The sequence below is a fragment of the Ovis canadensis genome, chromosome 7 (assembly GCF_042477335.2).
Source record: "Ovis canadensis isolate MfBH-ARS-UI-01 breed Bighorn chromosome 7, ARS-UI_OviCan_v2, whole genome shotgun sequence".
Lineage (NCBI taxonomy): Eukaryota > Metazoa > Chordata > Mammalia > Artiodactyla > Bovidae > Ovis > Ovis canadensis.
Genome location: NC_091251.1, coordinates 67,356,770 through 67,428,858, shown reverse-complemented (window position 1 = coordinate 67,428,858; position 72,089 = coordinate 67,356,770). Strand labels below are relative to the sequence as shown.

The window sequence follows — 72,089 nt, the reverse complement described above, 5'->3', positions numbered from 1 at the left end:
TTCTGGTTTTCAGTTTTATTTTCACAGTAGCCTCTAGACTTCTCCATCTATACAGCACCGATGATAAAACATCTAGGTTAAAGATGAAAAGTTTCTCCACCTTGAGGGACACTCAGAGAGGTTCACTGAGTTACAAGGAGAAGAGAAGATGGAGGGGGTAGTTAGAGGTAACTGGAATGAGATGCGGTGAGATCAAGAGAGGAGAGAGCAGGCTAGCCAGTAGTCACTTCCTTATGTGCGCTCTATAGTCTGGACCGCTCAGAGGTATTTACAGAGTTATACGGGGAAGAGGAGAGGGAGGAAGTAGACAGAGGTGACCAGGAGGATAAGAGAGAGGAATGAGTAGGAGAGAGACAAATCCTGCCAGTAACCAGTTCCTTAGGTGTTCTCTACCGTCTGGAACACACAGAGATTCACAGAGTTGGATAGAGAAGAGATGGGGGAGAAAAGAGACAGAGGCCACCTGGTGGAGAAAGAGGAGAGGCCAGAGGAGGAGAGAGTGGACAAGTCAGTAATCTCGCTCTCAGGTAAACTTGGGTAGTGAAGTTTGGGTTTTTAAATGTACAAAATTGACAACAAAGATTAAAAATCTGGAGTAGAGGTTGGATTTTCAAAGATACAATATTAAGGAAAAGCAGAAGGAAAAAGGAAGAAAGAAAAAAAAAGAATTATTAAAAAACAAACAAACAAAAAAAAAACAAAACAAAACACCAACAACCATCCAAAGAGTATATATGGTGTTTGCCTTAAAAAAAAAAAAAGTCTTTTTTTTAAAAAAATAGTAATACTAGGTTATAGAAATAAAAATTAGAGGAGAAATAGAAGACTTAACAATTAAAAAAAAGCTCGGAAAAAAAAGAAAAAAAAAAGCAAAAGGCAAAAAAAAAAAGAATGATTTTAAAAATATTAAAAAATTAAAAATATATCTGGCTCTTCTCTGATGTTATGGGCCATGTGGGCTCACTTCCAAGGTGGTTCCCTCTGTTTAACTTCTTCTGTTTGCTGGTTTTTAGGCTCACTAGTTCAGTCGCGCTGTGGGGAGGGGGGATGCTGCAAACAAATAGCACTGTCGTGTGTACACAGTATCTCTGCCCCGCTTGACCTGTCCTTTCTCGCGGCGTACAAACCGCTCCGGCTCTACGATGCTCAGCCGGGAACCGTCTGGGGCCGGCCCTAGGCTGCGTGCACTTCCCCGGTCCAAGCCGCTCAGGTTCGGCCCTCAGGCAGCCCTCAGAGGCACAAATGCGGCTGGGACTGCGCTTTGTGCCCTTCCCAGGTCCGAGTAGCTCAGGAGTTTGGCGAGCGCGATCGCCGGGGCTTGTCACCTTTTCCGCCGCTACCGCTCAGCTCTCTGGGTGGACCGCTGGCGCACCCCGTGAGGCAGACTGTGACTGTCCAGCACCCCCAGAAGTCTTAGCAAAGGAGCCTGCTTGCAGTTAGGTAAGTAAAGTCTCTCCGGGTCTGCAATTGCCCCTTTCCAGTCCTTACGGCTCTGGCTGCCTGTCCCCGGCGGGGAATGGTCTGCAGCTGGCTTTTTCCGCTCCGTCCTTTGTTCTGTGCTCGGTCCTGGCGGGGTCTTATGTTCGAGCTTTTCGCGTGGTAGCTATCCCACAGTCTGGTTTGCTAGCCCAAGTTAGATCGTTCTGGTTGCGCGTGGGGCGTTCCTGCCCGATTCTTACAAAGCTCTGCAGCCCGCGCCTCCCGCGCGTCCCTGCCCTGCCCCCACTTCCCAATGGCGGATGCAGGCGTCTGTGCTGCTTTTCCGCTGGGGGAGTTACTGGTGGGCTTGTAATCTCTTGGTTTTAATTATTTATCTATTTTTCCTTCCTGTTATGTTGCCCTCTGTGTTTCCAAGGCTCGCCACAGACTCGGCAGGGAGAGTGTTTCCTGGTGTTTGGAAACCTCTCTTCTTAAAATTCCCTTCCCGGGACGGGCTTCCCTTCCCGGGACGGAGCTCCCTCCCCACCTCCTTTGTCTCCTTTTTCGTCTTTTATATTTTTTCCTACCTGTTTTTGAAGACAATGGTCTGCTTTTCTGGTTGCCTGATGTCCTCTGCCAGCCTACAGAAGTTGTTTTGTGGAGTTTGCTCGGCGTTGAAATGTTCTTTTGAGGAATTTGTGAGGGAGAACGTGATCTTCCCGTCCTATTCCTCCGCCATCTTTTTCTGTCTCCTTGTACCACAGCTTTCTTATCCATTCATCTGCTAATGGAGAAGATTCTTCTTGTTTATAGTTTATTTCATTGTATGGTTAGTAACTTTTAAAAAATTGTGAGCTCATATTCCTTAGACTTTGTATTCCTTTGACTTTCCTATTGTTGCTGTAATGAATTACCACAAATTGGTGTGTTAAAACAACACAAATGTATTCTCTTATAATTTTTGAGTTCAGAAACCAAAAGGATTTCATCAGGCATAAACGAAGAAGTTGGCAAGGCTGTGTTCCTTCCAGAGGTTCTGGAAGATAATTTATTTCTTTGCTTTTTCCAGTTTCTAGAGCTACTTTACTTGCATTTCTTGATTCATAACCCCTTCCTCCATCTTCATCTTGAAGTGTAGCATCTTCAAATGTCTCTCTGCAATCTCTTAACATCATGTTCTCCTCCGTATCAGATCTCCCTTTCTCTTTCTCTTTTAAGGATGTTTTTGGTTGTATTTAGGGCCCCACTCAGCTAATTTAGGATAATTTCCCTATATCAAGACTCTTAATTATATCTGCAAGTCTCTTTTGCTATATTAGTTTGCATTCACATGTCCCAGGCATTAAAATATGGACGTTTTGAGGCCTAATTGTTCAGTTTACTACAGACTTTATCTGTGGAAATTGCTTGCAACATTGTCTTAAAGTGTGTTCCTCCATAAAAGACTTGGACTTTTCCCAGGTTTTACTGATACCACCAACCCAGAGTTAATTTAAAGTAAAATTTTATATTTTTGGTCCAAATGGTTAGTATACCTTTCAGTCTAGACCTGCAGCTTACAGGGGAAATTTCCTTTTTCCCCAGTTACCAAAAGTCAAGACTAAGACAATCATATATCCCAACCATATTGCTTTCTGGGGTGATTTTTTTCCTCACTGAGTATATTACTCCTTGAAGATCATGGCTTCAGTTGGGGCTTCAGTCCAACTTCTTTATTCAGCCCCCATGCTTTGTATCCTGTTCCCTGTAGCAGTCTGTTAAAACTCAGATTATAGAATGCCAGAATGAATATTTTTCTCTAGGGTAAATACTGGCTCCAACACTCACCCCAGTGGATTAGCACTTTTCATATTTTCCTTTCATATCTACAAGAAATTCTGTTACTTTTATACCAGCACAGCCATACTTTACTTTAAAATATTTTACTCAATATTTTTAAATGTGCTGTATTAGTTGGGAATGCTCTTAATTTAGGGTGCAGTATTGCCAGTAATAAAAGTTAGATATTGTCTTATTTATACTTCTCAACATTTAAAACAGTGACATCCAAACTGTAACTAATAAATGTTAAATTAAATAAAAACATAACAAACTGGAGCTGGGAGGGACATTAAAACTGAATAGTAACAGAGACCATATGGCCTGGGAAGTCTAAAGTATTTACTATCTGGCCTGTTATCAAACGAGTTTGCCTTGTCTAGAGAGTTTATTTTAACCCCTCCATGAGACCAGAGTGGGCATGGTGGCAAGTTCATCCTCAGAAGTCTTTGTTCTGGGGAGAGTGTCCTTTGTCTTGTGGATAGAGGACCATCTGACCTCAGAAGTACCTCTAAACTTAATGAACTGCAAGGCTTACCTATCATGTCGATTTTCTTTGCACTCTCTGAAGCTGAAAATACAATGAACCAGCATGTGGAGTTATCTTTTTACTGCAACTCTTCCCCCTTTGTGTGTGTCCACATGACTGATTAATTGCTGAGGTGATAACTTAAGTGTTAAATTTATTATGTTTGAAGGAGAATTAAAACAACTCTGGGTTGGCATCTTGGTTCTGCTGCCAATTAGCCAAATGGATATGGAGAAGCTGTGCCATATCTTTGAGTCCCATCATACTTACCTGTAGGAAGAAAGGTAAATTCAATGAACTGTGAGTTTCCCTCTACTCCAAATGTTCTCTGATTCTAAAGTCAGAATAAAAAGTTCTATCTCTTTTTCCCAAGGTATAGACCTTTCCTCCTTTATGAAGATTGGATTAGTAAATACATGTAAAGCCCTGTGGACATGGCTTGGCACAAAATAGATCCTCAATGAATGTTAGTTATTATATTGTTCTCACTAATATTACCAAAAGCTTCTTAGGGTAGAAGTTCACAATATTAATCTTTTATTATGAATAGTAGTCCCTCATGTTCCATTGTGAGAATTTTGGGAGCATAAGAAAGGACAGAAAAGCCTGACGTGCTGCAGTCCGTGGGGTCATGGAGAGCAGAAGCGCAGACACGACTTAGCAACTGAACAACAACAAAGCACAGGAAAGAAGTTCTAATCAGCATAAAATAGCATCGCAGTGGTCTCTGTGCCTTCTCAGGGATTGATTAACCTCCTTACTGCTGCTGACAGCGTCCCCAACAGGGGAACACAAAGCACTGACCAAAATCTACATCTGCAAAAAAAAAAAAAAAAAAGAGAGAGAGAGAGAGAAAGAGAGGGAATTAAAAAACAAAACAAAACAAAGACCTCTCAGCTTTGCAACCACAGGGCTGGGCTAGGTTTCCTGATGATGTCTACAGGATGAAGTAGTGGAATGGAAACCTTATGGTGAAAATTATACTTCTTCTGTGGGGAGTATACATGCTTCTGTGGGGACAGAAGCATGCTCATTGGAGAGGTGAGGATAACGCTCAGCCACATTTGCTGTAGCTAGAAATCTGATGACACACATGTACTCAGGATGGTTATTAGTTCTAAAAGGAAATAATTTACCTCAGATAGTTCAAGTGAAGAAACCTTAATGTATGGAGGAAGCAAGGTTAAAGTAAGGTTAAAAGAACCGCTGTTGGGGTGTCAGGGAATGTTTCAGACACTAGAAATGATGGAAACTCTTTATCACCACTAGGACTAAAGAGTCAAGGGGAGGAAAGAGTATGACTGGAGAGAGCTAAGGCCAAGGAGGAGGGCTGTCTGGCTATGGGCAGTTGTGGAGAGATACAGCTACTTCCAGGGAAAGAACAGGGAAGAGACTACCTCCTGACGTTCCTGCTCTCTGATTGCTTGTGGTGTTTCCCACTGGTTGAGTCCTACTGGAAATGAGCCAGTAAGGGAGCCCAAGATATACCTCCATAGAGGCAGAGCAGTGAGGTGCCAGAGAATAGATGAGAGGTTTCAGGGAGAATAGAGAAAAGTACCCTCTTCCTCTGGGGTTTTTGCTCTGATGCCTCTCTGACTGGGTGTTTTTTCTAGCACCTTTGACATATGAGCTTCTATTGTTTCGTGGGTGAGTATGTGAGTGAGGGCAAATATGTATTGTTTTTGCCTAGTCTGTGGGTTGTAATGAAAAAAGTCCCTGATTTGAACCAAGGTACCTGGATTCTGGACTGTTAAAGAAAAAATTATTCACAACATTTTATTAAAATGTTAAGGCAGATGTAATTCAGGACTACTGCAATAGGATTTTGCATTAGATGGGGGAGAGTGAACTCACTTTTGAATACAAGAAACAGTGGACATTAGTAGCCAAGGAGCAGGGTGAGAAGGTTGATGGACAGATGATTACTAAGAGGTGACCTCAGGTGTATGAGAGAATTCTGTCTAAACTGACCTAACAGGATTCTTGCTGAAGGCAGGTCAGGATGATAAGACATCACTCAGGGTCGTGGCGGAGAAGGCAATGGCACCCCACTCCAGTACTCTTGCCTGGAAAATCCCATGGACGGAGGAGCCTGGTGGGCTGCAGTCCATGGGGTCGCTAAGAGTCTGACACGAATGAGTGACTTCACTTTCACTTCTCACTTTCATGCATTGGAGAAGGAAATGGCAACCCACTCCAGTGTTCTTGCCTGGAGAATCCCAGGGACGGCAGAGCCTGGTGAGCCGCCATTATGGGGTCGCACAGAGTCGGACACAACTGAAGCAACTTAGCAGCAGCAGCAGCAGCAGCAGCAGCAGGGTCGTGGTGGAGGATGAGGAATTAGGTTGGATATGGAGGACAGGGGATTCTGGTTACACTGTTTGCTAAAACTGTACTCTTTAGGATATGCCCAAGAATGAAGTCTAGTCAGACTCATAGGAGCCCTATCTAAAGCTTAGTCAATGAAAGTGTCTTTGTCAGGTCTCAGCTCTGCCAAAAACTTGGGTAAACTTAGGCAAGTCTTTAATCTCTCAAAGTCTTGTATATTATCTGTAAAACTGAGTCAATTACATTTGTCCAATCTTTCTCATCAGGGTTTAAGAATCAAACAGAACAAGAGTTAAAAAGCAAGCTTCAAAATCAATGTGGGGTGATAAGCTCTAAGACTAGAGAGGAAGCTAAAGGGACTGCTTACTGGGGATTGTGATTCTTGGTACACAAGTGGTGTGGCTTGGGGATGTGGGTGACAACACATGGAAGACAACATAGGTGGCAGAGATTGCTGTTTACCCACCAATTCCATTTCTCCTTTCTTTCACAGCTTTTGAATTATAATTTGGCATACAACTACCCAGAGACACTCCATCTCCAACCTCTCTTCCTGGGCATGGACATTTGAGCAGAGTATATCCTCTCCAAAGGAAGTATCACTTCATGGCAAATAGATGGGGAAATAGTGGAAACAGAGTCAGACTTTATTTTTTGGGGCTCCAAAATCACTGCAGATGGTGATTGCTGCCATGAAATTAAAAGACGCTTGCTCCTTGGAAGGAAAGTTATGACCAACCTAGATAGCATATTCAAAAGCAGAGATATTACTTTGCCAACAGAGGTCCGTCTAGTCAAGGCTATGGTTTTTCCTGTGGTCATGTATGGATGTGAGAGTTGGACTGTGAAGAAAGCTGGGCACAGAAGTGGTGTGTACCACTTTCAAATTGTCCCATGAACACTATCTCATTCATTCTTCTGTGTTCTTCCCTTCTCCCTGAAAAGTAGATCAACAGAGTGGTCTAGAACTACTCACTGAAGATGGCAGAAAGATTGTGAAGAATTGAAGCTCCTACTCTCAAATCTTTCACACTGAACTAAACATTCATTCTGACTATTATGTATGAGAGAAATAAACTTCTTTATTCTTTTAAGTCTCTGAATGCTGGAGTCTCTTTGGTGCAGTGGCTTCAGTTCAGTTCAGTTCAGTCGCTCAGTCGTGTCCGACTCTTTGCGGCCCCATGAATTGCAGCACACCAGGCCTTCCTATCCATCACCAACTCCCAGAGTTCACACAAACCCATGTCCATCGAGTCAGTGATGCCATCCAGCCATCTCATCCTCTGTTGTCCTCTTCTCCTCCTGCCCCCAATCCCTCCCAGCATCAGGGTCTTTTCCAATGAGTCAACCCTTTGCATGAGGTGGCCAAAGTACTGGAGCTTCAGCTTTAGCATCATTCCTTCCAAAGAACACCCAGGGCTGATCTCCTTCAGAATGGACTGGTTGGATCTCCTTGCAGTCCAAGGGACTCTCAAGAGTCTTCTCCAACACCACAGTTCAAAGGCATCAATTCTTCTGTGTTCAGCTTTCTTCACAGTCCAACTCTCACATCCATACATGATCACAGGAAAAACCATAGCCTTGACTAGATGGACCTCTGTTGGCAAAGTAATATCTCTGCTTTTGAATATGCTATCTAGGTTGGTCATAACTTTCCTTCCAAGGAGCAAGCGTCTTTTAATTTCATGGCGGCAATCATCATCTGCAGTGATTTTGGAGCCCAAAATAATAAAGTCTGACACTGTTTCCACTGTTTCCCCATCTATTTGCCATGAAGTGATGGGACCAGATGCCATGATCTTAGTTTTCTGAATGTTGAGCTTTAACCCAACTTTTTCACTCTCCTTTTTCACTTTCATCAAGAGGCTTTTGAGTTCCTCTTCACTTTCTGCCATGAGGGTGGTGTCATCTGCATATCTGAGGTTATTGACATTTCCTCCAGCAATCTTGATTCCAGCCTGTGCTTCTTTCAGCCCAGCAGTTCTCATGATGGACTCTGCACATAAGTTAAATAAGTAGGGTGACAAAATACAGCCTTGAGGTACTCCTTTCCCAAGTTGGAACCAGTCTTTTGTTCCATGTCCAGTTCCAACTGTTGCGTCTTGACCTGCATACAGATTTCTCAGGAGGCAGGTCTGATGGTCTGGTATTCCCATCTCTTTCAGAATTTTCCACAGTTGGTTGTGATCTACAGTCAAAGGCTTTGGCATAGTCAATAAAGCAGAAGTAGATGTTTTTTTCTGGAAACAGTCAACTTGAATTAAATTTGCCTAAACAATGTGTGCATGTATTATTTTATGTAAGAAAATTCTAAAGTAGGATGGACCCCAGGTCATCTATGATCTGGGCTAGGTCTCTTCTCTGTGATTCTCTCAGTTCTGTCCTTCTCTATGTGTATGCTTTTTCTTAGTTTGGCTTTTCTTTTCTTTATTTTTTTTTAAATTTTTATTTTTACTTTATTTTACAATACTGTATTGGTTTTGCCATACATTGACATGAATCCACCACGGGTGTGCATGAGTTCCCAATCCTGAAACCACCCCCCCCCCCCCCATCTCCCACCCCATATCGTCTCTCTGGATCATCCCCGTGCACCAGCCGCAAGCATCCTGTATCCTGCATCGAACATAGACTGGCGATTTGTTTCTTATATGATAGTATACATGTTTCAATGCCATTCTCCCAAATCATCCCACCCTCTCCTTCTCCCTCAGAGTCCAAAAGTCCATTCTATACATCTGTGTCTCTTTTGCTGTCTCGCATACAGGGTCATCATTACCATCTTTCTAAATTCCATATATATGTGTTAGTATACTGTATTGGTATTTTTCTTTCTGGCTTACTTCACTCTGTATAATAGGCTCCAGTTTCATCCACCTCATTAGAACTGATTCAAATGTATTCTTTTCAATGGCTGAGTAATACTCCATTGTGTATATGTACCACAGCTTTCTTATCCATTCATCTGCTGATGGACATCTAGGTTGCTTCCATGTCCTGGCTATTATAAACAGTGCTGCGATGAACATTGGGGTACACGTGTCTCTTTCAATTCTGGTTTCCTTGGTGTGTATGCCCAGCGGTGGGATTGCTGGGTCATAAGGCAGTTCTTTTTCCAGTAGTCATGTATGGATGTGAGAGTTGGGCTGTAAAGAAGGCTGAGTGCCGAAGAATTGATGCTTTTGAACTGTGGTGTTGGAGAAGACTCTTGAGAGTCCCTTGGACTGCAAGGAGATCCAACCAGTCCATTCTGAAGGAGATCAACCCTGAGATTTCTTTGGAAGGAATGATGCTAAAGCTGAAACTCCAGTACTTTGGCCACCTCATGTGAAGAGTTGACTCATCAGGAAAGACTTTGATGCTGGGAGGGATTGGGGGCAGGAGAAGAAGGGGACGACAGAGGATGAGATGGCTGAATGGCATCACTGACTCAATGGACGCGAGTCTGAGTGAACTCCGGGAGTTGGTGATGGACAGGGAAGCCTGGCGTGCTGTGATTCATGGTGTTGCAAAGAGTCGGACACGACTGAGCGACTGAACTGAAATGAACTGAACTGAACTGAAAGGCAGTTCTATTTCCAATTTTTTAAGGAATCTCCACACTGTTCTCCATAGTGGCTGTACTAGTATGCATTCCCACCAACAGTGTAAGAGAGCTCCCTTTTCTCCACACCCTCTCCAGCATTTATTGCTTGTAGACTTTTGGATCGCAGCCATTCTGACTGGTGTGAAATGGTACCTCATTGTGGTCTTGATTTGCATTTCTCTGATAATGAGTGATGTTGAGCATCTTTTCATGTGTTTGTTAGCCATCTGTATGTCTTCTTTGGAGAAATGTCTATTTAGTTCTTTGGCCCATTTTTTGATTGGGTCATTTATTTTTCTGGAATTGAGCTGCATAAATTGCTTGTATATTTTTGAGATTAGTTGTTTGTCAGTTTCTTCATTTGCTATTATTTTCTTCCATTCCGAAGGCTGTTTTTTCACCTTGCTAATAGTTTCCTTTGTCGTGCAGAAGCTTTTAATTTTAATTAGATCCCATTTGTTTATTTTTGCTTTTATTTCAAAAAAAGAAAGGAAATAAAAGCAAAAATAAACAAATGGGATCTCTTTTCTTTTTTTTTAAAGATCACTTTATTTTTTGTAAAGTGATCCTGTAAAGCAACAATATTGCTTTATGACAAGTGGGAAGCCCTCCATCTTGGACCTCCCTTCCACCCCCAACTCCTATCCCATACATCTAGGTCACCACCGAGCACCAAGCTGAGCTCCCAGTGCTATTTCTAATCATCACAGATTGACTCTCAGCAACAAATGTTACAATATTCTTACTTGTTCATCTTCAGTAAGAGATAGGGAAGTAGAAGGAAAGGGAGAAAGAGAAAGAATGAGAAAAAGCAAAAGAGAGAAAGAGTTATTTTCCCAACTGTAGAATCAGGTTCTTCTCTTTGGTCTTCTTGGGTCAACTCAACTCAAGGGCCCATCTTCAGACTAATAACTGTTCTCAGGGAAATGCTGTGTTTTATGGGCTGAAGCCAAGACTTCTGACCAGTAAAGAGCATGTGATTGTCATGATGGTCTAAGCCATGATGGCCTAAAATCTGCAAACTTTGCTCCACTGGCCAGATCCAGCTAGCCATCTTCTATGTGGCCTAGGAGATAAGGATGACTTTTGCCTTTGTAAGTGGTTATATAAAAATTTCAGTAAAACCTTTGATTTTGTGTCTTGGTATACAAAGTCTAAAATATTTACTATCTAGTCCCATAAGAAAGTTTGCCAGCTCCTAGTCTAGACTAATCAGAATCTGTCTCTGCAGATGGAGATAATGGGCTACCTTTCCTTGGAGCACATGGAGAATTCCCCAAATGCTAAAGAAAGTTGCTTGGAGAAAGGATATGTGCTCAGTCATGTCCAACTCTTTGTGACACTTTGGATTGTAGCCCTCCAGGATCCTCTGACCATGGGACTTTTCTGGCAAGAATGCTAGAGTGGGTTGCCATTTCCCCCTGCAAGGGATGTTCCCAACCCAGGGAAGGAATCCATGTCTCCTGCATCTCCTGCATTGCAGGTAATTCTTTACCCAGTGAGCCATTGGGGAAGACCTTGGAGATAGGATAGAAACATCTAATGTGGCAATGTCAGATACTCATAAACTTTGGTTAACTGTGTCCCAATTCCCTCCATTAGTGTATATAAATATTACTAATCAGTACTTATTGTGCCTATTATTTTGTGCTGAACTCTGTTCTAGGCACCGTGATAATAATCAGAACTTGCCCATGAACAGTATCTCATCCTAATCTTGCCCAAACATAAAATTCCCCAGAAATTTTGTTTTGGTCTGGTATAGGAGATGAAGGAAGGCATGGCCTCAAGTAATACATATGTAAAGTGGACCATTCAGTTCCTGGGGCACCACATAAAATAATATAAAGCACTAAAAGTAATAAGACCTTTTCAGTGCAGATTGGGGTCACCCATAAATGCTGTTCACTTAAGCTCTCCAACAGGCTTAAATAATCATATAAAACTTGGTCCCGTGTTTTGAATGTAGTTAGAGGAACATGCAATTTAGATTTAAAAAATCAATGTATATTAGCGTTAATCTGAATTTACTTTAAAAGAAAGACAATAGTCCAGGAGATAATATAATGATTAGGAATCAATTTTTACAAGTTTTATTTTTTTTAATGTCTCATGTATTTAGTATCTAAGATCAGTTCTATAACAAAGTTTAAAGTAAGGTAAAATACCAGTGGATTATAGTTGGGTGATTAGCCACTGTCTGTTTACTTAAGAGGCTTTGAGTTTGTGGTTTAGTTTAGGATTTACTGGGAAAGACTGGTACATGGATGGAAGTCCAGTGGTACAAACTGTAATCCTTGCCCAATTATCTAGGGATACAATTAATCAAGGGACAAAGACAGAACATTTGTGAAATTGCTTATCTTCTACAGTGAGATTCTGGCTTGAAATACAGTCTTATCTGAGGGGTTGATTTAAATCACTGTTTAAAATGTGACTTGAGGCAATTTTGGTGAATTTTATGTTTTGTAAACTGTAGAGTGCAGTGTAATCATTAGGCATTATAGTTATTCTTCTGTTTTGCTCTTCTGTGTCATTTCCTTCATCTATCCTTTGTTGCTTTTAAAATAAATATCTGGACCAATTCCTGCCAAGAGAAGATCACACCCCAAACATGGCCATCCTAGGTCCAAGAGGGGAATGTGTAAGTGTGTGTGCGTGCATGTGAGCTTCTATGTCATGAATCACACGGATTAGCCATTGATCAGATGGAATAGTAAGAACTGAAATACTAGTTATAATTTATTGAGAGCCTACCATGAGCCAGGCACCATACAAGGCTTTTTGCATATATTATTTCTCATCTACTAAAATGTTTGGGTTTATATATTGTCCCTGGCCTATAGATGAGGAAATCAAGCTTGGAGAGGTTGAAAGCCTGCCAAGCTCACAAAGATGGTGAAGGGTAGAGCCTAGATTTAGAGCTTGGGCACAAAAGCCCAAGTTCTTCCTCTAGGTTGCTTCTCCTGTGGGACAGTTGTGTCCTGAAATGGTCTGTTTTCTACCATACAGGGAAAACAGATGGCAGTTAACTTCTTGTGGCTCTCTATGCTTTCTCTGGAAGTGGAACATCTTTCAGAAATTAGAATGATTTTATTTTGGGAACTTGGGGCTGAGATGCTGTCTGTGCAATAAAATAACAACAATAGCAGCAACAGCAATGAGAAGTAGTTAACATTTACTGATAGATTACTATGTATTACCTGGCATGTAAGTTCTATTATTATTATCCATATTTTGGTTCCCACCTTGAATTGAATCAGTGAAAAGATGAGAAATTTGCCAAGGTCTCATGAATGCTAGAGGCAGATCCAGGATCCACAACCATACCATCCAAATGGCATGCTTTCAGCAAGTCCCCTGAGCAAGGCTCTCAGGGTAGAAACCCAGCTCTGCAGACAATTGGCCAGTCAGTATGGGTCCCTGAAGCTCCTGAGCCTCATTTGGAGTCTCACCTGTACCCGCATGCATGCTAAGTTGCTTCAGTCATGTTCAACTCTGTGAGACCCTATGAACTGTATGTAGCCCCCTAGGCTCCTCTGTCCATGGGCTTCTCCAGGGAAAAATACTGGAGTGGGTTGCCATGCCCTTCTCTAGGGGATCTTCCCAACCCAGGGATCGAACCCATGGCTCATGTCTCCTTCTTTGGTAGGTGGGCTCTTTACCACTAGCACCTCCTGGAAAACCCCTCGCCTGTACAAGAGGAGTGAATTCTTTCTTGGTGGTCCTCTTCTATGACTTTTCTTGGGAAGTAGGGGAGCACAGAGATTGACAAACGTGAGAAGAGAGATTCTTCTACCCAAGCAATTTTTCTTTGGTTGATGTTTTTTCTTCTCCTGGCCCTCTTTGATCTGTGAATATCTTTGGATAAAGCCCCGAAGATAGAAAATGAGTTCTCCATTTAGGTCCTAGACAAGATTTGCAAAAGAAGAAAAGAGAAAAAATTTTCCTCTGTTTGCTTCTAGATCTCAGTGAGCCACATGTGACCTGGTGAACTTTGCAATCATTTCCTATACAGATTTTCAGATTAGAGATTTGGTTAGTCGATCTGGTAGGGTATTTTCTCAGAGCAACCACTATGCTTGTATTCTGGAATTAGTTGCGCCCTTCTATTCTAGAATCAGTCATTCCCAGAAGTCCTCTCACCTGGAGAGCCAAGTGAAAACAAGCCCAGACAAGACTTATTGGACTCGTGCTTTCAGGTACCAAGACCCTCCTCGTTAGACCCTAGCATGGAGAATCCACACCGTACCCAGGTAGTTGCTGTTCCAGAAGCCCATCAGCTTTAGCACTGCTTGAGGCTATGCAAGTTGTGTCAGATTTTCTCACTCTCCCCTCCCAAAAACGGTCCCTATGACCACAAAAGAGGGAAGGTCAAATGGCAGAGAATCTGACATTTTTCAGAGCTGTGCCACTGCAACCTGGCATGGGATCTGGTTAACAGTGAAAGCCAGGGCTTCCACGTGACTCCGTGGCAAAGAACCCGCCTGCCAGTGCAGGAGACACAAGAGATGTGGGTTCGATTCCTGGGTCAGAAGGATCCCTGGAGTAGGAAATGCAACCCACTCTGGTATTCTTGCCTGGAAAATTCCATGGCTAGAGGAGCCTGGTGGGTTACAGTCCATGGAATCATAAAGAGCTGGACTCAATGGAGCAGACACACACAACAGTAAAAACTCATGAAAGTTGTCAACTCACTCTGTCTCTATGGATCCTTCATCTCTGTCAGAGACATTTCCTATATGCAAAAGATAGCAATCACATTTCATGGGATCATTTCAAGTATAAAATGAGCAAATACTTATAAATAAGCTTGTTAAACTGCAAAGCATTTTATATAAATCTGAATGCTATAAGAAAGCTCCTTTTTTAATCACTGCATCTCAAAGATACCTAGATTGGTAAATTGTCTTGTTTCTATGGCAGTCAGGGTACAAGGCCATGAAGGAACAGGAGTTCTACCTCACAGGCCATTTTGGAGGAGTGAATAATAGGCTGAAAAATGTACAGTGATTGGTTAAGGAGGATTTTGTAATAGTATCCCCCAACTCACATACTCCTACTGTTTCTGCACTGATTTCTCAATAGTCCAAGAAACTTTCTCAGTCAGTGAACCCATGATGGTTGTCACTTCTGCTGTCTACCAAATATTTCCACCTCTACCCTTCAGGGCATACAAGGGAATTGCATTTCTTTGCTCCTCCTTGAAGATGCAGTGCCAGTGTGTGCTTGGAATTCTCTGTTTTCCCATTAGATATTTTCCCTACCTTTGTCTGCTCTGCTCCATGCTCCAGAGGATTGAGTCCCAAGAACTGCACTTTCCAGGTTCCTTAACAATTTTGTTACCATTTACCTTACAAACTAGAGTGAGTTGTCCCATCTTTTAAAATTTAATGATAAAATCAGCCTAATTCCCAGCTACATGGATTGTCTGTCTTGATGTTTTGAATGGTCCATCATTATTTCATATTTTTTTCTCCCAGGTGTGGAAATTATCCATTCCATTTATCTATGCCCAGTCCCAAAGCCACCATCATAAAGTCTTGGTGAATGTAACAGACTTTATTAAACATTAAAAGAAGAATGAAGAAGTTTATGTCACAATTTAGAATTAAATAGCAGATATTCTATTTTCTAAGTTTATTTATTTTTTATTTTTAGCCATGCTGGATCTTTTTTACTGTGTGGCCATTTTTTTTTTTTTTCTCTTTAGTGAGAGATCATTGTAGTGAGCAGAGGCTACTCTTTAGTTGTGATGTGCAGGCTTCTCATTGTGGTGACTTATCTTGTGGAGCATGGGTTTCAGTAGCTGAAGCTTCCAGGTTCTATAACACAAACTTAATAGTTGCGGAGCATGGGTTTAGTTGCGTTGTGGTATGTGGGATCTTCTCCGTTCAAGAATCAAACCCATGTCTCCTGTACTGGTAGGCAGATTCTTTACCACTGAGCCACCAGTGAAGCCCCAATAACAGATATTCTTATTCAAGTTATTGTTTTTTGTTCTTTCTACTGATTCAGGCTTTAGTCCTTCATAAACTGGCTCATTTTTTCTTTACTCTGCCCCTCCTTCCAACCCAGTTCTGGGCCTCCCTTTGTATAACCAAAGATTGTTAACAGCTCTGCTAGACAAATTCTCTGGACATCTACTTCTCCTCCACCTATCTTTGTATTGGAAAGAAAGCTGACATTCCATATAAACATGGCTTGTGTCATCTTACCCCCATACTCTCTTCTGGCTTCCCTAGTGTCTCAGACAGTATAGAATCCTCCTGCAATGCCAGAGACCTGTGTTCAATCCCTGGGTTGGGACAGCCCCATCCATAACTAGGCAGAATACAAAACAGAATACAAAAACAAGTATAGCTGATTTGAGTCAATACCTACCCTCCTGTGCACTTGCTTTGCATTTTTTTAATAGTTTTTCTTTGCTTCTTTTCACCATAGATATGGAAGCCTTGACGGTGCTGATCAAGAGAAAAAGGGGCCAAGGAGCCCGGCTCTAGTAAAGACCGTGGACCACCAGGGCTACTATATAGCTGCTGCACAAAGAGTTCCCATTGGAGTGGGGGGAACAGAGCCAGCTTGATACTAAACTTTGGTCAGTTTGGCTGGACTTATTCTCATTATTAGGGCTTCCCTGGAGGCTCAGATGGTAAAGAATCTGCTGCAGTACAGGATAGCTGAGTTTGATCCCTGGGTCGCAAAAATCCCTTGGAGAAGAGAACAGCTACCCATTCCAGTATTCTTTCCTGGAGAATTCCATGGTTAGATGAGCCTGGAGGGCTATAGTCCATGGGGTTGCAAGGAGTCAGACCTGACTGAGCAGCTAATACTTCATTCTCCTTATTATCTGGGCATAGAAACCATAGGGACTTAAACAGGGTGTTCATAGTTTGGGGAGTTCTGGATTCTGGCCATCTTTTCATTTCTTTCTACCACAAACATGAACTATCAAAACAAATCCCTCTTTATTACTAGGAAATTGACACAAAGTCTATGCCATAACCATGTCTACCTCAGAAATGTTCCTCTTTTTCCATTCTCCTCATTGATGTCTAGTTTTAGGTCCTCATATCCCTTTGCAGAACTGTGCCGTCTCCTAAGGTCCACATGCCTTCTGCTCTTCCTCTATTCTGCCTGTTTATGCATGTGTGCCCATCAGAAAAAGACACAGTTTTCACCCAGAGTCAGTCTCTCCCATCAGGAAGCTTCCATAAGTCTCTTATGCTTATCTGTCCCAGGGTAAACAGAATGAAAACCACAATCACAGAAACCTAATCAAACTGATCACATGGACCTCAGCCTTGTCTAACTCAATGAAACTATGAGCCATGCCATATGGGGCCATCCAAGATGGACGGGTCATGATGGAGAGTTCTTACAAAACATGGTCCACTGGAGAAGGGAATGGCAAACCCTTCAGTATTCTTGCCTTGAGAACCCCATGAACAGTATGAAAAGGCAAAAAGATATGACATTGAAAGATGAATTCCCCAGGTCGGTAGGTGCCAAATATACTACTGGAGAAAAGTAGAGAAATAGCTCCAGAAAGACAGAAGAGATAGAGCCAAAGCAAAAACAAACCCAGTTGTGGATGTGACTGGTGATAGAAGTAAAGTCCAATGCTGTAAAGAACAATATTGCATAGGAACCTGGAATGTTAGGTCCATGAATCAAGGCAAATTAGAAGTGGTCAAACAGGAGATGCCAAGAGTGAACATCGACATTTTAGGAATCAGTGAACTAAAATGGACTGGAATGGGTGAATTTAATTCAGATAACCATTATATCTACTACTATGGGCAAGAATCCCTTAGAAGAAATGGAGTAGCCCATAGGCAACAGAAGAGTCCAAATGCAGTACTTGGGTGCAATCTCAAAAATGACAGAATAGTCTCTGTTCGTTTCCAAGGTAAACCATTCAATATCACAGTAATTCAAGTCTATGTCCCAACAAGTAATGCTGAAGAAGCTGAAGTTGAACAGTTCTATGAAGACCTACAAGACCTTCTAGAACTAACACCCCCCAAAGATGTCCTTTTCATTATAGGCGATTGGAATGCAAAAGTAGTAAGTCAAGAAATACCTGGGGCAACAGGCAAATTTGGCCTTGGAGTATAGAATGAAGCAGGGCAAAGGCTAACAGAGTTTTGCCAAGAGAACACACTGGTCATAGCAAACACCCCCTTCCAACAGCACAAGAGAAGCCTTTACACATGGACATCACCAGATGGTCAACACCAAAATCAGATTGATTATATTCTTTGCAGCCAAAGATGCAGAAGCTCTACAGAGTCAGCAAAAACAAGACTGGGAGCAGACTGTGGCTCAGATCATGAACTCCTTACTGCCAAATTCAGACTTAAATTGAAGAAAGTAGGGAAAACCACTAGACCATTCAGGTATGACCTTAATCAATTCCCTTATGGTTATACAGTGGAAGTGACAAATAGATTCAAGGGATTAGATATGATAGACAGAGTGCCTGAAGAATTATAGGGGGAGGTTTGTGACATTGTGCAGGAGACAGGGATCAAGACCATTCCCAAGAAAAAGAAATGCACAAAGGCAAAATTGTCTGCGAGAGCCTTACAAATAGCTGAGAAAAGAAGAGAAGTGAAAGGCAAAGGAGAAAAGGAAAGATATAGCCCTTTGAATGCAGAATTCCACAGAATAGCAAGGAGAGATTTGAAAGCCTTCTTCAGTGATCAATGCAAAGAAATAGAGCAGGTGGCAGTCCTCTCCCAACTTGGAAGCTGCGGCTGCCTTCAGATGCTTTCAAGATGGTGACCTCTCTAGGTTCCAACATCTACAACAGGCAGAATTGGAAGGTTGAGGACTTCCCTATTCCGTGCCAGATGTGTTTTGGAGAAAACACATATATCCAAATGACCAAAGAAAAGTATGGGAAAGAATGCAAAATTTGTGCCAGTGGTGCCCCAGGGTCCTCATGCATTTCAAGAAGACTGAAGTGTGACAGACCTGCAGTAAATCAAAGAATGTCTATCAGACTTGCCTCTTAGACCTAGAGTATGGCCTACCCATCCAGGTTTGTGATGTAGGATTATATTTTAAGGATGACTTGCCAAAGTCCGACGTCAACATAGTACTACACGCAAAATATGGAGACAGAGATTTCCAACTCTGATGGAATGTGGCCAGTTGGCATGTTGGGGAAAGCCACATCCACTAGTGACATGCTGCTCAAACTGGCCGAGACCACCCCTACTACAAAAGGAATTGACTGCACCTTTGCTCCTTCTGGGTGAAAGGAGAATGTAAGAGAGGAGAGGAATGTCCATACAAACATGAAAAACCAACAGATCCAGATGACCCCCTTGCTGATCAGAACATTAAAGACCTTATGGAATCAATGACCCTATGACAGATAAATTCTTAAAGCAGGCTTCAAGAATGCCATGTCTGGACCCACCAGAAGACAAGACTATTACCACACTGTATTACCGCTGTATACACATACAGTGGTATCTGGGTGATACCATTACTGAGACTGATCTAAAGAATCACTTCCACCAGTTTGGAGAGATCCAGACCATCACTCTTGTGCAGAGACAGTAGTGTGCTTTCATCCAGTTTGCCACAAGGCAGGCTGCAGAAGTGGCTGCCAGGAAGTCCTTTAATAAGTTGGTTGTTAACGGCTGTAGTCTCAAAGTGAAATGGGGAAGGTCCTAGGCAGCCAGAGGAAAAGAAGAGGAGAAGGACAGAACTACAGATACTGGAATCAAGCTTGAGCCTGTTCCAGGGCTCCCAGGAGCTCTTCCTCCTCCTGCTGCTGCCGAAGAAGCCTCTGCCGACTACTTCAACCTCCCCCCTAGTGGTCCTCCAGCTGTGGTGAACCATTGCCCTGCCATCCCCACATGATATTGCCCCCTCCCACCCCCAGGTTTTGGGCCACACATGTTCCACTCCATGGGACCATCCCCTCCTTTCATGAGGGCTCCAGGACCAATCCACTATCCTTCTCAGGATCCTCAGAGGATGGGAGCACATGCCAGGAAACACAGCAGCCCCTAGCACTTATCACTGCTCTGGGGCTCTACGGAAGAGAGGGTGCTTAAATATCCTAGTGAATGAGTCCCAGAATAAATATGTTTTTCCTTCCTTTGTAGTTTCCATGGTAGTGGAATGTATTCAGATGTAGGCAGTTGGAGAATGACAGCCTTGATTTCCTCTATGTGTTCTCAAAGGATTGATAGACCTGAAATAAGCTGCTGTCTGGTTACTGCTATAACATCACTAATAAAACTTAATGCCTCTTCCTGTCACCTGTATGGGGAACAAGCAACTGGGTGAATTGGAATGTTCAACCAAGTTACTATCCCAATTATATGTTCATTTTTTATCTTCTTTAGGGGGGTGGGGGAGGGTGGGAACTGACCTGCAGTAAGAAAAACAAGCAAACAATTTTTGATCATTTTTATGTTCATTGAATGTTTTCCTTTTTATCATCTAAAAAAAGATTATTAGTACTAATCATTGTAGTGGCATGAGGGTGATTTAATGCTTCTAAAATCACATTCTTGAAAGACGAGTAGAAACAACACCCAGTACAAGTTAGATATCTCTCCTTTCCTCATTTGTTACTAAAGGAATCTGGCTTCCTTTAAGTTCTAACTTCTTTAAGTTCACTGGCTCAGTCGTGTCCGACTCTTTGCGACCCCATGAATCGCAGCACGCCAGGCCTCCCTGTCCATCACCAACTCCCGGCATTCACCCAAACTCGTTTCCATTGAGTTGGTGATGCCATCCAGCCATCTCATCCTGTGTCGTCCCCTTCTCCTCCTGCCCCCAATCCCTCCCAGTTACTTCTTTACACTACCAAAAACAAACAAACAAACAAATGAAAAATCAAACATAAAAATTACTTTTCATTCCTGTCAATCAGATGGAAAAACAGATGTCATGGAGCTGTGTATCACTGAAGAAACCTGGTGTTTGAGATGAAATTATCTTAAAGAACTTCCTACACACTTTAACAAACTGTGAAAGGAAAAGAATTAAAGTGTGTTTGAATGGAAGATTTGTGACCTACAGCTGTAATGTCGATCTTCAGCATTCACCCTTGTGTGACTTCAGCATCTCATTTTAATTCCTGCTCTGGGCAGGGGATTCTGTTTGGTCTTAGAATATTTGGAAATAATTGAATTGTAGATGGCAAAAAAAAAAAAAAAAGATGTGTTGTATTTTTTTCCTGAAAAATTAAAATGGGTCAATTTTCAAAAAAAAAAGGGGGGAAAGAAATAAAAAATAGAGGAAAACAATAGAATGGGGAACACTAAGTATCTCATCAAGAAAATCAGAGATACCAAGGGAACATTTCAGGCTAAGATGGGCACAATAAAGGACAGAAATGGTATGGACCTAACAGAAGCAGGAGCTATTAAGAAGAGGTTAATATGCACAAAGAATTCTGTGCAAGAATGCACAGAACTATACAAAAAAGATCTTAATGACCCAGGTAACCATGATGGTGTGATTACTCACCTACAGCCAGACATCCTGCAGTGCAAAGTCAAGTGGGCCTTAGGAAGCATCACTATGAACAAAGCTATTGGTAATGATGGAATTCTAGTTGAGCTATTTCAAATCCTCAAAGATGATGCTGTTAAAGTGTTGCACTCAATATGCTAGCAAATTTGGAAAACTCAGCAGTGGCCACAGGACCGGAAAAGGTCAGCTTTCATTCCAATCCCAAAGAAAGAAAAGGAAAGAAAGTGAAAATGAAGTCACTCAGTCATGTCCAACTCTTTGCGACCCCAGGGATGTAGCCTACCAGGCTTCTACGTCCATGGGATTTTCCAGGCAAGAATACTGGAGTGGGTTGCCATTTCAAAGAAGGGCAATGCCAAAGAATGTTCAAGCTACTGCACAATTGCACTCATCTAACACGCTAGCAAAATAATGCTCAAAATTCTCCAAGCCAGGTTTCAACAGTACGTGAACTGTGAATTTCCAGATGTTCAAGCTGGATTTAGAAAAGGGAGAGAAACCAGAGATTAAATTGCCAACATCCACTGGATCATAGATAAAGCAAGAGAGTTCCAGAAAAACATCTACTTCTGCATTATTGGGGCCTCCCTTGTGGCTCAGCTGGCAAAGAACCCGCCTGCAATGCGGGAGACCTGGGTTTGATCCCTGGGTTGGGAAGATCCACTATAGAAGGGAAAGGCTACCCACTCCAGTATTCTGACTTGGAGAATTCCATGGAGGAATAGTCCACGGGGGGCAAAGAGTCGGACACAATTGAGCGACTTGCACTTTCACTTTCTGCTTTATTGATTACGCCAAAGCCTTTGACTGTGTAGATCACAACAAACTGCGGAAAATTCTTCAAGAGATGGGAATACCAGACCTTACCTGCCTCCTGAGAAATCTTTATGCAGGTCAAGAAGCAACAGTTAGAACCGGACATGGAACAAAAGACTGGTTCGAAATTGGGAAAGGAGTACATCAAAGCTCTATATTGTCACCCTGCTTTTTTAACTTTTATGCAGAATACATCATGCAAAATGCCAGGCTAGATGAAGCACAAGCTGCAATCAAGATTGCTGAGAGAAATATCAATAACCTCTGATACACAGATGATACCACCCTTATGACAGAAAGTGAAGAGGAACTAAAGTGCCCCTTGATGAAAGTGAAACAGGAGAGTGAAAAAGCTGCCTTAAAACTCAACATTCAAAAAACTAAGAGCATGGCATCTGGTCCCATCACTTCATGGCAAATAGATGGGGAAACAATGGAAACAGTGACAGACTTTATTTTCTTGGGTTCCAAAATCACTGCAGATGGTGACTGCAGCCATGAAATTAAAAGACACTTGCTCCTTGGAAGAAAAGTCATAACCTACCTAGACAGCATATTAAAATGCAGAGACATTAACAACAGTCCATCTAGTCAAAGCTATGGCTTTTCCAGTAGTCATTTTTGGATGTGAGAGTTGGACTATAAAGAAAGCCTGAGTGCTAAAGAATTGATGCTTTTGAACTGTGGTGTTGGAGAAGACTCTTGAGAGTCCCTTGGACTGCAAGGAAATCAAATCAGTTCATTCTAAAGGAAATCAGTCGTGAATATTCATTGGACGGACTGATGCTGAAGCTGAAACTCCAATACTTTGGCCACCTGATCTGAAGAACTGACTTATTGGAAAAGACCCCGGATGCTGGAAAAGATTGAAGGCAGGAGGAGAAGGGGACGACAGAGGATGAGATGGTTGGATGGCATCATCGACTCAATGGACATGAGTTTGAGTTAGCTCCAGGAGTTGGTGATGGACATGGAAGCCTGGAGTACTGCAGTCCATGGGTGGCATAGAGTCGGACATGACAGAGTAGCTGAACAGAACTGAACTGCATTGAATGATGTGTGCTCAGTTGTTCAGTTGTATACCATGTGTGACTGTAGACTGTAGACTGCCAGGCTCCTCTGTCCTTGGAGTTTTCTAGGCAAGAATACTATAGTGGGTTGCCACTTCTATTTCAGGGGATCTTCCTGACCTAGGAATTGAACCCACATATCCTGCGTCTCCTGTATTGTTAGGTGGATTCTTTACCACAGAGCTATGTGGGAAGCTCCCTACCTGTTTATGAGCTTCCTAAAATCGATGCAGTAGGGTCAGCCCACTCTTTGTATTTTAGTTAAAAAATTTGTTGTCTATTTTATCTTTAATAATAGAGATTGTGCTTGCTCAGTGTGAAATACAGACACATATTTAGAGAAAGAGTGAAAGGCTTTATGACTTGATTCTCATCATTCCATAGAAGTAGCCACAGTTAATAGTTTATTTTGTTTCCTTCCATACATTTTCCTATATATGTACAAACACATGCACATACATGTGTATGTATACATGCTTTATACTATGTACTTTGGTATATAGTTAATTCAACTTGACCTTTTCACTTAAAAATATATGGAGAAATCTTTATACATCAATACACATGAACCTACTCTTTATTTTCAAAGGCTGTGATCGGCTCCCTTTATTTTACGGATTTACTGATATTTAGTTAACCAATCCTCTTTGATGAATATTTTTGTGCTTAACAGTTTTCATCAGTCTGTGCTTAACAGACTGTTATTTAATGAAGTCTTATATCTATCTACATATTTTTTAGATTTTTAAATACCTCCAACAGTTGCTTTCAGACTCACAGTATTTTCAAAAATGAAATATATTTTCTGTCATAAGTGTACAGTTTAAAATACCAAATAGCACTGTGATATTTATAACAAAAGAGCAGTCTCTTGCCCCTCTCCACTCTACATTCCCAATTTCAATTCCCAATATGCAACTTCTTTCAACCCCTTTACTTGTACTGTGATCTCATTTCTTTTCTCATACAATGTATTATTTTCTCTGTAATTAGTTATCTTGTTTTTGCATTTTCTCAATTTTCCATGTATATATCACTATTCCTCCCCAAATTTAAGAATAGAATTGAAAATCTTACTTCTGTACTTTCAAAGTTTTGGACATCTCAACAGTATACTATTTTTTAATAAAGTAATACTTTGTTATTCATCCATCAATGGACCATTAGTTTCTCAAACATTTAGTAGCTTATTTTGATTTTATTTTTCTTGCAGGTCTTTTTCTACAGATTTCTTTTTTTCCTAATTAGTGATCTTTTTTTTTTTTTTTCCTGGGACTACTGCATAACTGTCAGTTGTTATCTTGGCGCTTGCATTCACATCAGCCTGGTACCCACTCTGTTTCTCTCTGTGTTGAATTTCTGGTTTCTTCAATGATAGATGTTCCTTTCCCTTGTTGACCACTGCATCCAGGGCACCTAGCCCAAAACCTCCACGGAGGAAGCATCCAGATGTTTGTTGACTGACAGAATGAATAAAGGTGTGAAGGAATTAATGTCTTACTACTAGACTAGACCACAGTTTGAAACTTAAAAGAAAAAAAAAAATCATATCTCCAAATTTGCTAAGGATTCAGTGAAATCTCCAGAGAGCAAACTTGAGGTGACATGGGCGACAAGTAAACTCATGTGTGTGAACTGCATGGTCTAGCTTAGGGTGCAATCCACAGCAGTAGAAAAGTATAAAGCTAGCTGCTCTGTGCAGCAATCCTGCCCTTGGCCTCATTAATACCCTACTATATCCAATGGTAACAACCAGCCATAGGCAAGTAGCATGTGAAGCAGGCTGGTAAGCTGGCCTCCATATCATAGCCCCTGGCTTTTTGGCCCTAATGAGGATTGCTTTTGTCCTTGAATTTAGCCCAATTCCTCCCAGCAGACTGCCCTTTAAAGACATGTCTTATCAGCAGTCCCTGCCCCAAGATGAGGAAGGTTTCCTCTTCTCTTAATGACTCTCTATGTGTTTTGTCCAGACCAATTTACCACTGCAACCCACCTTTACTCAGTAGAGCTTTGCTCTAAGCTCCAGAGGTTAAGGTCAAGCTTTCTTCAAAAGTCTTTCTTCCAAAACCTTGAATCATTTATTTGTTTGCCTTCCACTGCACTTTTTCGAGCACAGTCAGCACTACCCTTTGCTTGCTCACAGTTCAGAATTGCAGGGACCTCTGTGAACACAGACTGTCAGTGCCTTGCAGGCCCTCTTTGACTCTCAGATTTTCACAAGAGCAGACAGCCCCTGAGTAAAAGCCATTTTCTTTTAGCTGCCACTGAGTATTTCAGAATTCTTGGTTGTCAAGTGTTGTTGCTTTCATCTTATTGCACAAACATGGAAACTATCCAGGAAGCAGGTAAAGGTGAGAGGGCATCTTTAAAAAGGGGATTAAGGGCCAGTGTGAGGAGGCAGGAGGCTAACCAGAGTAGGGGCTGCTTGAGGCAGTTTTCTCTTGAATTTACTAAGCTGGGAGGCTTTCCACCAAAGGTAATGTTGCCTCATCCCTACCAAGAACCTACTCTGTGCCAGTAAGACAAACATATCATCTTGTTGAATCTTTACAGAACTTCACAAGATAGGAAAGAGGTTTTAGAGGTTCACTTGCCCAAGGCCACATAACTGATGAGCAGTCATGGGCTCCCTGAACGTGGACTTTTATAACACTGAAAAACAGCAAAGTCTTGTGCAGGTCAGGACAAACTGATCACCCTGTGACAACACTGATGGGCCATTTCCACTCCACAGTTCCCTACTGGGTTGGCCAAGGCTTTGTCTGACCTCTAACCTATATCACAGTTCTGTTTTTCCATCTGTCCAATCTACTTCTTCCCCTACTTTCTATATCCATAGGTGTTGATTTCTGAAAAGCACCTTGCAAGTCAAATTCTTAGCCTTTGCACCTGGAGATCCACCAATTCCCACTCCCATGAAGCATCAGTGCCTTGGAGAAATGCAGAAGAACCCCAGCCAGTCAAAGTCCCAGTCACAAACTAGTCCACAACTAGTCCACAAACTAGTGTGGGAGGCATTGGGGTAGAGGATCTGGCATTTCCACTCTGAGACACAGATATTTTTCCAGTTGCAAAAGTCATAGTATACAGGACCAGGCTGATGATATTCTGACTTGCTTAGCTTTTATCGGTTAGGAGGGAGGAGGAGGTTAGCCTGTGAGTAACCAGAGACATCTGGAAAAGTGTAAGGGGTGATGGGCAACTTGCTCAAACATTTACGCAACTTTTCCTCCTTTCCTTTGAGGACATGTTCTTATTACTCCCTGAACAAATGCTTGTTCATTTATGGTTACATTTAGTGATGATGTTTTATAACTGACCAAAGGTTTCTTAATTTAAAAATGGATTTTGGTTTGGATGTACTTTTTCAGTTAAGAAAGTCCTACTCCTAGAAATGATCTTTGTCCTTTCCTAACTACAGGTAAGAGATAATACCTTTCCTCTAGGAAAAAACACCTCCAAGTCTCAGTGTAGTCACATATGACCCGCTTACTCAGGTGTGCCTTAAGATGGGACATGCCAGTTTATACATGTCCTAAGGTCCCTGAAGTTGCCCAGATGGGATGTTTTGGGACAGGTGTTTGGATAGGAAGATAGAGAGTAGTTGAGGAGTCATTTCCTCTAACAGTCAAAGTCCTCTCAGTGTGACAGTTCTGCCACCTCCACATCACATACTTCTTTACACTTCATCACACCTGTTCACACTTAGGGGCACTGACAAATCAATTAACAGCATCTTCTTGGTGCTCACACATGACTTTGCATCAAACTGGCCATTCTTTTGATATGGGCTGATGTTTCCCTTCCTTGTTGGAAACTTTCCAAGGTATGAGTCAAAATACAACCAAACTTGATTGCAAAATCATTGAGAGGATTAGTAAGAGCCACAGACATTTCATGTTGTAAGTGGGAGTGAAGTCTTTGTTTTTCTTTTAATGTGACAACCATTGCAATGTGTAGAGTGCCAACTGCCACTTGCTGTGCATTTGTCCTTAAAGACTGGTCTGAACAAGAGAGATTAAGTGACTTGTTTGAAGTTACACAATACCCAAACTGCCTCTGTGAGAGAGGAGGAAAGAAGGTGAAAGTAAGGTGAGTGATTGACAGGTTCTGAGTGGGACAAGGAGAAAAAATGTATTTTGTGCCGAACGTATGGTGATATGAAGCTCTGAACACTGGCAGGAAGCTGTGGAAGGGGAGACCAGGGCAGCTGCCAGTCCAATTTGGCAGGCAGCAGACTGAAGAAGTACAGCTTATTTTTAGCAAGAGCAGCTCAGAAGCAGCATAGACAGCCTGAGAAATGCTAAAGTTGATCCTCAGACATGAGATCTATGCACAGTCGGTACAGTGACAGGCTGACATCATGGGTGTCTGAAAGCAAGAGGACCTCTGGTCCAGTTTCAAGATGCAGCTTCATACACATAACAGCAATGACCACAGCAGTATCACTGAGTGGGAGACACCAGCAATCTTGCACTGACATTCCTGTATATAATCCCAAGGCATTCTAGAGAGATCAGAACAAGCCCCTTAGTCCTCACCAAGGCGAATATGTGCCCCAAAGTCCAGAGAGGATAAAAGCTACCAGTGTGCAAAATCCATGTCACCTCTTGCCAATAAAATACTTGCCTCAGATACCCACACACTGGGTGAAGCCTTCTCCTGTACTCAATGCCATGCTTTAACTGAATCTAATCCTTTACCTGGATTTGAGAGAAACATGTAAATGAATTCTTTATTCTGTTGCTGCTTTAGGATTTTCCTGCCAGTCTTTTCGCCCATCCTAGGGAATTGGCATAGGAGTTTAGACTAACTATCGTTCTATCCCAAGAACGAATTTCTGGGATAGGAAGGATTTTTCATCCCTTAATATAAGGCCTTACTCTTCTCCTGAATTAGGGATTCTGCTAGGTCCACTGGACAGACAATTGGTTAGCTTTCTAACATCCTGTGAAAACACCATGGAAGGATCCCTGTTCTTTCTTATGGGAAGTGTTAAATACTTCGATGAACTAGGGTGGTTCTTTTCTTTTGCCACCAGTCTTTTCATTCCTTAATCCCTGCACTTTGCCTTTATCCAGCCACAAAAAGAGATCTCCCAAGATCAGTCATGACCTCCAAATCCATCTCCCTTCCTAGTCCATTTGGCTTAGAAGACCTAGGCTGCATTCAACACAGTTCCCCACCAGCTCTTTCTTAAAACTATCTTCTTCCTTGGAGTCCATGATTCTACTTGGTCCAGGTTTTTCTCTTTCATCTTTAGCTGTGGGTGCTCTCTTTTCCCTTGCCTTTCTCCTTACTACTCAAGGCTTACCTCTCAGGTGAGCACTGGGCCCTGCTTTGAAAGCAAAACAGATTGCTAAAGGGAGGGATTTCTCAGTGTCTTAAAAATTGGAATAGGGGTCTCCTAACCAGAAATAGCGGAGAAGGCAATGGCACCCCACTCCAGTACTCTTGCCTAGAAAATCCCATGGACAGAGGAGCCTGGTAGGCCGCAGTCCATGGGGTCGCTAAGTCGGACATGACTGAGCAACTTCACTTTCACTTTTCACTTTCATGAAGTGAAATGGAAAAGGAAATGGCAACCCACTCCAGTGTTCTTACCTGGAGAATCCCAGGGATGGGGGAGCCTGGTGGGCTGCCATCTGTGGGGTCTCACAGAGTCGGACACAACTGAAGTGACTTAGCAGCAGCAGCAGCAGCAACCAGAAATAGAGGGGCATGCAGAATAATTTTGGCTTCTAGCAGGATTTTACCTTGAATTGGGGAATCAGGCTCACTGAAGAGCAATTTTATTTTTGCTTTTTTTTTTCCAAAAGAGAAACTGCTTGTTCTGACAGGTTGATATAGTGTATCAAAAATCACTGATTTATCTTATCTTGAAAACAGATCTGGCAGTGAATGGCCTATGCTGCTTAGTTTTATAAATATAAATATATCAGTCAAGTCACTTTAAAGCACTAGTATCAAGAGACAAAAAAAACCTCCATCCTTATTGGTTACTCCTTTATGTGAAGTTATATTTTAAGAGATGAGTATTACCTTATGATAAATCTGAATCAACATAATAAAGGGACATGCTATAACACTGTTCAGATGGATAATAAATATTGTATGTTTGGTTTAAGATACACTAGGGTGATTTTAAATATAATTTTCTTCATAAATACTATTAACGTTAACTATTACCATCCCTCTCCATCCTTCCGATGAGGTTTCACACAGTTGCACCAAGAATGAAAGCTAATGAAATTTGTGTTAAGACTCAGTAACCTTTCAATTCACTTGAATTAAGGTTTCTCAATTAGAGGCAAAAGGCAGATCTAGGAAAAGGAATGTGTATTTACTTTCTGTTTAAAGACTTTTTGGATTAAAAGATATAAATGGATAACACTACAAAATTAGTTTTTGCTGTGATGGCAAGGTTAAGACTTCTGCTGTTGCTAGGATATACCGCCCTATCACAGCTGATCTTGACGGTGAAAATTGGTGCCTTAATTTCCCAGTGGTCCGTGCTACTTCTGACTTAGGCCTCATTCTGGTTAATCACACTGTCATTCTCACTGGAGATTGCCTTTTGACATCTTCATCTGCACAAGGGTCCTGCAGCCAAGTCTTGGTGTGCAGAGTCAATTCCACAGTTTTCAGTGGTCAGGGCCTGGTCTCTGGGATCTGGTACTGATGGGGAGGAAAGGGACCTAGGAAGAACAAAGGTGTGTTATTGCTAGATACAAGGTTGGAAGGAAAACAGTATTTCTTTTTGTGTACTTGCAGCTATAATTGGGAGCCATATGCAAATGCAATTATGGAGCATATCTTAATATGCAGAGTTAAAGTTTGCAATAATTTGACCCGTGTAATTTCTAGTGAAATAATAGTAATAAAACAAAATCTATCATTTACATTTTAAAATCCAAGGAAGATGGGAAAGTCAGATTTATTGTATTTGAATATCTAGCTATTAGCAACCCCTTTTTATGTCTTTAACCTGTTAATACATAAATAAAAAACTTTGAGTTGGTACCTCATTTCCTGAGTCTGAAATGGATTATCCAAAGTATTTCCATATTGCCAGTTATTTTGGCAATCAAAAATATCAAGAATAGATATTTTTCATTAGAATTTTATCCCAATAGAAAGGCTTGAGTTAAATTATCACTGGCATTTATTTAACATCCAATTTAGATTTAGTGTGTAACAGATAAACCTCTAAAACTCACATAAGAATGTAAAGTAAGTATCAAGGAACTTAAACTTGGTGATGTTAAATCATTTGCCTGGGGACTCAGTTGGTCAGTGGCAGAAGCGGTTTGAATCCTTATCTCTTAGGTCCCCACGCCCATAGTGTTTTTTATTACAGTACATAATACTGCCTCCTTACCACATTGGAAGTTGTATCATATATTTCTGGAAAGATTTGTCTTACAAATGATGTTATAAATAGTAATTATGATAAAACAGATTCAAGGTGTATTTAGTTTGTGTTTCCATTGCAGTTTTTGTGTATAACATTATGTTATAGAGAGAACCCTGGGCTGAGACCTCCAAAAGAATCTACACCTTTTAGAGGTTGCAAGCAATGAAGGGGCAGCAGGAGGTAATTGTGCGATTTTGTCATTACCAAGAGTAGGTCTATAAATGACATCCCTCCTTCAGGTACACAGCTCCTATCTGGATATTGCTGGCTGAAGGTTTTTTTTTTTTTTTCCCAGAATAATCACTGTTGTGTGGATATTCTGCTGGGAAATGAAATCCAGTACTGAAAGTCTACCAAGGTTTCTATGGGTGACCTACAGGGCTCTTATACATAGGCAACCTGGGATATGTGGCAGAATGTGTCACTTTCATTAAAACCCAAAGCCATTTCATGGGATGTAAAGGCAATAGAGATCACTATGGAAAAAGCCAGGGAATTCTGAGGCTGCAGCCTGGCCAAAGGATAAAATGTAGAGACCTAAGTGTGGAATATAAGCTTGAGTGTTAGGGGAGAATTCTAGCAGGTTCTTGGCCATATCTCCCACAGACTATATACTGTACTTAAAAAAAAAAAAAAAAGATATTTAAATATTCCTGTAGTTGCTTGAAAGACCATTTAATTCCTTCTTAATATTTATATGCTCATTTATAAAGAGTTCTGGAAAATTATATAAATAGAGTGAAAGAGAAAAAGGACTCAGTCTACTAACTCAGCATGTCACTCTGGGAAAGTCACTTAACCTCTCTTAGTGCCGGTGCTTAGTCACTCAGTCATGTCCAACTCTCTATGACCCCATGGACTGTAACCCACCAGGCTCCTCTGTTCTTGGGATTCTCCATAAAATGCATTTAATGGAAATGCTAAGAAAGGTCTGGAGTTTCCCTGGTGGCTCAGATAGTAAAGAATCCGCCTGTAATGTAAGAGACTTGGATTCGATCCCTGGGTGGGAAAGATCCCCTGGAGAGAGGAATGGCAACCCACTCCAGTATTCTTTCCTGGAGAATCAAGAGGCCTTATCGGTTCTCCTAGAGTGGTCTGTTTCCTCTCTGCTAACTTCTAATGGATCACTTTCCATAAAATAACACTAACAAGAGCTCACATTTTTGAGCACTTGCTATTTGTGTCTGTGTTTTTAACATGAACAGTTCTTTGTCATTCTCTCAACATGCCCTGAGTCTGTTCTCATCCCAGTGTGCAGATGAGGAAACTGAAGGACAGAGAAGTCAAGTGACTGTACAGTTAGGCAGAGCTGAAGAGGCAAAGGCTGGATTGGAACTTCGATCTGCCTGACTCCTAGTCTGTGACTTCCCCCTCCACAGCCCTGCCTCGTAGGAGAGGGCTGCTGCATACCAGTTCTGATTTCAATAACTCCAGATGTTAAACGGATATGTTCATTTTAATCTACAGATGAAAGCCTGAAAATACTCACTGTTCTGTTTAATAGAGAGCTAATTAAAAAAAAAAAATTGCTGGGTTTCCTCCCCAGAGTGTTAATGAGTCACACCTCTGGGATATTGTATACACAGGACCAGGGCTGTAACTAGACCTTACCACGCAGTGGGGCCCTCCCAGCTACTTGTCCTCCTTCCTTACTGCCCTATTGATTGGCCTCTTTCATTTACAAAGAGGGCGGCACTTGAAGAACAAAATAAATGGCTGTTGAGTGTCTGCCCGGATCCCCTTCTTTCCTACTAATGAGGGAAGAAAACCTGAAATACTGGGTTTGGGGGTCAGTGAGTAGACACACCTCCTGATACACAAAAATGAGTCAAAATCAACAGAGGAGAGGCAAAAGCTAATCTGAAGCCGCTGCCTCCCCTCCCTTTGCCCGCAGTTATGGAAACACCTCCTTACAGTCTTATCATTTTTACAGGCTACATGGATTTCTCAGTTACAGAGAAACTGTAACTGGACAGCTGTTACACTTTGCTTGCCCAACTATTTTGTTAAAATTAGCAGATTGGCAAGTCAAAAGAGTACTATAGGACATATTCCTTGTTGAATAAAAGAAAATATTTTCCTAGAGCAGACAGACCATCTCCATCTCAATCTTCTTTATTAACCTTCTGTTTCTGAAAATGTCTGGTAGGACCTTAGAACATGCAAGGGGAATTGACCTCTTTCCTCTGCGGGGCCCTATGCAGCATTTAGCATGTGCAGCTCAGAGATAAAGGTTAACTCATCTGTAATAACCCCTAAAATAGCATGCACAGTGTGCTGATGAGGGCTTACATAGAGCAAAGAGATCCTTTTAAAGGATGATGGGAATCAGTCCCTTCACAAACAGCATGTGGGATGTAAACAGCTGAGATCATTAAAGAAATTTCAGAAGAGGATGCAAGCTGGCCCTCATCCCAGACAGTCCACTTTCCTTTGCGTATTGAGTTTGTCTTTGCTGGGGCACCTTGACAAAATATCCCACCAAAATAAATCTGTTTTGAACTGACACACGTTTTGTAAACTAGACCTAGTTCTTTTTGGATCTGGCAGATTCAGAGGCTGCTTCCAGCTAACCCCATGTTACCATGGTCAGTACCAGTAAGATGGACAGAACCTGTTTTTCTTCTACTTCCCACTCTTGTGCTCTCCAGGTTTTATCCATGGATCCCCACAGAAGAAGCTTCTTTAACTGTTTACAAACCACACACTCTGATAGTTGTAAAAATCATCATTGATTTTTATTTTCTGCTTAGAGAGGGTTCACTTGTTCTTTCTGAAGTGTATACTGCCAATAATTACACTTGTGACAGAACTATGCCAAGTATTCCAGGTCATCCAGGGCATCTACAATAGCAGGAATTATCTAGAATGAAAATTAACAGTTTATTTCTCCCTTACTATTTAGTACAGGTTTTAACATTTATATTTGCGTTTCTATACCTTTATACTAATATATATAGCATAGAGATTCCCTTCTGTACCTTTCTTTCCTTTAAAAAATATTTGACTATAGTACCAGTACTGCTGCTGCTGCTAAGTCACTTCAGTCCTGTCCGACTCTGTGCGACCCCGTAGACGGCAGCCCACCAGGCTCCCCATCCCTGGGATTCTCCAGGGAAGAACATTGGAGTTGGTTGCCATTTCCTTCTCCAATGCATGAAAGTGAAGTTGCTCAGTCGTGTCTGACCCTCAGCAACCCCATGGACTGCAGCCTTCCAGGCTCCTCTGTCCATGGGATTTTCCAGGCAAGAGTACTGGAGTGGGGTGCCACTGCCTTCTCCGTTAGTACCAGTACTAATGACCTCTTATTTAGGACTTTTCAGCACATAAATTATATAGGATTTTAAAAATAATCTTGAAGTAGAAATTTAGCTTTTTTTCCCTGCTTGCAGAAAGGAAAACTGAGGCCCAGAGAGGCTGAGTGATTTACCCAAGGCCCCACAGATAGAAAAGGGCAGACCCCTGAAACATGAAGTCAGGCTGCTTAATTTCAGAGTCAGGGCTTTTTCCATTATTTTATGCTGCCTCCTGTGAATGCCTTCCTGGGATAAATTTTTTGCCTCTAAAAACCTTTTCCAGCCTTTCTGAAGTCTGAGTCAGAGGATTTGGGGGCATATACCACCCAGGCCACGTCCGCAAAGAGCAGACAGTCACAGAGGGATGCAGAGCATACAAACGGCTGCTCTAAAGCCCGGCCATCAATATGGATTACTGCACAGCTGATGGCGTCCAAGGAGAGCCGCATCAATTTAGCAACAGGCAGTGATGAACAGTGTGAGCTCTGCTGTCGTCCATCTTGCACACGCCTAGAGATGGGCAAACCTGCTACTTGAAAAATAGTGGGGTACACAACCCAGGCAGCTCCCCAACAGCACACAGAATCCTCTGTCCTAGTCTGTTCTACTGTGGCTCTGTGAAAGGGTCTGGACAAGGCTCGGATCATTACTGCACCCCTTTGGAAAGGAATATGGCTGAGCAGACTGAGCTCAGCAAGGGCCAGCCTCTATTGACAAGTCCTGAACCTTATTGCACTCTGTCCTTCACCTTCCCATCCCCCACCGCTGCTGTGGTGCTGACAATAAAAAACGATGCCCTGGGCTGTCCTGTTTTTATTATTAGTTATATGGCATCATAAATGTACATAGAGATGTTCAGTAAATGAAACTGTGCCAAACACCAAACAGGGCCACTGCCCCAAAGATCTCTTGGCCTCAGGGCAATGGCAGAACAATCTAAGAGGAACAAAGGGAGCCGAGAGCCAGATGAGGTGGGGTTTTAGTACTGTTTGGCTTTTTCAGAGGGGGAGAAACTGGCGGTCCAGCAGACTGATGAAGAGGTACAGCATGCAAAATGCACTGCAGCCACAAAGGAACTTGGAGGCCAGCAGCTCATGCTCCCAGGAACGGGCTGGGGATGATTTCAGAAAATCAAGGGAATCATAAGGTAAATACAAGAGAGGGAGAAAAGGTGTGATTATTTGCTTTTGCTTATGAGCAATCTGACTTTGTTAGGAGAGGCATAAGCCATGGGCTCGCCCTCTTACTAAATACCTCTTCGGATTCCACACAGTATTAAATTGCACAGACTTCTCCGGCAGATGCGATGTGTAAATATAGGACAATAACTAAAATTTATGAGGTTAAATACTGAGGAATTGCTGAGTAGTAAAACGAAGAGACATAAATTACAGGAAATGCTGCCCTTCAATGAATACATTATGCATAATAATGAAACTTTTAAAAGGCAATGGTAACCAAATATCAGAAGAGGGTCTGAAAGGAGAAAAGCCAAGTAAAAAACTAGGACTAGGACAGACCAAAGTCAGAGCTGCTTTGTCACTGTTAAATGGTCATATCAGTTCCTTTAGATTTCTGTGGCTCTTTGTCCTCAGAAAGATGAAATGATTTGCTATAGTGAAAAGAGTACCAGGCATGAGTTGTGAAGACAAACTGTTTCTCACTGCCTACATGACCTTGGCCACATTAATTCATCTGTATGATCCTCAGTTTTACATCCGTAAAAACCCATTTTATAGAACTACTGTGAAAGTTTAAAAGGACAAACATATAAAGCACTTAGTTCAGCATATAAGAATATTAAAAAAAATAAGTTCCTTCTATGATCTATATCGAATAATAACCTGTGTTAGCAAAATACAGAAGGAAGGTGAGTTCTGGCCAGAAAGACTGGGAAAGACTTCTTAAGTGGGGAAGCCTTTGAAAGCTAGGTTACTCTTTGACAAAGAGGTGGGAAGGGAATGCAAGGGAGAGAGAAAAGACAAGGACGACTGTGGGACTGGAAGGCAAAGGCAATGAAGAGGAATAAGAAAGATGCGTGCTGGGCTCAAATGTTAGAGGGTCTTGACTGGCAGGCCAAGACATATGACCATTGTTCTGTAGGCACTGAGGAGATATCAGAGGTATCAGAAGAGGGAGTGACATGACCATAGAGGTATTTCAAGGAGATGAGTCTGGCACGGTGTGAAAACTATACTGGACTGGCCAACTGGGAGATATGATAATGGTCCAGGAAAGCACTAACAAGGACCTGAGCTAGGACCGTGGCAGTAGGGATAGAAACAAGGGGATGAATGTGGGACACTAAGGAGGCCAATGTGACAGGGTTTAGTGATTGATGGATTGTGTGGTAAAGGACAGCAAGGAACATAAGAAAGCTCTGAGTTCCAAGCATAGGGGAATAGGGATCTAATGATGTCATTAACAAAAATGAGGATGGAGGAGAGCAGTAAAAGCAAGTCAGTTTTATTTCAAGTTAGATTTCTTGAGCCTGGGATATCCACAGCAATTCCAAGAAGAATTGTTGATAAAGCTACTGGCAATGCTGGTCTAGACTGGCTTGGGTCTAGACTGACCCCCAGATTTGGGATCATTGACTCTGTAGTCTAAGATGAAGCCACAGCAGTGATTGGGTCCTCCAATGGGAGAGAGAAGAGGGAAGAGAGGACAGAACAAGTGCTAGAAAATGTGTCTGTTTGGGGGCGAGAAAAGGAGGCTACAGAGGAGGTGCAGACAGACAGAGAGGTGAGGGAGACAGGGCCAAGGATGATGTTTCTAGTTGACAGGACTAACAGCCTCAAAAATCAGAGAAGAACTGAGCCAAGAGCTAAGAAAAAGCCATAGGTCTTGGTGACCTTCGTACCTAGGATTTCTTCCTTGCTCTCTTTCAAAAGGCATTTTAAGAAACTTAAGATTAGAACACACTTCAAACAGCACAACTGAAATAGGTATTTTAAGAAGACAACTGAAAAGCTGACCAGAATGAGACACTAGGGTGAGGTTAATACTGAAGCTGAGCACTAAATTTAGCACCCACACCTCGGCAGGTGTAAAGATTTTGAGGTTGTGATGTGCCTTTAGGGCTATAAGTACCCCAACAGGGGTAAGAGACACACGTAGACTGCAGGAGATGTGGGGCAAGGTAGGGAGGCAGGAAGTAGAAAAGCAAGTCCGACACCCACCCCAAGTGGTTTTGTGGTGCAGAGAAGCAGAAAGGAGAACAGTATTGGAGTCTAGAGCAAAACAGTTACTGTTACTGCTTTCTTTCAGTTGGAACCCTGGTCACTTTTTTTTTTTTTTAAAGGAAAAGGGGTTATAGGAAACTGGAGGATAACAGGAATGACTATACTTAGAATATCTTCCATGTGTTGGATTCTTTGCCTCTATTAATATTTGTCAATCTACAAACAGCCCTTGAAGGTAGGGTTAATATGAGGCTCAGGAAAGTTAAGTGACTTGCTCCACATGCGGCAGTAGAGTCAGGAACAGAGTCCAGTAACATCTGACTTAAAAATCTATCTTCCTTCTGTAATATCACATTCACTCTCACAACAGAAGATATCTAGTCAGGAATGGAGACATGACTTGGGCTTCTTCATCCTTAAGTTCCCCAAATGGTTTCCTGCTGTGGTTCCAAGCGCCTATTGGCATTCCTATGCCCGAGACAAACTATATATGTGTATCTCCAATGGGAATTATTGTCACTGAATAACTGTTATGTAGAAGAGGGATTGAACTTGTTCTGAACTTTTCAACAGATAGATCTTGGAATAATGGATAACATTGAAAGTGGGCAGATTGTAGCGAAACATAAGATGAGCTTGTTGACAAGTAGTGCATTATATGTGAATGAAAGGTGTGAATGAAAATCACAAATAGGGACATAAAATATGTTTATAAATGTGGTAAACAATAATAGACAACATTATACTCCCATTATACAGATGAGGAAACTGATCTATGGTGCTGAAGTAACTTGCCAAAGATGGAGCAGGGATTTTCCCCAGTTTGTCTAAAGTTCCTTGCAGGTGGAGGACATTGGGTGAGTGACATGGGACAGAGGACCTGTTGCATATCAGTCAATTTTATCCCATCCTATACCTGAATGATAACATGCAAACAAAATGGTTAGCTGAGACAAGAGACAAATGGGCAAGAACTTTCTCTACTTTTTCACAGTAGTCTTCATCAAGAAATTCCGTGAAGTACCTTTGAACCATGACTTAGTTTATTTCACCTGGCCGTTTTTTCAGGACAATTTATTTACCTAATTATTCATCTGATAAACATTGAGTATTCCACATTCTAAAAATGATGCTAAATGCTGGAGATACAGTGACAATTATGACATGGTTCCTGCCCTCAAAGGGCTCTCTGTTCTCACAAGAGGAAGCTAGTCAGACCTGCACATAATTATCACAAATCAGACTGCAATTAAATACCCTGAAAGAAGCAAAAATAAGCAAAGTGTTATGGAATTTGAAAAAGGGAAGAAGAAATATTTTTAATGGAGGTGGGGGAATCTGAAAAGTCTTTATGTAAGTAAAACCACAAAAAAACGTTTTGAAAAATAGACCAGATTTCAACAGAGATAGGAAGGAAAGGTCAAGGTCTTGATAATTAAAAAGCAAAGGGTATGCCAGGAGGCTGAGATTAAAGATATTTGAATAGGGATGGAGAGCAGTGAGGATGAAAAGTCAGGATGGAACTAAAATCTTGCATATTGTGGGCTTTTAACTTGGCTTAGAAGATAGCAGGAGGTATTTACAAATGAGACCCCACAGCTAAGAGATTTATAGGTTGATAAACAGCATATAGATGAAAAGCACAGAAAGAGGGACAGTCAGGAGGCCATAGTACACACTCCACCTACAGTGGAGTGAGCATTTCAACAGGCATGGGGGGCAGCTAGACCCTGCTCTGAATCTTGACCTCTCCAGCTAGTTCTGTAGCTGCTATTTCCTCTCTCAGGCTTTCAGTTTTTACATCTGTAAAATGGGAAAAAAAATTACACTTACTTTGTAAGTTTGTTGGGATGATTGAATGAAATACCATGTATACATCTCTTGTAATAAAGTAAGCATAGATGGGCCTTCCCTGGTTCAGTGGAAAGGAGTGTCCTCTGCTAATTCACAGGACACGTGTTTGATCTGTGGTCCAGGAGGATTCCGCATGCTGCAGAGCAACTAAGCCCTTGTGCTGCAACTACGGAGCCTGTGCTCTAGAGCTCGTGGGCAAAAATCCTGAGCCTGTGCTGCAACAAGAGAAGCCACTTCAATGAGAAGCCCACACACCACAACTAGAGAGTAGCCTCCTCTCGCCACAACTAGATAGAGAAAGCCCATGCAAAACAGAAAAGATCTAGGGCAGCCAAAAATAAATAAATAGGCATTGATGAATGATACCAAAACCAAACTTAGAAACAGTCTGCCGAATTGATATGTCTGAGTACTCATCAGTTTCTCTGGAAAACCTGTTAACTGCTATGTGCCTGGGTTTTTACAATCTCCCCCCATGTTTGGCATACTCTGAAGAAAACCGCCATCACATCAGAAGATTATGCTTCTGTTTTTTCATGGTGAGCATCAGGGCACTGCATGTTCCCTGCAGTGGGCTTTCTCTGTGGGCTTTCTTTGAACTTCCACCCACCAACAACCATTCCACACAATGGGTGATTACACAGCACTGATCCCAAGGCTTCACCCAAGACCCAGAACAAACTCTGGGGAAGAGGAAAAGCAGTTAACTGCTCTGTGTCCATAGGGCAAAAATAATGTGAAGCAAGTCATCTCAAGTGACTCTCCATGAATTGGCCTGAGACTGTTGACCAAGGTGCCATGCCTTCGCCAGTGACACTTCTGTGAAGTTATGCCTTTTTCAGATTTCTTGTGGCTCATAAGTGCATAGCACAGCCTATTACCTGTGCTTTCCTTCATATGCTGTGATTGTGTGTTCAGTAAATAGCATGGAGACTATAAAGACTTTGTTGTGAAATCAAGCAACATTAACTCATTAAGTCAATAATTCATGGACTCTTTTATCTAAAGTGGCAACATCACACCATCAATTCACAAAACAGCCACTTCTCTGAAGTGTATGTGATGATAATAATGGATTTTCTAACAATACCCTCTCAAAGCAAGGTCACTGAGCCCAGATGCTGTGGACATGCTGATCTGACCTAGGTCAGCAAAACAAGCTTTATTATTGAACCTAATTATAAACTATCAAGATAATGGTCTAGACTAAACAGTTTCCTAGGAGATTATTTAGACACTAGTAAGCCATTTTAGTTTTAAATCTACTGTACTTGGCAGTACCTGTGATCATGTAAGAAATGTGTTTGCTTTGTAGAATACACTACAATCAGTGCAAATACTTTGGAATCTTAGGAATGTTAGTGGATTATACAGTGTTATATTGCACTTATATGTAATTTGCAGGTTATTGTCTATAATATTATATACCCATCTTACAAACGAATAGCTGTCCAAGTACAGCTCAGATAATCAAAGCTTATAGTGAAGTAGGCAATTCTGAGTATTTGTAGTCAGTTCTGTAATGTGACGTAGATATATGGTTTGTTGCAGTAGCTTTTATCTCTTAACGTGTAAACTGGTTATAAAGATTTTTTTTTATATTTTCTGAGAGGTTTTCTCCTGCCCTCAGATTGGTGGTTAATATGTTTATTTTATTCAGATTCACAGATTATATTTCATGACTATCTGACACTAGGTAATACATCTACACTGGCTAATTTTTGCTTGAGTTAATGTTAAAGATGACATTCTGAGAGCAAGAGCTAAAAACAATATTTCCTGGATTGCAAACTTGCCAGTAGGTTATTAACAGCTTTTGGAGAAAAACCTAAATTAATGCTAGGCATTGGTGAAGAATGTAAAGAACTAGTCGTAAAGAACGCACTAGTCGTAAAGAACACTAGTCGTAAAGAATGCACCTGCCAATGCAGAAGACATAAGAGATGCAGGTTCAATCCCTGGGTTGGAAAAATCGCCTGGAGGAGGGCATGGCAACCCACTCCGGTATTCTTGCCTGGAGAACCCCATGGACAGAGGAGCCTGGCAGCCTGCAGTCAGTGGGGTCATCAAAGAGTCTGACACAACTGAAGCGTCTAAGCACGGTAATTATAAAATAAACTGCCAAATCAGCAGTATTAAATTGAGAAAAAAATACATCTTGGAATTGAGGAAATAAGATATATCCTATTTGACTGGTAACATTCTGGTAAAATTATTCATCTCACATGATGAAGACTGTGTTTTCAAGTGTAACAATAATAACATGTCCAGTGAAACCAGTGTCTTATGATTTTAGCTCAACATCTTCATCTCCCCATCAACTGAATAAAACACTTCAAGGTCATTCTAAGTCATCTTTAATTAGTCACAAAGGATATATGTCTCTCTTTTTTAATATATATTTAAAATGCAAGCCTGAGAGTTTACTTGGAAAAAGTTTTCAAATATTACTGCAACTAAGAGCAGTATCAACCCATAGAGATAGATTCTGCTTCATAATTTTTGCATGGAATTTTGTATTAATTTTCAGTGATCTTTGAATCTCTAAAACTAGGAAAGAGGCAAGCAATGTGGTAGCTAATAATACAGTCTCTTTAATTAGAGTGATGGATTTGTATCTTGCTTTTCCCATTTTCTAGAAATGGTTGTGGACAAGTTGCTTTAACATCTGTAGACCTTAGTACTCTCAGCTCTAAAATGGTAAGAATAAAAGTTTCTATGTTATAGGCTGCTCAGGAAGATGAAATAAATATCCATAAAGTGCCTGGAACTTAGAAAACACAACTAAATATAAATTATCATTTTTTATTGTAAGTTGCCTGAAATGACCATTTTTAGGAATTTTCTGTCACATTGTTTCAAGATTTTTCTTTCCTGATCTAGATGAAAGAGCAGGGTTCCTGTTACACTTATCTTTTCCCTTCAGTTTTAGCAGCTTAAACCTTATGAAGCTGGACTTTGATCAGACTGCAGTGATGTGTTTTACCTTGCTTTTTCTGGGGGGTTCTTTGTATTTCTAATATTTTTTAAATATTGGATAATTACTGAATAGTGGATGATTAGGGCAGAGTTTAGAAAACAAAACTCTTCTCATGCATTAATGTACACACAGAGAAAGAGATGCACCCTAAATTTAGAGCATTCAATGACAATGATTCTGCTGAATTTGGTCAATAAACTTGCCCCAAATAAATAAATATATTAAAAACTGACCAGTGGACACATTTAAAATTAGATGATAGCTGTTGTAAAAATGTTTGCTTGCCAGGCATATTATTTTTTCTTATCTCATGCCACTTGTTTCTTCATTTCTTTTGATTTTTGAAATTTAAGAGTAGTAAATTTGGTATAGGAAAAAATGTTAATGGAACTTTCACAAGAATTGAAACAATGACCCCATCTAAAGTCTTGGCCTCTGTTCAGGTCATAATGAAGTGCTTCTATGTAATTAGTACCTTTACCATAGATGTTATCAGCCACAGAGGTAGTTAAATTATATGAAATGTGTTAAAATAGGAAAAAATCATATTTAAGTAAAACCATTTCATTTATATTCTAATTTTAAAAAGATAAAATTAATATCTGAAACTTTGTTAGTAGAAATATGCTTGTTTGTAATATAAAATTTTTTTGCTATATTCTTTTTATTCCTTGTATCTGAGTTTTCATCAGTAATGATAAAAATAACAATTGCTGTTGAAAAATGTCAATTTGCTTAACGGTTGGGGATTCTTTATTTAACTTCACGTAATCTTCTTATGACTCAATTAATATAAAAAGACCCAGGATCAAGAGAGAATTCTTAATAAATGGGCTTCCCCTCAATAAACAGATGTTTCTATGTTAAGAACTAATCAACCTGAGGGAGTTAATCACCAAATTCCAAAATAGTGCCAGACCATAATTAGCCACTTGCTTCTGTGAGAGACCCATTATGGTGAGGGTTCAGGGTTTGATTAGCACCACTTCACTCAGAAGGCAGCTTCCAGGCTGCACTTAAACAACTAATCTGCACCATCGCTCTTGGCTTTGGTGGCAGTTGGCCACATATAAGGGCTTCGGGACAGAGAAGATTAATTACTCTGACAAGTAATTCACGAGAGCCCAGGCCCCTGAAGCCTTGATAACAAGGCTGTGGGAGATTGATTAGTGGTAGCTCTGGCAGAGAGATTTGGGCTTCTGTAGTGCCATTGTCAAAATGGCATGAGGGGATGGAGCCCAGGAGAGTTTTGAAAACCAAACGGTGCAAAAGGACCACAGACCCATGGGAACAAATCCCTTCACCAAGAACTTCTTAGTTCTCACCTCCTCGGCTCTGGATTTTTTTTCTTTTATGACTTGTGGATCAGAGTTTACCTTTTTCACTAGCCAAAGTAGGTAGAGACCAGTAAGAATATTAATAATAATTAGACCTTCCCTATAACTGGTGTTTAAAAGCGTTAAAGGTGAATGAATGAATTAATAAGTGAACAAGTAAATGGATGAAGTATATAAAGTCTTTTAATTTATGGAATTTGCAAATATCTACTCACATTTTAGCCAATGAATTTGGTATCAGTATCTTCATTTTTCCAGGTAAATTCCTATTTATTCTACTCTCAACACTTCTGACACCAAATGTATAGGTAAGCAATTCTGACACTAGCTATATGAAGTTAGTGCAAATCCCACAGTTTTAAGATCTCAGTCCCAGAAGACTGCCCCATTCTACATGCCAGTTTCGTGTCCCAGGCTATCCTCTGTGCTTCTGATATACCAGCTTTAAATCAGGGGTTTCCATGACCCCTTCCTTAATAACTTGCTAAAACGATGCAACTTAAGAAAGCTCTTCAGTTATAATAACTGGTTTATGATAAAGGATACAACCTGGAAACAACCAGATGGAAGAAATGCATAGAGCAAGGTATGTGGGAAGGTTCTTAGAACTTCTAAGCCTTCTTCAAGCATGCTGTTTTCTACAGCATCCTGATACATTCACCAACCTGAAAACTCTTCAGATCCTATCATTTAAGGATTTTAATGGAGGCTTTATTACCCAGATGTGGTTGATGGCCATTGGTGAACAATGTCAATTTCAGCTTGTCTCTCCTCCCCAGAGGTCTGGTGGTAGGACTGAAAGTTTTAACTCTTTTCAGTGGTTGGTTTCTCTGGCAACCAGTCTCCACCCTCCAAGTGTCACTTAATTGACATAAACTCAGGTATAGTGAAAGGGACTCATGATGAATATCAAAAACGCTTTTCTCACTCTTAGCACTGAAGAAGTTGCAGAGGTTTAGAACTCGGTGCCAGGAACAGGCACAAAGATCAAATATCACAACTTAGAAGGTGAGAAAACTAAAATTCCAAGCAGTGCAATGACTTGTTCAGATACATGTTGGTTGGACATAGCAAAGCCAAGTCCAGAACCCAGAAATTCTACATACTAATCTGATGCTTTACAGGTCTATCAGACCAGGGTTACTGGGAGGAGGAGACATGGGTTAGGGACAGCAAAGGAAGTGAAGATGAGGAAAAAGGAGATTGGCAGAGGAAGATTAGATGAAGTGGGTAAGTTGTTTCTCTGCTTGACTCTGTGTATAATGTGTAATGAAAATATAATAAGAGATTTTTAAATCAAATGCTAGAAAGGCCACTTACAGATATGTTTGCTTCCCTCAGAATTTCACCCCTGGAGGGAAGGAAGATCATGGCTGAACCTGCATTTCAGATAAGGAGGGCAGTTTGTGGTCTCCAAGAGAGTTTGGCTGTGTCCTCTGCCACTCTGCTGTGGCTTCTGAAGGACTGCTGAGTTGCTGAGGGAGCCTTCTCAGAGTCATGACTACTGAGGCATTATGCCATTCTTATGACACAGCTGCGATAATTCTTTTTGAATTCATGGTATACATTTTGACAGTCTTCCTGACCAGATAGAACATTTCAACAGAATGATATTTCTTTTAATGATTGAATAGTCCTGTGAAGTATGTACATATTATTTTTGCTCCCATGTTATAGATCATAAATAAAATAAGATTCAAAGAAGTAAAATAACTTATCCAAGATCACACAGCTAATAATGTGTGCATGCTCAATCGCTTTAGTTGTGTCTGACTCTTTGTGGCTTTATGGACTATAGCCCACCAGGCTACTCTGTCCATTGTATTCTCCAGGCAAGAATATTGGAGTGGGTTGTCATGCCCCCCTCCAGGGGATCTTCTTGACCCAGGGACTGAACCTGCGTCTCCTGTGTCTCCTGCATTGCAAGTGGATTCTTTACTCCTGAGTCACCAGGGAAGCCTAAGGTTGATTACTACTGTCATCATAATTCTTCAGATAATTATGTTGAAGCGCAGAAAGGGTAGTAGTTTACTCACTAACTACAAAGAGTAAATTATCAAGCCAGGAGTCAAACTCAGAAATTCTAATGCCTAAATCCAGGTTTATAACCACTAAACTACAATTCAGACCTATGACAAATGTTACCTGAATCTGGTGTTTTAAAATGTGAGTTTAGAAGCAAAGATGTTATTTATAAAAACAACTCAGAATACCAAAGATAAATATTAAACTGATTTTCCTAGATTATTATAATAAGCATTTCAGCTAACTACAGGTATTTAATGGAAGTTTCATTTTGTAGTTCATGATTTTTGCAATTATATTCATTTTTTATCAACTTCTCATTTAGAAGTTATATTAATAGTTTTCTAGTCATATGTGTGGCTCTGTTTCAGTCCCTTTATATATAAGATTGCTGTTTACTTCTATTCTTTACTCTCACATTTATGTTCTGAGGAATTTACACATTCTGTCTGCATTTTCTTAACAGCCCATAATCATATTTAGGGTCTTTACTACCCTATCTATAAGTTCTCAGATAGAGTATTTACATCTGCTAACAGATATGTTAGCCTATTTTTTTTCTTCTTTTTTGTTCTTTGAATTTACCCTCTCTGTGCATGATATCAATCTGTATCAGGCAAATCTTCTTACATGATCCTTTCTCAGCTGAGTTGTCTGCTTATTTGCTTTCAGGATTTCCTTGGTTCTGGCCACTTATCCTCAGTATCATAATGTAATAAGCTACAAGAAACAGAAATTCTAACTAGCTAAAGCTTAAAAAGGGAGTGGGGACATTCTCTTACGTGCCACAAGTCCAAAGGTAGTTACTGTCAATATGGGTCTAGCAGGCCTTTAATGTCAGGGTATATTATTCCTGCCATTATTTTGTCCTTTCCTTCAAACATAATTTAATAGCAGCAGTTCCCACTATCATATCTTTATTCCAGGCAAGAATTAGGAAAGGCAGCACAAGCTGTGCCTACCCTCCTTTATCAATGAAGTAAAAGCTTTACTTAAAACTTTCAGATAACTTCTGTTTCTGTGCTCACTGACCAAAACTGTGCTATATGGCATCTCCTAACTGCAATGGAGGCTGCAAAGCAGGCATCAGCTAGTCACATTGCACCCTTAAACAATTTTGGGCTTCTGTTAACTACAAAGGGGGAAAGCAGAATGGGCAAACTGTTTTGCTATGTACAAAGCTGTTTCACAGTATCTGTTTTTGCTTTCTGCCATGGTAATACAATATTAATTGAGCATACGGCCACCCAGCTAGAGCCTACGTTTTCCAACTTCTCTTACAGCTAGATGTGGCCATTTGACTAAGTTCAGGCTGGTCACGTTTGCATAGAAATGATGTGTATGTCTTTCAAGACTTGCTCATAAAAACAAACAAACAAACAACTGTGATCCACACCAGATCTCATTCCACTGCATGCCCTAAGAAATTCTACCCTGGCCACTGGCTCAGGTCATGTCATGATCTCTTTGTTCATGCTCACCATGGCTTCTGTGACCATTGATTATGGTCACAGAATCTGGACCCAACAGATGACCGCCTCTCTAGTCTTACATATGGGTTTCCTTCAGTATGGCAAGTTTAAGGGAAAATGTAATTTCTTGGTTTAGGGAAGGAAAAAATATTGTCACTAAGAGCCATAAGTGCAGGATACAGAGAGATAAGCCTTCTAAGAGACATCATGTTTCCTACCTTCAAAACTATCCTTTATGAGAAGAAAGAGGAAGAGAACAAAAGATAGTGTTTCAACAGATACCCACTCAAGTCAAAGGGCTGTTATACTGATGAACAATCTTTTAGCACTTGTAACCTTCAAACTCCTTCCTGCTGATGATCTCAGTCACTTTTGTCTTTCTTACTCCTACATTTTATCTAGTTTTGTCTTTTGGCTTGATATTTGCCTTTTTTCCTTTTGAACCACACCAGGCAGTAGTTTAGGAGAAAATGATATAATTTGATATATTTGAATGATGTAAATTTTAAAACTGTGATATGCATTCTTTTCCATATGTATATTTGACAAAATTAATATATAGTCAAGGTTTATATTGTAAAACTGAACAGTCAATAAACTGTCTCCTCTTTATTTTCTTGCATTTTTCTGCCCTTTCAAACTTTTTTCAACTCCTTTCTCTCCAGAAGAGTTTTGGTTTCATTATACTTCCCTGTGCTCTTTTGCTATTAAAAAGCACCTTCCTCCAAACTATCAAGGTCATCAAAAAGAAGGAAAGTCTGAGAAATTGTCACAGACAGATGAAAGAGACATAAAGACTAAATGGCATCCTAGATCGGATGTAGAAAAAGGACATTAGAGAAAAACATTACTTTGCCAACAAAGGTCCATCTACTCAAGGCTATGATTTTTCCAGTAGTCATGTATGGATATGAGAGTTGGACTGTGAAGAAAGCTGAGTGCAGAAGAATTGATGCTTTTGAACTTTGGTGTTGGAGAAGACTCTTGTGAGTCCCTTGGACTGCAAGGAGATCCAGCCAGTCCATTCTGAAGGAGATCAGTCCTGGGTGTTCTTTGGAAGGACTGATGCTAAAGCTGAAACTCCAGTACTTTGGCCACCTCATGCGAAGAGTTGACTCATTGGAAAAGACTCTGATGCTGGGAGGGATTGGGGGCAGGAGGAGAAGGGGATGACAGAGGATGAGATGGCTGGATGACATCACCGACTCGATGGACATGAGTTTGAGTGAACTCCGGGAGTTGGTGATGGACAGGGAGGCCTGGCGTGCTGCGATTCATGGGGTTGCAAAGAGTCGGACATGACTGAGCAATTGAACTGAACTGAACTGAATGAAATTTAAAAAAAAAATCTGTGGAGTTAATAGTAGTAAAACCATGTGGTTTCTTTGTGGTGACAAATGTATCATAGTTCATGTATGATGTTGCCAATAGGAGACACTGGTTGTAGGCTCTAGGAGATTTCTATAATTCCCTTGCAATTTATTCAAAATCTAAAACCATTCTAAAACTAAAAGTTCATTTAAGAAAACTGAAAGTTGAAAAATAGAGGCGTCAAAACACCTTGCAAACTCCTTCCCTGTAAGAATTTGGGGACACAATGTGAAACTGTCCCTGGAGTGTCCCCAAGACAGCATTTTCCAAAGGAGGTTCTCAGAATATAATCCATTAGTAGCTTTATGTCCAAAGGTCATTGGTGAAATGTTTATTTACCATTCCTCCCTTGGAAATTCTTAGTATATATATTACATATTATTATATATAATTGTTTTTCACTTGCTAAGTTGTATCCAACTTACGACCCCATGAACTACAGCACTTATATTAATATGTAACATAACACATTAATATATATATTAGGTACCATGAATTTTGTGCATATATATATTACACACACACACACACACAAAATTAATAGTACATGATACACATTAGGTCTCTCCAAGTGGTGCTAGTGGTAAAGAACCTCCATGCCAATGCAGGAGCTATAAGAGATGCTGGTTCGATCCCTGGGTCGGCAAAATCCCCTGGAGGAGGGCATGGAAACCCATTCCATTATTCTTCCCTGGAGAATCCCATGGACAGAGGAGCCTGTCAGGCTACAGTCTATAGGGTCTCACACAGTCAGACACGACCAAAGTGAATTGGCATGAATGTACGCAATACATATTGACTTGGAAAAGTTCTGAAGACAAGAGACTTCCTTATCTAGTAGAGGGTTTCTCACATTTATTTGGCCATGTGAACTTTTTGTGCTCAAATAATATATCTGCTTCCTGTAGAAATAGTATGTCTGTAATATTCAAAAGCAGAGACATTACTTTGCCGACTAAGGTCCGTCTAGTCAAGGCTATGGTTTTTCCTGTGGTCATGTATGGATGTGAGAGTTGGACTGTGAAGAAGGCTGAGTGCCAAAGAATTGATGCTTTTGAACTGTGGTGTTGGAGAAGACTCTTGAGAGTCCCTTGGACTGCAAGGAGATCCAACCAGTCCATTCTGAATGAGATCAGCCCTGGGATTTCTTTGGAAGGAATGATGCTGAAGCTGAAGCTCCAGTACTTTGCCACCTCATGTGAAGAGTTGACTCATTGGAAAAGACTCTGATGCTGGGAGGGATTGGGGGCAGGAGGAGAAGGGGACGACAGAGGATGAGATGGCTGGATGGCATCACCGACTCGATGGACGTGAGTCTGAGTCAACTCTGGGAGTTGGTTATGGACAGGGAGGCCTGGCATGCTGCGATTCATGGGGTCGCAAAAAGTCGGACACGATTGAGTGACTGAACTGAACTGAACTGAATACACCCTGGGAAAGCTGGCTCAGAAAAAGCAGTTCTTAGCTTGGAAGCTTGAATGGTAAAAGTTTAGGGATGGCATTAAACCTATAGGGGCAGTAACTTCATGGTATTGCTCATGTCACCCCACACTATTCCACCAAACCGCAAATGTGACTCCTCAGGGAATGATCAAGCTACAGGAAAATCACTAAGGTTTTATTATAGATACAAAGGATGCAAATTATACTTAGAAACACACATTGTCAGTCTCCTGACTCTGCTAATTGACTCCAACTTTAATGGTGCTAGGCTCATTATTCCCCTTTTAGCAGTGTCCAACATCAGCATTTGGGAGCCTTTGAAACCATATGCATCTTGAATAGGTTGCAGTTTGATCATTTAAAGCAGCAAAGATCAATTGTCCAGGCTCTAGCTATATGGGGTTGGCAAACCAGACTGCAGCATGGCTGATCCTCTTACTTCAGCTACCTTCCAGTTGATACTGATTGCTGCATCCACATCAATTGGTCAGTGATCCACATCAATTAAAGCTGCTCAAAGGCACAGAGAGAAGTTGCTTTATCCAACTTCACATCAGAAATACAGAAGCAGCTAAAGGAGGAAAAGGCTTTCGTGTGACTTTCAATGGAATTTGAAGTATGCTGATCCATCATCTGTCGATTCACTATGAAGAGGATTCTAATGAGCCGCTTTCTGACTTACTAGGAAAAGGAGTGGATTTTTGCTACTTGGTCCCCATTTCCTCACTCTTTCTTTCTTGGGCTGCATTATGGTTAAGGGACATTTGTCGGGGTAAGCCAGTGTCTGTAGCTAATCAAACCCCATTTGACATAAATGAATTTATTAAACAATGTGTGTGTATGTGTTAGTCACTCAATCATGTCTAACTCTTTATGACCCCATGGACTGTAGCTTGCCAGGCTCCTCTGTCCATGTAATTCTCCAGGCAAGAATCCTGGAGTGGGTTGCTATTCTCTTCTCCAGGGGATCTTCCTGACCCAGGGATTGAACCCAGGTCTTCCTCATTGTGGGCAAATTCTTTACTGTCTGAGCAACCAGGAAAGCCCTTGTTAGGCAATATTTGTTTTAAACAACATTGATTGAATGCATTTACTCTTTGTCAGCACTATGCTCTGATATATCAGTAAAGAAGATGTGCTCTCTTCCCTCGGGGGATTCTGTGACTGGCAGCAAAGACAGACAAGAAAATAGACTACGTTGCGAACTGTGGGAACTCTGATAAGAGGAGATCCTGGGTACTTCAATAATATGAGGAGAAACTGACCTGACATGAAACAGGGTAAGGGTTGAGAGGTGCTCAAGGAAGACCTCCTGAAAGTGGTGGCATCTGATCTAACAAAACAGTATGTGTCCTGTTGCATGATCATCAAAATATATAGAGAGGTTATATACAATTAGAATACCAACTGAGCCATGGACTTCCTACATGAAACAAAAGTTAAGTACCAAGTGGTCTTTAGCCTATTTGGCAAACATTTGTATGTCGTCTCAAGTGAAAGTCTCACATATGTGTGTGACAAGTATGTTGAACAAACATAACTTCTGATATAGTCAAAAGATAACTTTACTGCTTTCTTTTCCCACTGCATTACTTAGTCTTTCCTCAATGTGAGTAGTCAGTCCCTGCCCCCAGAAGAAACTCAGGCAAGTTCTAGATTTTGAAGTTCAGTCTAAGGTAATGCGGGAGACCCCAGTTCAGTTCCTGGGTCAGGAAGATCCCCTGGAGAAGGGATCCCCTGGAGAACTCCAATGTTCTTGGGCCTCCCTTGTGGCTCAGCTAGTAAAGAATCTGCCTGCAATGTGGGAGATTTGGATTTGATCCCTGGGTTTGGAAGATCCCCTGGAGAAGGGAAAGGCTACCCACTCCAGTATTCTGGACTGGAGAATTCCATGGACAGTCCATGGGTTCGCAAAGAGTTGGACACAACTGAGTGATTGTCACCTTTCACTAAGGTAACAGAGAAACCTGGAATACCTTCAAGTCACAAATGCTACCTCAGTTCAGAAAATTTGTCCAGAATCATGTAGTAATATCTCCAAATGCAAGTAATGGTCCCTGCCCTGGGGCCAGCTGCTGCCTGAATACATGAAGTGGGTGAGGGGAGGGTGGGCTTCCCACTCTACTCACTTTGTTCCCAGCTCTAGTGCTTGTGTTAGTCTCTCAGTGGTGTCTCTTTGCATCCCCTGGTGGAGCCTAGCCTGCCAGGCTCCTATGTCCATGGAATTCTCCAGACAAGAATGCTGGAATGGGTTGCCATTCCCTTCTCCAGGGGATCTTTCTGACCCAGGGATCAAACCTGGATATCCTGCACTGCAGGTGGATTCTTTACCATCTCTGAAAGTGAAAGTCACTCAGTCGTGTCCGACTCTTTGCAACCCCATATACTATATAGTCCGTGGAATTCTCTAGGCCAGAATACTGGAGTGGGTAGCCTTTCCCTTCTTCAGGGGATCTTCCCAACCCAGGGATTGAACCAGGGTCTCCTGCATTGCAGGCAGATTCTTTACCAACTGAGTTTACCATCTCTTCAGTTCAGTTCAGTCACTCAGTTGTGTCTGACTCTTTGCGACCCATGGATCGCAGCATGCCAGGCCTCCCTGTCCATCACCAACTCCCAGAGTTCACTCAGACTCACATCCGTAAAGTCAATGATGCCATCCAGCCATCTCATCCTCGGTCATCCCCTTCTCCTCCTGCCCACAATCCCTCCCAGCATCAGAGTCTTTTCCAATGAGTCAACTCTTCGCATGAGGTGGCCAAAGTACTGGAGTTTCAGCTTTAGCATCATTCCTTCCAAAGAAATCCCAGGGCTGATCTCCTTCAGAATGGATTTGTTGGATCTCCGTGCAGTCCAAGGGACTCTCAAGAGTCTTCTCCAACACCACATTTCTAGTTGGTGGTAATTTGCATACCATCTGTGTGGATGGAGAGGGTGGGCGAGGAAAAGAACTGGGTGGGAGAGTTTGTACAAGGCTAGGTAAGTGATTTATCACTTTCTGGGCTAGGGAGGTGACTGAAGCTGATTCTCTTCGGAAAGAGTGATGATTGACTATTGGGGGTGCCCTGTTTACTCTCTCCCACAGTGTCTGACCCTAGTAGTTGCAGCTCTGTTCCAGGATGGTGACTCCTTCCTCAGCCTCTGGGAATCTGGTGCTATTTTCTGCCCTCTTCCTGTTGAAGTCAATCTACCCCATGTAGGTGACTTTCTTGAGTGAGAATTAGTTCACCCCACATCTGCACATCAGGAAGCACTCTCATACCCTGTGTCCTAGTGAATTCTGGGAAAGCAGTTCCAAGTATTCCCATTAAACCTCCTTCACTGGCAAGAGGTAAAAGGGCAGCTCCCTCCTTACCTTCTATGCACTGTCACACACATTCCTGAGATGGGGGCAGGGGAGATGGGACTTATTTCCATAAAGGGCCAGATAGTAAATATTTTAGTTTCATGGGCCGTATGGTTCTGCTGCAACCATTCAACTCTCCCACTGTAGTACAAAAACAGCCATAGACACTAAATATACAAATGAGTGTAGCTGTGTTACAATAAAATTTTGTTTAAAAAACATGAAGCAGATAACCCAATTAAAAAGTAGGCAAAGGATTTAGATAGACATTTCTCCAAAGAAGACATACAAATGGCAAATAACACATGAACTGATGCTCCACATCATTAGTCATTAGGGAAATAAAAACCAAAACCACAATGAGATGTCACTTTACACTCACTAGAATGGCTGTAATTAAAAAGACAGACAATAACAAGTGCTGACAAGGATATGGAGAAGTTGGAAACTTCATGTCTTACTGATGGGAATGTAAAATTGTGAAGCCAATTTGAAAATTAGTCTGGTGTTCCTCAAAATGTAAAACATATAATTATTAATTTTACTCCAAGGTATCTACCCAAGAGAAAAAAAAAATTTGTCCATGAAATTCACACAACTTCTATAGAAAACAGTATGGAGGTTCCTCAAACATTTTAAATAAAACTGCTATATGATCTAGCAGTCCAGTTCTGGATATATATCCAAGGGAAGTGAAAACAGAATCTCAAAGAAATATCTGTACTACCATATTCACTGCAGCATTATTAACAATACCCAAGATATGAAAACAACAAATGAAATGTTCTTCAACAGATGAATGGATAAAGAAGTTGTGGTATACGTATACAATGGAATATTATTCAGCCACAACAAAAAAAGATCCTGTCATCTGAGGGCAGGTTTTTGAGTGTTAGTCACTCAGTGGTGTCTGACTCTTTACGACCCCGTGGACTATAGCTCACCAGGCTCCTCTGTCCATGGAAATCTCCAGGCAAGATTACTGGAGTGGGTTGCCATTTCCTTCTCCAGGACATCTTCCCAATCCAGGGCTCAAACCTGGGTCTCCTTCATTGCAGGCAGATTCTTTACTGTTTGAGCTATCAGGGAAGCCCCTGAGGGCATGATGCTAAGTGAAATAAATGTGGCAGAGAAAGAGAAAAACTGTATGATATCACTTACATGCATAATTTACAAAAGCCAAACTTGTAGAAATAACAAGTAGAATGGCAGTTATCAAATGCTGGGTATAGGGAAAATGTGGAGTTGGATTATAATGTCCAGTTAGAAAGCAAATGAGTTCTGGGAATCTAATTTACAGCGTGATGTTAATAATGCTGTATTATATACTTAAAATTTGCTAAGAGAGTAAATCTTGAATATTCTCACTACATAAAGAAATGGTAATCATGTAATATGATGGAGGTTGGCTAACACTATTGTGATAATAATTTTGTAATATATTTGTGTATCCAGTCAACACTTTGTACATCTTAAACTTATCCACTCTTATACATCAATTATATCTCAATAAAGATAGGAAAAATGGAAAGAACACATATGCCCATGCAAAAACTTGAGCACAGCTGTTCATAACATCATTATTTCCATCTAAAAAAATGGAAATAACCTAAATGCCCATTAACTGGTGAACAGATAAACAAAAGATGATATATTCATGCAAAGGAATATTATTCAGCTATAAAAAGGAATAGAATACTTATACGTGCTGCAACATGGATGAAAGACCACATAATGTGCCAGCTAATTTATATAAAATGTTCAGAATAAGCAAATCCATAGAGACACAAAGTAAATTAGTGGTTGCCTTGAACCTGGGGCAGATGAGGAGGCAATGAGGAGTGACAGCTAATGGTGCAAGCTCTCTTTCTGGTGTAATGAAAATGCTCTAAAATTAAATTATGGTGATGGCTGCACAAATCTGTAAATTTGCTAAAAATTGTACACTTTAAACAACCAAATCTTATAGCATATAAATTATACCACAATGACATTAACAACAGGCACCAAGCTGGATTTTGTTTGAAAGTCCATTTTGCTGAGCCCTGAGTCTATGCTCTACCCAGATCACCTTCAATGCAATTTTTACTTTCCTATTTCTGGCTTTGGTCTCCTTCAGTGTGTGAATAGCATACTAGCAGCTCAGTTTAGAGGCCTGTCCTTGGCTCTGGAACTGCTTTGCCCTGGGCACAGTTTACAGCCAAAAATGTCTGCAAATTTTCATCCCGCGGGAATGGTTAACCAATAACTGTCAAGTTGGGGATTATGAAAGGCCAGCCTTCTTGCCTTGGGATGAAACAATCTGAGATATTATACAATTTACACTCCTGAGTTCCCCTGGGGGAAGCAACCTTCCTTAGGACCTTTTTCCTGAGATGACAGCTTTGCCTGGTTTCGGTCCATCTCTGTTCCAACTCTCTCACTCCCTTTATAATTTTCTAAATAATCGCTTGCATATTCTTGTCCTAGTGTCAGCTTCTGAGGACTTAGTCAAAGAAGCTCTCTCTGAAGAGGTGAATTTTAGCTAACTTTTAAAAGATGAGAAGGAGAAAAGATAGCAAAACACAAAACAAAGACATCACATTTATTTCTTAAATATTCTTTTCCAAACCTAGGAATATACAGGCTATATTCTGAATTTATAATAAGTAAAAACACCTATGAACTTACATAGGTGCATATCACACAGTGTTGTTTGTCTGAAGTTGTCCCATACCAGACTTATTAACTCCAGTCCACCAATCCTATCTTCTTCTCCAGACCCCTGTGAGATTTTCCCTCTTGTTATGTTTTCGATTGCAGTTAGTGTTATGACCATCCATCACTGTGTTCAGTGATGAAATCTAGGACATTTCTATTGTTCCTCACCACCCCTAACTGCCTTTCACTCACATCCACTATGTTCAAAAATTACCCATCTCTCTTACTGTATCTCCCAAATATTCTACCAGTCTTTCTATTTCAGTTCATTCCAGATACTACTGCCAGATTCTGGGCCTTAATCATATGACAAAAGCCTGCTGGTCTACTAACCTAGATCCTTGCCCATTTCCAGTCCATGCTCTTCCTAGTGGCCTGAATCTACATAAAATGCACGTTTGTATATGTCACTGAAATACTCATAACTTTTTGAGGACATCCTAACAGATAGAGTATTAGTGTCCAAATTTATCATAACAAATGCTTGCACTTGTTTTTGTTCCTATTTATTCTTCCGGTCTCAACTCACCATCTCCTTTTATGCTCCAACAACATAAAATGAGGTAAAGTGTACCACCTATATAGATTTTTTTTTTCCATAGCTGCATGCCTTCTCTGCTCCAAAACTTCTTCTCCTCTTTTCATTCAATAACTCCTATAGTCTGTTCTGCTATTCCATGACATGTATATTCCTGAAATCAATACACTGAGCAAAAGTGCACAATAACACCAACCTTTCACCTCCACCAAAATAATGTTAGGAGCACAGCACTCAAAAACTTGCTGGTGACGCATGTAAAAATAAGATAGAACCCTAAGAAAAACAGTTTTATACACCTTGAATGGGTAAGAGAAATACAAATGCGGCAATAAATATGGAACTTCATCTTGAAAAAGCCCTGAAACTTGCTTGTTGAAGTGCAGCAAAAGAACTCTAGCCTGTGAATTATTGTGAAGTGGTAGAAAGAGGGTTATGTGAAATCAGAAGGAAAGTTGTAACACCATATGTGGCTTTTAACACCCTCAGTGAACTGAGGAAGCTGTTGGATGTTTGAAGTATTTGTACCTGTTCATTTTGTTATTTTTATGAAGCTCATTTTAGTAGACTGCACATTTATATGTTTCCTTAATGGTTCTCATGAATAAGCAAGTACTCAATTGGTGTCATGCTCAAATTATTCCCCAATATATTAATCATGCTGAAACAAATTCATATTGTCAAAATAAGCTTTATAGAAGAACTGACTATACTTATCTTTTGAAAGATAAAAGAGTGGCCAGAAAATGTACCAAATGAGCCTTGGAGCATCTTGGAATTTTAGAAAATAAGAAAGTACTCAAAAAAGAACATATTCCACAATGATGAGATTATGTTAAGGTGACATAGGAGCCAACTGATAGAGTGTCCAGTGACCAAGACTGGAACAATTTAATTTGAAGAACAAAATAAAGAAAATAGAGTAAAACCCAAAGTACACAAAATATTCATGATATAAATAAATGATTGAATAGCTAAATAAATGGAAGAAATATATTGCCTGTGCAGAAAAATTTTAAATAATTTATATAGATACTGTATCAAGAAGGGGAACATAATTTCATGTCACTTAAGCATAGGCTGTGAAAAGTAACTTCCTTTCAAAGAGCACAGAATGGAAATGGACTGAGGGTTGGGGTGTGCTTTATGGGGGTGCACTTTACAAGGGAGAAACCAGACAAAAAGTACCTCAGCCAGGTGATCTGGTGGTCAGTCAACATTAACAGTGATACATTATGTTGACTGTAAGACCTTTGACATGATGTGATAAAAATGACATTTTAATTCTTGTCCTTCTCTCAAAAATCTATAATACCAGTCTAATAATAAGAAAAAACATTAAACAAATCACAATAGAGGGGCATTTTATAAGTGACCAATAAATCTAGAAAATTTCAAGGTCATCAAAAAAGGAGGGAAGTGTGAGAAACTCAGAGATAAGAGTAGCCTAAGGAACAGAACCAAAAATATAACTCTAGAAATAAGTCAGTGAAGGCAATGGCACCCCACTCCAGTATTCTTGCCTGGAAAATCCCACGGACGGAGGAGCCTGGTGGGCTGCAGTCCATGGGGCTGCTAAGAGTCAGATACTACTGAGCAACTTCACTTTCATGCATTGGAGAAGGAAATGGCAACCCACTCCAGTGTTCTTGCCTGGAGAACCCCAGGGACAGGGGAGCCTGGTGGGCTGCCATCTATGGGGTCGCATAGAGTAGGACACTGAAGCGTCGCATACTGAAGTTGGACTGAAGCGACTTAGCAGCAGCAGCATTTATCTTTGCCAGTCCCAAAATGTCACCTATTCCTCCCAAATGCTTGTAGATATTATAAAAATCAGGATATTGGTGCAAAAGTGTACCATACTTAAGAAAAGAAGAAAGCTTAAATAATAATCATCCTAAGACTTATGATAATAGATAAATGTACTCCAAAACTCCTAGGACATTTTTTTTCTCTGTTCCTTAAATTTATGAATCTTATCGTGTCTTTGAAATGTAAATACAGCCTGCAGTCCCTGAGAATGAGTCTTGATTAACTCAATCACTAGAATCTGAAATTTAAAAAAGAGGGATAGAAAGCTTTCTAAACACAAACTGTTAGGAGAACTCTCTTATCCAAATCTAAATTGCAGCCTCCTTTAAAATTGCTTGTCAAGGACAAATACAGATCTTAAAACAGTTCTTTACAAATAATAAAAGACTTTAGCCATCTGAGTGAGTAAACTTAGTTTATTCCAACTGTTATTTATAAACTAGTGAATTTTGTATTGTACCTGATCTATGACTGAAGTTTTAAAATGAGTTCTATGAGATCTTTGGTTATGTCTGTCTATAAGTCTATATAGGTACATTATAGATATACTATTCTCTACCTTCAGATGGTATTTACAGATTTAATTGGTAAGAGAACTCTATTTAAACAAACATAAAATTCCTCAAAATATAATAAAAAATTAACTCAAATGTTTCCAAAAAAAAAAAAAAAGGTAGCTTAAGGATATATGACAACTAAATGCAGTGTCATATTCTAGATGGGATCCTGGAACAGCAAAAGGATGTTTGGAAAAACTGTGAAAATCTTAATAAATTATGGACTTTACTTAATACATCAGTGTTAGATCATTGATTTTAACAAATGCACTATGCCAGTGTAAGATTTTGGGCTTCACTAGTGGCTCAGTGGTAAAAAATCTGCTTGTATTGCAGAATACCTGGGTGGAAAAGATCCCCTGGAGAAGGGAATGACTACCCCCTCTAGTATTCTTGCCTGGGAAATCCCATGGACAGAGAAGCCTGATGGGCTACAGTCCATGGAGTTGCAAAGATTCAGACATGACTTAGTGGTTAGATACACATACTCACATACACACACACATATTCACTCACACACACATACACACACACACACATATCATACAATGTAAGATGTCAGTAATAAAGGATATTGGGTACAAGAGGTGTGAGAACTCTGTACTATGTTTGCATTTTTCCTGTGAATCTAAAATTGTTTTAAAGAATAAAGTTATTGTTGTTTTTTTTTTTTAAGTTGGAGGAAGAAGCCTTACATCACATTTTCCATAAATCCCCTTCTCAGATCCCATCCAAGCTAAGTCAGCTTCTGGATTTGTAGAACACTGTATCTTAATCCTCCTGCTGCTGTTTAGTCACTAAGTTGTGTCTGACTTGACTATGCCCCCTGGGAAACATTCCACTCTTTCCTGTATTCCACCATGGTATAATCATCTGTTTCTTCCCTTTCTAGACCATTATCTCCTTTAAGAGAGGAAACAGGCTGTATTTATTTTTATACCTCCAGTACTCAGCACTGCTCAAGTTAATAGAAACTGCCCAATATGTATATATTATGTTAAAACACACTGTTCAATGTTATTTGATGTAGTAACTACTTTGTGTAACTTATAGCTTCCCTTGTTAGTATTCCAAAGAGTCAGATACATGTTAAATATGGTTGCATCGTCCCCTTTTTTGATTCTTCAAAGTACTTTCTTTCATTGGGACTAGAGAGAAAATAGAGAGCAAGAGAGTAAGCAATATTTCTGCATCCAAACACCCCCTGTCTTTTTCTTCTCTCCCACTGAGCAATGGGTTTCTGATTTTGATAACTTTCATCTGCCTTTTCATCTGCATTCACGTCTATCTTCTGTAACAGCACGTCAATCTAAGAAATCAAAGTGGTTCTAAATAATCCATATGTCCAGCATCTAAGTACTTCTTCCTTGAACTGATGTGTTCCATTTCCAAGGTCTCTTAGGTGACCCTTCAGGCAGGGAGCTCTAGGACCGGGCTGTTGGCATATGATCACTTTAGCTCCTCTCTGGACACAGACTTGTATTCTGGTTTATCTGTATTGCTTATCCCTAATCCAAACTTCCCTCAGGACCTAATAAGTTGACCAGCCTGCCTGACTTATGGGGGTCAGTGCGGGTTCAAACATCGGTGCTCACATCCTCATCAAAAGCAGTTAGTTTCAGGGAGAAAATATTGGCAGCAGGACACTTTTCATTTTAGAACAGCTGCTGAAACCAGGAAACCATATTAAGACAGGTAGCTGAAAAGAAACTCTTTTGTTTTTCTCTCATTTAACCAAAGAGAAACTTCCTGATGATGTCATTTGAAACAAATTAATTTTAAAGAGAGTTTGCAAGTTTGTTAGGTTTTATGTCCAGTTGAAATATCAGATCATAATGATGACTTTTGGTTAATATACACAAATAATATCCAAATGATCTATTATACCAAAATGACAGAGGATTCAAACATAAGGTGAGAAGTCAGATCCAGTGTTCCTTAAAATAGGTCCCTTCCTATAAGAACAGACCTAAGATTCTGTGCATAGTCAGAATATGATATGGTATGTGCTCAGTTGCTTCAGTCATGTCCAACTCTTTGCGACCCCATGGACTGTAACCTGCCAAGCTCCTCTGCCCATGGGATTCTCTAGACAAGAATACTGGAGTGGGTTGCAGTGCCCTTCTCCATGATATAATATATCTGAATCAAATTTTGAAGCAAAGTTGGGAGAAGGTAATATTTTGAAACTAGTAAAATATATAGCACATAGATGTATCAGGCATCAACAGAGATGAATTTCACTGGCAGATAGTTTGTAAATATGAACCTAATCAAACCAGAAACCAACCTGTATCCAAATACTGCCCTAAAACTTGCAAAGGAAGGTGTATGGGACACAGAAATTTTTGTCCTGGTCAGCAGATAGTTCTTGGGTAGACTATACTTTGGATAAAATACAATAGCTTTAATTTAATAGACATTTATTCACATTGGACAAGGCACTGTGGAGATGTGAAATACCTCTGTGTCATCCAATTATCCTTGCCCTGATTCCATAATGTAGAAACAATGTTCCTGATAATTGTTCTGTCAGTAAAGTACTTTAACACAGAAAATAGGGCCACTGTACCAGTTCCTCACACTGGAAAGATGCGCTCATTGTATCAACCACTTATGAGTTTGGTTAACATGAGTCAGACACTGAGCACATGGTCATTCTTAATGGAACAATTAAAACAAGTTTTTGAACCTGACAACCTTAGGTGAGACCTTGGTTGATACCATGAAAGATATAGGCACATCCAAACCTCGCCTTAGACTAGGAAAATAACTTCATTCTTTAATATCACTGTAGTATAGGATAAGCCCTGGTGACTCAGGTGAAGAGTTTGCCCGCAATGCAGCAGACCTGGGTTGGGTTCGATCCCTGGATCTGGAAGATCCCCTGGAGAAGGAAATGGCTACCCACTTCAGTATTCTTGCCTGGAGAATTCCACGGACAGAGGAAACTGGTGAGCTACAGTCCATGGGGTCTCAAAGAGTTGGACATGCCTGAGCAGCTAGCACTTCATTTCCCAGCATTATCAGCTTCATCTTCAGTGGTGTCATTATCCCAAAACACTGTATCTCTCAAATATGTCTGTATTTGACTTTGAAATATGATAACATTCTGGGGAGTATACTTTTCATGATGGTTTAAATTTATATTGAAATTATTTTTCCATAATGACTGCTATTTCACTATTAATCAGAGAGAATGGGGAAACAAAATAGGAAATAGTATAAAAGGGGAAATTGGATTGAAATAAAAATTCATTCCAGAAAATCTACAAACCTAGTAACACTCACTAAAAGGGACAGTGGGTACTTATATCTATCTATCCTCTATTGTGCATGAGTGTACTTTATTTAAGCAGGTTTCTTTTAGACTTCATCGACTTCAAATTATAGTTCAGAGAGTCTATTAGATCAATAATTAAAGCAAAAGATTCAAGAAGCAGTATCATTTGGATAAACGGTTGTATGCTTCCTGTCTTTCAGATCAGAGCCCACAACTCTTGAGCTCCCAACCTCATGACAGTGTTCAACATTCTACAGAGGAAAAGAATAAATTCTAAACCTGTGTGACATCACTCTTTCCAGATGCTCTCTTTATCTTTCTGTGCCTACATTATTTATCAAGGGAAAGGCTCTCTGAGGATTCAATGCAAGTTTTGTGTGTGTGTGTGTGCGTGTGTGTGTGTGTGTGTGTGTGTGTGTGATGATCTGGACAGTGGCTCAGGAAAGAAAAATAATTTCCTTGTTGATTCTATTGGGGATGGATGAGTCGCTTTGAAATATATCTGTCTCTGACTACTAGTCATTTTCTTCAAAGATCCTTACCATCAATAAGAATTACAACCTCTGAAATGCTTTTCCCTAATGAAAAAGTATTTTCATTTTGATAATGTAACGTGATTAGAAAGACTCTTTAATTGACTTACTTTCTGGAGGTTTTGATGCTTCTGAAATTTTTCTCAGAGAGGAGAATTTCATTCATCAGAATAAAAGCTGCGTTGACCCTTCCTGTGCAGGTTCAAGCAGTTAAGCTAGTCACCAATGACTTCCTTTTGTTGTTCTTTTGGGCAGAAGCCCTTTGGGCAGCTGCCCTGAAAACAGCCTACAGTGGGGTTATTTTGCAGATTGCAAGCAATTATTATATTAGCTCTCAATCCCTGAGTATTTATTATGCTCCAGGTGTTCTGTAAGCACTTCCTATGAATTATCTACCTTAGTTATTATCACCCAAAAGCCATGAATATTATCCCTGTTTTATAGGAGAGGAAATTGAGTTTCAGAGAGGTCCAGTGATTTGTCCAAAGCCCATAGCTAATTAATGATAGAGCCAGGATTTGAACTGAGGTCAATTAGAAATTAAAGCATATACTTTCAGCCAATGTGCTGGACTCTTTTCTAGTATACTGTAATGTGATAGGAGCATTTTGAAATCTAGAAAACTTGTTTTACTTCTCTAAGAATTTTCATTTTTCCTTCTCTGACCCTGCCCATTTTCTCCCTGAAACCAACCAAGCAGGAGGCTATCATTTTATAAAACGTGAACCTTTTCTAAAAAAAGTGTCCTCAGCAAAGACAAGTACCTGACAAGTAGGGGATAATACTTCTGTGAATTATGATATTTCATCAAACTAAGAAGCACCGATTGTGTAATGTACAATTATTTCATACACACTACAAAAGAGAAAAGGTTGTCAACTAAGTTAATACTATGTTTTCTTATATCTTAGAATTTTAATTTTAAACTTATTGAAAAAGATTATTTAAAAGTCTCTTAAACATTTTTTATAGCTTATCATTCATATATATATGAAATGAAAAATAATGTATAATGTCAGTATGTCTCAAGCTTCCTTACAGTTAAGTGTCTTACTCTTCTAAATTTCTTTTTTACTCAGTCAGCTATTACTGTTTTTCCATACATGCACTCTGTGCCATCAAGTGCAATGATGATGTAGCATTTCTAAAAGAAATCCGTAAATAAACTAAAAGCCATTTGTTTAGGGCTCCTGGGCTGGCTTTACAATTATGTGGAGCCTGCTTAGCTTTGGGAATACTCCTAAACATGTCTAATGTATCCTCTTTCCCACCAGACAATCATTTGGGTTTTAGGGCGCTTCATTATTGTCCCCTAGATTTTCTTCCAAGCTCTGATAACTGTTTATAGGTTTGGTATTAGTGCTTTAATGTCCTTTCAACCATGAAAGAAAGTGGTTCTAAAACCTGAGTGCACATTGGACTCACCTGCAGGCCTTGTTAAAACAGATTCCTGAATCACATTTTCCGCTGCAGTTAAGTCTGGGGTGGGGCCTATAAATTTGCATTTCTAACATGTTCCCAGGCCAGGCTGCTGCTGCAGGTGGGACACACTTTTAGAACAGCTGGTAAAAGTAATCTCAGCCAAACCACTGCCATGCTGACAGCTGTGGTAAGATTTCACTGATTTTAAGAGGCAGTCTTATTTCAGAGATAATAAAGTTTGAAAAAAATATACATTTTTAAGTTGATGAACTATGGTAAATTCCATTTTGCCCTTTAACTTGAGCAATAATATCATTTTCATTCTAATTTATTGTCAATTGACTTATATTTAATCTATTTCTTCACTTATTCATAATATTTTCTGCTTATTCCAAAGATTAATTGAAATGGCTTTTATGATTTTAGCTAAAGTTTTTTCATCCTAACATTTTAGGTGAGGAATGGTCTATAAATATCAATATCATCAATAACACCTGTATGATCATATAATTTATGTTTATATATATTTTATGTTTATATATGTTTGTATATACATACATAGAAGAGCTCACTTTGTGTGCTAAACCCTATAGACTGACATGAATTTTCTGTGATAGAGACTTACTGTTTCATGATGGAGCCCTCTTCATTTATTATTACTAGAAAGAACCCTTCAAATATGGCTTCTTAGGTGGCGCAGTGGTAAAGAATCTGCCTGCCAATGCAGAAGATGCAGGAGACTTGAGTTCAATCCCTGGGTTGGGAAGACCCCCTGAAGGAAGGCTTGCAACCCACTCCAATATTTTTGCCTGGAGAATCCCATGGGCAGAGGAGCCTGGAAGGCTATAGTCCATAAGGTCACAGAATTGGACAGGACTGAAGCAACTTAACACACATGCATATATTTGTCCTAAATATATATATATATATATTTGGTCTTTATATAGGTAAATTTGTAATTGATGTTTCACTCTTTTCTTTGGCTACCTGGTAGCTTAGAGTCAAGTTTCTTGCCAGATTTTAGCAAGACTGTACTCTTCCTCTGCTCCTGAACCGCTATGAGCACTCATCTCTTTACTCTCTACCCTTAGATTGGGCTACTTGCTACTGACTAGATGTCAGTTCCTCTGGGTGAGGCTGCAGCTTTCTTGCTGGGACTCAGTCAGGTCCTAGAAGTCACTTTATCTCTCTGATCCTTGCAAAGAGTACAGTCTTTGCGAGCTGCCTATGACTTCTGGGATGCCTGGATGCCCAAAGTCCACCAGAGATATGATGACTATACTCAGTCTGTTGGAGTCCTTGAGCTGGTTGCACCCATCATGTTCCACACTCCTGAATAAGAGGAAGCTCCCCTGAGCACAGGTCTTCTGGCTACCTATCTTCTCTAGCACCTTCCATGTTTCATCTGTATCTAGTCTTCTTCCATCTCAATTTTTCTGTTGTGATTTTAGGGACTTTGTTCTTTTATTAGGAAGCTCCTTTGTCATCTTCACTGAACGTTTCTTTCATCTCCTTTCCTTTTCATCTCATTGAGGATTTTGCTCCCATCAGCCTCTCAAGGAGAAGCTGCATTTTCCCCCACTTCAAGAGCCTCAGAATTAGGAGGTAGGGACAGCATTCTCTTCAGAAAACTCCTGCTCGCTGGTATGTATATTACCAACTTAACCTCACTCTATCTCTCCCCGTTGCTGTCATCTACCAATATTCAGTTACTTACTCCTTTTTATTGAAAATGGAGCACTTAACTTAGAAGCTACTTCTCGCCTCCCTTTCCTAATGTTTTACTGGGTGACTTTAATTTGATATTGATGTTGTGCTCAACACATTTGCAGCCTAATATTCTGACTGGACAGAATGAAGTAGTAGAGACTGGATTTACTCTTACGCATCAAAAAATTAAAAACAGTGCTTTTCAACACATTAGCCCATTGGTAGCACAGGACAGGGATCTATAAAAGACGGAAAACAAATGAGGTTAGCTATATGATTTTCCTTGCTGACTACCTGGAGAATGCTTCCAGGCTGTGATTCAGGGACAGGGAACCTAGATGGAACCCAGAAGTCTCTCTGAGATGAGAAAACAGAGCTAAGAATCCAAGTAGGGCAAGGTAATTAGAGATCATGTGACAGGATGCCAAAAAGGAGAGAGTTTTATTGAGAAAGAGTTCAGGAGATTTAAAGGGGGCCCCCAATCAAATTTTTAGCTAAGTACTAATTATTATGTGCATAAGACTAAAACACGGACCTTAGAAAGCATCACTACGAACAAAGCTAGTGGAGGTGATGGAATTCCAGTTGAGCTATTTCAAATGCTGAAAGATGATGACGTGAAAGTGCTGCACTCAATATGACAGCAAATTTGGAAAACTCAGCAGTGGCTACAGGACTGGAAAAGGTCAGTTTTCATTCCAATCCCAAAGAAAGGCAATGCCAAAGAATGCTCAAACTACCACACAATTGCACTCATCTCACACGCTAGTAAAGTAATGCTCAAAATTCTCCAAGCTAGGCTTCAGCAATACGTGAACCATGAACTTCCAGATGTTCAAGCTAGTTTTAGAAAAGGCAGAGGAACCAGAGATCAAATTGCCAACATCCGCTGGATCATGGAAAAAGCAAGAGAGTTCCAGAAAAACATCTACTTCTGCTTTATTGACTATGCCAAAGCCTTACTGTGTGGATCACAATCAACTGTGGAAAATTCTGAAAGAGATGGGAATACCAGACCACCTACCTGCCTCTTGAGAAACATGTATGCAGGTCAGGAAGCAACAGTTAGAACTGGACATGGAACAACAGACTGGTTCCAAATAGGAAAAGGAGTACATCAAGGCTTTGTATTGTCACCCTGCTTATTTAACTTATATGCAGAGTACATCATGAGAAATGCTGGGCTGGAAGAAGCACAAGCTGGAATCAAAATTGCCAGGAGAAATATCAATAACCTCAGATATGCAGATGACACCACCCTTATGGCAGAAAGTGAAGAGGAACTAAAAGCCTCTTGATGAAAGTGAAAAAGGAGAGTGAAAAAGTTGGCTTAAAGCTCAACATTCAGAAAACTAAGATCATGTCATCTGGTCCCATCATTTTATGGGAAATAGATGGGGAAACAGTGGAAACAGTGTCAGACTTTATCTTTTTGGCCTCCAAAATCACTGCAGATGTTGATAGCAGCCATGAAATTAAAAGACGCTTACTCCTTGGAAGGAAAGTTATGACCAACCTAGATAGCATATTCAAAAGCAAAGATATTACTTTGCCAACAAAGGTCCATCTAGTCAAGGCTATGGTTTTTCCAGTGGTCATGTATGGATGTGAGTGTTGTACTGTGAAGAAAGCTGAGCGCTGAAGAATTTATGCTTTTGAACTGTGGTGTTGGAGAAGACTCTTGAGAGTCCCTTGGACTGCAAGGAGATCCAATCAGTCCATTCTAAAGGAGATCAGCCCTGGGTGTCCTTTGGAAGGACTGATGCTAAAGCTGAAACTCCAGTACTTTGGCCACCTCATGTTAAGAGTTGGCTCATTGGAAAAGACTTTGATGCTGGGAGGGATTGGGGGCAGGAGGAAAAGGGGACGCCAGAGGATGAGATGGCCGGATGACATCACTGACTCGATGGACATGAGTTTGAGTGAACTCCGGGAGTTTGTGATGGACAGAGAGACCTGGCATGCTGCAATCCATGGGGTTGCAAAGAGTCAGACATGACCTAGCGACTGAACTGAACTGACCTGAAGAATTAAAAACTTTTGCTCTTCAAAGGACACTGTTAATAAAATAAAGAGGCAAGCCACTAACTTAGGAAAAATATTTGCAAAACCTATATCTGATAACAGACTGATTCCAAATAGGAAAATGAGTACTTCAAAGCTGTATATTGTCACCCTGCTTATTTATCTTATATGCAGAGTACATCATGAGAAACATTGGGCTGGAGGAAGGACAGGCTGGAATCAAGATTGCCAGGAGAAATGTCAATAACCTTAGATATGCAGATGACACCACCCTTATGGCAGAAAATGAAGAAAAACTAAAGAGCCTCTTGATGAAAGTGAAATAAAAAAATAAAAATAAAAAAAAATAAACAGATTAAAAAAAAAAAAAAGAATTTGGCTTAAAACTCAACATTCAGAAAGCGAAGATCATGGCATTTGGTCCCGTCACTCCATGGGAAATAGATGGGGAAACAGTGGAAACAGTATCAGACTTTATTTTGGGGGGCTTCAAAATCACTGCAGATGGTGACTGCAGCCATGAAATTAAAAGACACTTACTCCTTGGAAGGAAAGTTATGACCAACCTAGAAGGCATATTCAAAAGCAGAGACATTACTTTGCCAACAAAGGTCCATCTAGTCAAGGCTATGATTTATCCAGTGGTCACGTATGGATGTGAGAGTTGGTCTATAAAAGAAAGCTGAGCGCTGAAGAATTGACGCTTTTGAACTGTGGTATTGGAGAACACTCTTGAGAATGCCTTGGACTGCAAGGAGATCCAACCAGTCCATCCTAAAGGAAATCAGTTGAATATTCATTGGAAGGACTGATGTTGAAGCTGAAACTCCAATACTTTGGCCACCTGACGTGAAGAACTGACTCATTTGAAAAGACCCTGATGCTGGGAGAGATTGAGGGCAGGAGGAGAAGGGGACAACAGAGGACAAGATGGTTGGATGGCTTCACTGACTCAATGGACATGGGTTTGGGTGGACTCCGGGAGTTGGTGATGGACAGGGAGGCCTGGCATGCCTCAGTTCATGGGGTCGCAAAGAGTCGGACATGACTGAGTGAGTGAACTGAACTGATATCTGATAAAAGACTTGATCCAAAACATATAAAAGGCTTTTTAAAGTCTTCAATAAGAAGACAAACAACCTAAAAAAAGATGGGCAAAGATCTGAATAGACAATTTTCCAAAGGTGCTGTATATTTGAAAAATAAGCATAAGAGAAGATGCCCAATATTATTAGCCATTAGGAAAATGTAACTGAAAACCAAAGCCAATACCATCACATACCCACTAGAAGAGCCAATGTTAAAAAGACTGATAATAACAAGTTGCTGATGAAGATGTGGATTGATTAGAAGGTTCATACATTGCAGATGAGCATACAAAAATGGTATAGTCACTTGAGAAAATAGTTGACACTTTCTTAATATTTTAACCATGTCATATGACTTACAATAGGAGCCAACACTCCTAATCATAGTATTCAAAAGAATGAAGACATATGTGCACATCAAGATGTGTATGTGAATGTGTAATAGTGGCTTTAATTCACAAAATCCAAAAAGTGGTGAATGCATAAATACATTGTGCATCCATATGGTTGGATATGCCTCAGAAATAAAATGAGTAAATTATTGATTCACACAAGATGATTGAATCTCAAATGTGTTATACTAAACAAGGAAGCCAGATACAAAATACAACTATCAATTCACTTACATGAAATTTGAGAAAGGGCAAAAACTACAGTGACAGAAGGCAGATCAGAAAACTGTGGTGAGTTGTGAGGGGAGGTAACTGACCACAAAGGGACAAGAAGAAACTGGGTTTATCCAGCTGTCTTGTCATGACTGTGGCAGTGGTTACATGACTGTATACATCTGTGAAATACCAAATTGTGCACTTAAAAATCAAGCTGATTCTAAAAATCACAAATGCACTACTTTTTGTTAAATGCAGTGGACCCTATTCTAATTTGCACCCTACGCAGCATCTGAGGACGCTGATTATGCCTTCTTCCTGAAATTCTCTCTTTCCTTATCTTCTGTGATGCCACGTTTTTCTGGTTCTTTTCCTAAAACTCTGGTGATTCATTTTAAGTCTCTTTGCAGGATTCTCTTCCTTCATCTGTTCATTAGATATTGGAGTTCCTCAGTGGTCTATCATGACCACTTCTATCTTCCATTCTTTTGGACAAAATCATCCAGTCTCCTGGCTTCAACTACTAACGGTGTTCTTGTCTCTCTAAAATTCCAGCTTGGATGTCTCTCCTGAGATTCAAACCCTTATATGTAGCCACCTACTGGAATCTTCATTTGAATGTATCACTGGCATGTCAAACTTGTCAAAAGTTGAACTCATCTCATCTTCTCCTCCTTATCTCAGTGTAGGGCATACTATATCCCATTCTTTTCCTTTCACTTGGCAGTCAGGTTCAATTGATCAGCAATTTCTGTCAATTCTGCATTTCATTCTCTTACTCCATCTACTGTCTCTACTGCCATTCTCCTAGTTTAGAACTCCATCACGTACTTTCTGGAACACCCCCAACAGCCTTCCGACTGGTTTCCTTACCTTGAACTTTTTTCTTTTTCTAATTTGGCTTGGCTTCTGAAAAACTATAGATTAAGTTCAGGGGACTTCTTCTTGAGTGTTATTTATCACCTCTTCAAACAACACTGACCTTGGGACTTCATTGTTTCCGCTTATCAGAGTGAGAACTTGAAGATCATAATCACTAGGAACATCCATTGTACTCAAAATAATAACTAATGGTAATAAAGCAATGTTAACTCTCCCTTTTTATGGACTATTAGGCTTTAGAATCCATTGTCATATATATATTTAATTTTCAAAGACGTTCTTATCATATTTTGCTAATGAGGTAATCAAGGCTCAGGGACCTTGCATCACATTTGATGTTCATAGAGCAGTAAGGAGATCAGGGATCTAAAATTTTCTATTTACCAATCCAATGCGCTTTCCTGTGCTCCGAGCTATACCACAACAGAGGTTGTGTTTTACATTTAAAATGCCAATGACTCAGTCCTTAAATGGAAAAAACCGTAGAAGCAATCAGAATCTGTCCTGCACAAAGCTGTACACATGTCCACTGAAATGAATGGAATAGAGAAGCCTTTCTTTGACTGATTGGCCATTCAGATAAATGTGATGGGAGTGTTAATGCAACACTAGGAATGCAGTTTCAGACATGGGAAAACCAGAACATCAGTTATGCCTATCACAACAATATGTAGAAAAAAAACAACAGTGGCCATCTTTGCTTCTTAGCATTTTTTCTCATTCTCTTTGAGTGTTATGGAAAAAAAAAAAAGAATCAACAAGGTCTGTCTCATTTGTTCATTTGTTTGAGAGAAAAGTTGCTTTATTTTTTGAAGTTGCAATCAATAATCTTGAAAATAGAAACAATACTTGTAACTGACTAATACATCACATTTTTTATAGAGGTAAAGAAATCCAATGAATGCACTCAAAGTTTAGTCAAGAAGCAAGAGTGGTATTTATTTGTCCCTTTATTTGAGGCCCTGAACTCTTCCACTACCTAAGGTGCGTTATGAAGCTGGAATGGGAAGATTGTCTGTACTTAATTGAAGGGGAAAGAGTAACCTATAGCCTGATCTGCTATAGGTGACAGTTGCCCTGTTCACTAGGGAACAGCTCTTTAAAGGATTTCAAGAAATAGCTGCCAACAGCCTTAATTTAATATCTGTGCTGAACTATTGGGGAACATCCAGATGCAGAGCCATCTATGGGAAATAAAATCTACCCAAAGAAGGAAGCTAATAGTTACTCTGTGGGCCAAGTATTCCTGGGCTTACAGAACTGTGTGCTCTCTTGTCTTTGTTTGGAAGAGGGTGGTTATCCTTCTAATTACTCATGCACAGGCCGGCAGATCTTTTCCCAGTGGGATCATCTTCTATTATATTGCCTCCTTCAAACTGAGGTTATTTGTCATATTATAGAAAATATTGAGAGGCAGGAATATTTGTAGGTATAAACCTAAACCTCATGTAACACTGAAGTTTGGTAATGAGATGAGCTGTATTTTATTTCAGTTTCATGAACTTCTCTTTCTCTCTCTCTCTCCTTGCTCACTTCAGCTCTTACCTTCACTATGGTATCAGTCTTTGTGTTCAAATTATGCAAACATATTATTCTGCTAAGGCATCTGAAAACCATTTTAGCTGTTAAAATAACTCTATTCCCTAAGCTATATTCAACCCCCTCCAAATAGCTTCAATACCAGAGTAAATAAACAATAAGTAAACAAAAATGGTGGCAACTATGTCTGTACACTTTGCTGGTGTGCATCAAATCTCAAAGAAAAACAGTTTCTCACCAATAGACATGATCCTGATGTACTTCAGACCTACCAATTTTATTAACCGTTCAATTCAGAATTCAAAGGCAGTACTGTCCTACCTAGAAATTCAAGGCAAAGTCAAAGGATAACTTAGCAAAATACTCCTTGTATTTTGTGCATATATGTTTTAAAGTATGTTTACTTATGCAATCACATAAATAAAATAGACAGGAAATATATTTTCAGAGATATTTCCAGATTTGCCAGCATGGATTGTATTTTTCTACTACGTGCCTAAAAGACTCCAAACCAGACAATGATTATTTCAGTGTATATTTCTTCTGCAAACAAGTTGTTGAGGCAAGGTTTGGGAAGGATGGGAGAGAT

General features: G+C 40.4%; 1 long non-coding RNA gene and 1 pseudogene across 1 annotated transcript; both read left to right on the top strand.

Moving 5' to 3' along the window:
* Nucleotides 1-18,463: 18,463 nt before the first annotated feature.
* Nucleotides 18,464-19,715, top strand: LOC138444170 (pre-mRNA-splicing factor RBM22-like; annotated as a pseudogene).
* A 7,431-nt stretch (nt 19,716-27,146) lies between these two features.
* On the top strand, nt 27,147-61,948 carry LOC138444169 (uncharacterized). Its single transcript, XR_011258401.1, has 3 exons — nt 27,147-27,169; nt 61,208-61,364; nt 61,894-61,948. It is a non-coding gene; the product is annotated as an uncharacterized lncRNA (long non-coding RNA).
* The last annotated feature ends 10,141 nt before the right edge of the window (nt 61,949-72,089 follow it).